We start from the raw sequence: 60,948 nt of genomic DNA, 5'->3' as shown, positions 1-60,948 counted from the left end.
CCGTCGTCGTCGTAGTCGTCGTCGACGTGCTGCGGAGAGTTCAAGATTAATGGCGACCAAAGCGATAGAGACGGTGGCTCACAAGCTACAGGCGTGCGGTGTACACGCGATTGGCACGAGTTTGTTGCATTTGGCCCCCGGCCAGCCAGTCGAACGGGCCAGGCTCTGTTTCGCTCTACGGCCAGGCTGACTGGGCCGACTAGTTTTCGAGAATGGGCCCGGCGCTGGTTTTTGTGTGGGAAAGAGCAAAGGACTGTTGTGGAATCAGGTCACGGCCTCATTAGATCTGCCTTTGTGCGGAGCGTGTGAACAACATGCTATAATCCCTACGGCTAGGATCGACGAGCTCATAAAATGAACTTATCAGCGCCGGGGCTCAGAGCCTTGATTATAAATGACAACAAACAGGCGAACAAGTAGCAATAACAGCTGCTCTCGACAACATCAACAGCAGCAGAAGAAGCAACAACAAGACACCAAAAAATCACAAGAAAGGAAACAAAAATAATAACAACAACAACAATAGTGCCCGAAAACCCAAAAACCCGAACAACCCAAGTGAAATTCTTATAAGCCCTTTCCCACACTCGCAACGGTGCGCCGCCTGCGCCAGGACGGAAATGCACAGCGTCTTAGTTTACAGGGGCCACAATGGAACAGGTGCAGCTGCTGCCCCCAGTGAGGACTGTGCAAGCAAAATGGCTACGTCACTGCGCCCAATCGGTTTCAGCTGGACAAGCAGCAACCAGCAACAACTAGTGGGCCCTGGCTCTGGCCCCGGCTTCGGGTACCGTGTGAATGTGAAAACAAAGTCAGTCGTGCATAAATGACGGAACAGGCGATGCACAGTGGTTCCAAAACAATTTAATGTGCACAATTAGGTGCACTTTTTTCAGGTAAGTATTTGTAATTTAATATTCAGACAGGAAGCGCGTCTCAAACGCACATTTCTTATACTTAACAGTATCTTGAGGCAAATGATTTGATGAAAGCAAAATATATGTATTCATTTTTTGTGGTATTAACTTCATTAGTTTGTTTCTTTATTCCTAATTTTATTTCCCTGTTCTCTCATTATTAAAAGAAACCTCCATGTACTTAAGAACTTATCCCTATGTTTATATAGCTCATGCTTGTATTTCATTCTTATGGTAATGAATTTAACTAACAATAAACATTTTAGCAGACCATGCAAGCAATTTTTTATTACGTTAAGGCGATTATTATAGAATTTATATTAGAACACACCTAGTTTCTAAGCAATTTTTATGGTTTACTTTATTTTTAATTCCAATTCAAAATATTTTACTTTATTAAGTCTTTTTTTTTGCATTTTAATTTGCATAATTACTATCATAAGAAAAGATTATATATCTCTATAAGCATATTTTATTCGAATTTTGTTTAACTTTTACGGTAAAGTTGAACTCTATTGAAATCCAATCAGTTTATTAAAGAATAAACAATATTCGTTTGATTTTTTGCAACAGTGCACCACGGTGCAGCCGGCGTCGTCTTCATCTACCTGCAGCCAAAACTCATCAAGCGGCCCTTGTCGATTGTACGTGCATGGGAAAAGTACACACAAGCTTGTGGATTCCTGTTGGAATTTATTTGGGAAATACGCGCACATAAAAAGCAGCTCCCTCTCCCTCATCATCATCGATGGGAATAAGTGTCTGCATATGTGCGTGTGTGTGTGTGTGTGTGTGTGCCTGTATAGTTGTGGTTGTGTCTGCATGAGAGTGCACTCAAATTTCGTACGGTGCTCGGTGCTTGGCCTGGGCTCGTGAGATCAGCCGGCATACGATTTCACTCTTGACTGGCCATTGGCAGCGCTGCGGCAGCGCCTCATATATAAATATGAGCGCCGGATGGCGCAGCAGCATCAGAAAACGAACGACTCTCGCGAGGTGCGCACACGCAACGCTCGCTGCTAAATCAACCAACTTGAACGAGCCGAAAGCTGCCACATAGCTATCGTCATGTATCTGGATACAAAAAACTTGACAGCTGGCAGCAGCAACAATAACACAACAGCAACAACAGTTTTAACGGCGCCCAAAACGGGGCGACGCATGCGCAAAGTTTGGCAGCCGCTGCGACGACTGCTGACAGTGGGCGGTAAGGGCAGGCCCGCGTCTCAGCCCCATCCCAACAATGTGGATCTCAACAATACACAAATGCTGCCGCCGCTGGAGCTGCTGCACGCAGATGACAACGACAGCAAAATAACGCCCGATGAGTCTATCAACAAGTTCGCCGAGCTGCGCCTGCAGCAGGTGCACGAGGAGCTAACACAGACACCACCACCGCCCAATACGCCTACGCTGATCAGCAGCGTCTATGTGGAGAAGGCCAGCACACAGAGCTGCAATGCCTGCCAGCATGGGCGCAACTGTCAGCACACGCATCACACCACCACCAGCAGCAGTAGCAACAACAATAGTCACAACCCAACAGAAAATTTAGTGGCCCAGTCCACGCCCACGTCAACGCCCACGCTGTGGGACCTGCAGCTGCCGCTACAGTACATTAGCACCGACAACGGCACCTTCTTCTGGGCCAACACCCAGGAGCGCGTCGACGATGACCTGCTGCACGCCTGGCTCTGTCAAAGCTTTAGCCAATTGCCCGGCACACTTTGTTAGCCCTGAGTCTCAAGTGTTGTTGCCCCTTGCAAAACCGATAACAGATCTCATTTTGGGGTGTTCGTGACTGGAACTCAGCATGACTCAAGCATCAACACACACCTGAGGCCAAGCATTGTGCACCCCAAATTCTTATTAGTTATTTGTTCACACAATTATTTATTTCCTTGCGCAATATTTACTTTGTCAATGTGATATCAATTTGCAAATAAATGAAAAACTATTAAAATACATGCATACTGCGAATTTCGAACAGCTGTTATGTACATATTATAGACGCAGATTCTACTACTCGGGGGGTACATTAATATTTCGGGTTATTGGATGAACAAATTTCATGATATTTAAAAAAAACAAGTAAGAGGTTCTAGTCGGGAGCTCCCGACTAGGGGATACCCTGAACCCTCTTCTCCCAACACCAAATGCAAATATATTTACTATTCTAGAAGCTACATGTCTAATCTAGCTCTAGTTATTTACCAAAATTGCTCAAAATCCAGGATGTCGATATCGATTTGTATCGATGTCATGATAGAGTCTTGAAACTATATGTATGCAGCTTGTAAGGGTTGGGACTTACCCATTAATTATTAAATTAATTATAACTAACAGACATACATATGATATGTGCAAGATATATATACTTATTAGTCAAGCAACCGTGTTTATATACAACCCAATATCTATATATTATGTCCTATGGCTCATACATACTCATACATATACTTATATATAAAAGCTCTTAAAATGTGTAGGAACTAGAGGCTTTAGAGCTTTAGCTCATATTTGATAATAATATCTATTTATTACTTCCGTAAGCTCATAAAAGAACATGCTTGATCGATCTCTCAAATTATCCATTGATAAGAACCCGATATCTAGATGTTTTATTGCAATGTTTGATGACCTACAAAATGTTCAAATAAAACTCTTAAAATCATCTAATACGATCACAATTAAAATCAATTAGTCTTGAGTTTGACCCTCAAAATATATATTCTAATTTTATCATCAAGTTATATTTCCTATAGAAATCATGTGAATTATTTTATGCTATTGGCAACTATCCCGAAATTGACTTGAGCTTGGAGAGGTAGAGCCTAAAAGTAATTCAACATTTATTTGAATAAGGACCACATTAAGCATTCTTCACCCGGTGCAAGAGTTCTGTGACCATTATTTATTATTTATTTTTCAATGATTTGCCCATCTCCATATTTGCCCCTTTTGAGTACCCCATCGATTTATGTCATTCATAGTAGTTTTCAAATTGTTAGTTCAATATATATATTTTTGCAAATAAGCAACTCTTGTGTGCAAAGGACATGTACTCCAGTTTTATCCTGACAGTTTAACAGGTGTCGGCTTTCAGAATGCGCAACAGCCCTGCGGGTGCGACGCCGGCAAAATTAAGGGCGCAGTTGAAGGTCTCAAAAGTGCACTCGTTGGGCACGAGACCACGGTACTTGCCGTTGGTCACACAGATAGGCTTGTAAATCATGGCACAGGGCTTAAGACAGCTCGGTACGTCTAGCTTGACATTCAACAGTTTGTGAATATCCTCAACCTCCTGTGAGCGGCACCAGGCCATGTCCGTCTGGGCAAAGGCTGAACGAAAGAACGTTATAAATATAGAGCATGATCTGGGAATCGATTTGTTTACTTACTCGTCAGGGCATTGCGTTCGCGGCGACAGTTGCTGGCCTGCAGATTGCAAGCGCTGGCGAATTCCTTGAGATTGAAGCCATCCGAGCCACAAACCGGCTGATAGATGGCAGGACACATCTGTGGACAATCCGTCTGGTTGTTGGACACCGTGTTGGCTGCAATGCCGGACAGCAGCGCCAGGCAGAGGCAGAGTGACAAAGTTTGTGATTTCATTTTATGAACTTTCAGTTTCTTGGGAAGTTCTGTTGTTTTTCTTTTTTGTTTAAATATATTTTTCGTTATATATTTGTTTAGCTTGTGGACTACGTGTGCTATTTGGTAGCTATTGCTTACAATTGCTGTGACTGTTTGGAAATTCATTGATTTATATATATATTGCGGCCATTCCAGCAGCTACTGACACTCTTATCAGCCAACGCGCCAGCTGATAACACAATCGCAAACGCTATCGAAGCGCGCGCGCAACAAGAAACGTGTTTATTTTGGTCTACAAAGTTCTGGCTCGAACCATGACCGTGATGAGTAACATTTTTTGTATGCTCTAATTGACGTGTATTGACGGTCCTGTCGGCCTCATGCCATCAGCCATCAGTCTATCAGCAATCAATAAGAATGAACATCTTTACTGTGCTGTTGTCAGTTGGTATCTTGTTTATCTGATCGAAACAACAATTAAGTTTTTTTTGTTTTTTCGGCGATAACTTCGGGGAACCATTCGCAATAAACACATTGAATAGATGTTGCCACTAAAATTTATGCGATGTCATCAATGCATTTGTTTGTCATTTATTTTTTTTGGCGACAAAGTGCTCTTCTTGGGAATCTGCGTTGTTTATGTAAACAAAACACATTTTATTCGGAACAGATATACATATTTTCATTGGAACTAATCAGTTGTTGTTACAAGTTTTGCCAGAACTTCTTGGGAGTTGGAGCATCAGAAACTTTTAGTTAATTAAAAGATAAAACACATACAATGCTGGGAGTATCCCAAAAAAAAACCGCATTAATTAAGTAGAATAATGTACAACGACCCGTTTTTAGACCTATGAATTGTAATTGGCATTCCCTAAATATTGCAAATTACGTCTGCAAAGCGCGAAAGTTAGTATATCTTTGACACTCCGAACATTTAATACTCGTGTAGTCATTGCCATATGCTTTTGCGAATAGTGAAATGCAGAAGTTGATCAAGGTATCTTAAAAAACAGAATATATATAATAAGTGGTATAAATAATAATATATAATAATATATAATATATAATATATAATATATAATATATAATATATAATATATAATATATAATATATAATATATAATATATAATATATAATATATAATATATAATATATAATATATAATATATAATATATAATATATAATATATAATATATAATATATAATATATAATATATAATATATAATATATAATACATAATATATAATATATAATATATAACCTGCACATTTAAAATTTTAAATGTTGGGGATGGACAAGATATCCTGATAAACAAAAAGGTTTTTCAAAGAGTAACCTACTTTTGGACCGATCGTTCCTATGGCAGCTAGATATATATATATATATGTGTAAGGAACATCGTGAAACATTTAAATGCAACATTTCCGTACAAGAACCTACCTTTTGACTGATTGTTTGTATTGAAAGTACAATCGGTTCGATCCGGCCGGTTCCGAACCTTTGCTAAGTTTCAAGACGATAGATTTAAGACTGAGAGACTAGTTTGCCTAGGAACAGACATATAGACAGACAGGCGGACAGACCGACATGACTTGGCTGTTGATATTGATCTAGTACATATTCTTCTACTTTATTGCTTCAGAGATGCCTCCTTCTATGCGTTACACATTTCATGGCAAAATTATAATAGCGAAAGTAGCATAGCGAAGTAGACGCCGAGTCACCAGAGTACCATAGGCTTTGAATGATGCGTTCTCTATGAATAGTAGCCACTGAGTAGAGTAAATTTAATGAAAGTTATTGTTGCTGCTAGTTGGCTCAGCACAGTTGGCTCAGCACAGTTGGCTCAGCGCAGTCGCTTAATCAAGGTTATGCACAAGCCATGACCAATCACCATTGAATCTTGAGAGCTTATGTTTTTTTTAAACCCGTTTAACTATACTCATCTAAGCATCCTAGAGGTGAAATTTCCCTGGAGCCAGTAACGCGTTTGGCTAGTCTTTAAGTTGTTGGTTAAATTATTACCTATTAAAACAGGAACGACAACAATTAATTGATCTAAGTAAAGACAGACTAAAGACACCGTATACAATCTGATGTCAATACAAATTACGCTCTAAAGTATGCTTCGTTAAAATAAATTGAGATTCGAAGGATAGATAAAATCATAATTAGAACGTGTTCAGAAATATAACAAGACATTTAATTAAAAGCTTGATTTTCTGAATATTATATTTGTATAATATAATTATAAATAATAATAATAATATAGATAAAAATAATCAATTAATATTAAAAATTAAAATATTTATTTTGACGAAATGTATTAGAGAAAAAAAGTGATAAACTGTATTTTAATTGAAGCACAAGATATCATTATATAAATAATACAAAGAAAAGCAGGTAACCTAATTCCAAATAAAAATATTAAGAAAATAATTAATAATACTTCTAAAAATAATATTAAAATTAAGAATATACTTAAAATTGTAACAGTTATATTAATAACAATAATAATATAAAAAAATAAATAAAATATGATTCTACTAAAAGTAATTATTTTAATAATACTAATAAGAATACGAATAAGAATAACAATAATTATTATAAAAATACCAATAATACTAATAGTAATAATAATAATAATAAAAAAATTTTAATAATAGAGTTAACAATAATTCCACTAACTTACTATAATATCCATAGTGTTAATAAAAATCATAATTATATAAATAATAATCATTATATAATCATTATATTAATAATTATAATAATCAGATTAATATTATTAAAATGTTTGGTTTTGAGATAATAATTACTCAAGTGACTTTTTATAATATTCGGTACATCATAAAGTTATCAACACTTAATATATGTGTGTTTGCGTGGTTAATATCATATTTATTTTTAGTTTTAATGGTAGACTGCCCTTTCGCATAGTTTTGTCAGTAATTATATTTTGTATATTCCGGCTGCCCACATTCTCCTCCATAAATTTAATGGTAACATTGCAGCGGGCTAATTTGAGCCAACAACCGCCACACACAAAGTGCTTGGATAAAACCAAGACAATGGCAACAACAACCACAGAGCAGGCCAAATTCAAGTGTCAGAGTCAGAGTCAGCCACAGTCGCAGACCCGGGCCTAATCACCGTTTAATGTGTTCACACACTTGTTGCTCGCGGCGCCCTTAGCCAACAGGCTGGTCGAGCATAGACATGGTCGAAGAACTGGCCAACATTGTTTCTACTGCCGCCGTCGCTGCCAGCGCCGCTGCTGCTGCTGCTGTTGGCCAATCAATGACCGCTAAGCGCATGCCGGTCACGCACGCGAAGGCCGCCGCTCGGCTGTCGCTGTGGTTAGTTTTTTCAGAATTGGGCACAGAGGCGTACATTAAACCCCAGCACACACAGCACACACCACATGGGTACACAGTACCTGTGCCTGTCCTCAGTTCCCAGTTGTCAGTCTCGGTATCAGTCAGAGACACAGCGGCGCACAGTGGGCACATATGCAAACGCACTAGCGCTGGGTTGTAAATTCAAATGAATAGAGAGTGAGAGAGAGAGAGAGAGGGGGGGGGGGGGGCAGGCAGTATACAGGCTGAGAGATGGCTATCGCAGCGTTGGCAATCATCATAAGCATTATCAATATCAACAACGGCATTCCACGATGGTTCTTTCTTCCAATTCTTTGCCGCTGCGCATACGAAATTAATTATGCGCTGTCGGAGCCAATTTAACAGAAACTTATTTAGCTACTTAATTTACGTCACGGCGCTACCAGAATTTTATGCCTTTTTATTTTCTACGTCTTTTTTTTTTTGACATCAATTTGCATTTTTAGTGTAGGAGAAATGCGTTAGTGATTAATAGAGCGAAAGAGCGAGAGGGGGTATCAGATTGGATGGGAACGATTATCTTTTGCGGTACTGTTTTTATGCCCAATTTCAACGTCCGCCTCGAAACGCCTTGGCATGTGACTGTTGCGTGTATTCTGTGACTGTGGCTCGGACAGTGACTGGCCCGTGACTGGAAGGTGTTGACGTCTACATGTTGCATTTTAATTGTTGCTTTTGATATGGGTTTTTTCCTTTACTCCCTGCTCACCAACGCCTTCTCCTGCTGACTTAAGGTTCTTTCTTCTTTCTAGAAAAGAGCATAAATAAGTTGTACGACGCGCGGCGACAAGCCCGTCCAAGGAATTGCCGTGAAGTTATGCACGCCATCTCCATATTGGGGCACACAGGTGGCGGTGGCCTTAGCCAAGGCAAGTGACAATTGCAATGATATGATAGCAATGCAGCTGGAGTGGGAATATCTCATATTGGCAGGTTGCCGACCTAACCAAAGGTAAGGAATGCGTGCTGCAGAATGCACTTAGGAGAGTGGGTTAAGGCAGCTCAAGACAAGGTCGACTTATGAGAGAGTGCGAGTATTACAGAGGAATTTTAATTCGATGAACTCATGTGACATATATTCATTTGTGTTTTTAAATCTGATCCATTATCACAAGTAATTGCAATTTTTTTTTAGTAATAAATTTCCAATTTCAAAGGCAAAAGATACTTAGTATATTTCATTTTTTAATCTGGTATATTCAAAATCAATTTGAGTTTTTCCAGGTACGAAATTTCAGTTATTCAGCAAGATAATGCGAATTTTCTTGCAGATATTATAATAAATAATGTTTTTTTCAATAAAATATTCTTAAAAAAGTTTAAAACACCTCTTTTAAGTCTTTGAACTATGTATGGTCCTATTTTAACTATAAGCCTGCAAGCTAGTTTTATTTAAATTTGATTGATATACTATACTTTAGTATTAGCTTCTATTTTTTTCCTTTCATTCTATTTTATGATTTTCTTTTGCATTCTTTACACCTCAATTTTCCATGCTTTATTTATATACATTAAACAATTTTTCCATATTATTTAGACCCATTATTTCTAGTCTCATTTTATAAATTTAAATCAATTTCATATACATTCCAGAAGTAGCTTCAGCTGTAATTTATCAACGAATTCCAAAATTAGAATTCCCACTCAGCACACGAGAATCAATTGTCTTCGTTTTAGTAACAACAACAATTACAGATACATGACTCTATATCATCATGCCGCATAACTTCATTGACGTCACATGTCGAAGAAAACCGAAACTTTCCACAAAATGTGTCTTGAAACAGCGCATCGTATCCAAAAATATGTATCTTATCTGTCACGTAGACGAGTGACATTTTATGAGCAGAACATAAACAAAATCTCATATCGTAAACATGTTGTACCAGCTACTCAATTGAATAGAATGCCAGACGTCATAACAATGCCTAAGATGCATAAAGGATGTGCATAAATATTTTTAAGATCTGCTTTGATCATAAAACTGAAACCCAAAACCAAAACCAATTAGAAGCCAATGTAATTTGAGTTTTTGATATCTTTTTTTGTATTTTGTAAAATATCTTTTTGTTATAGTTATTGTTTTTAAAGCTCTCATTTTCTATCACAATGTCTTAAGAACTAATGGAAGCGCTGGGATCGCTGAGTTGAGTTTGAGTTAAGATTAAGTACTGCTGCTGCTGCTGCTGCTGCTGCTACTGCTATCACAATGTTGTATGCATTTAAAGCTTGTTGATGTTTGAAGATTGGGCTTGAGATTGGACTTAAGCCTGTGCCCAACGATCCTGGTACTGCATGAACGGATGCTGTTGGCTGGAGTAGCAGTAGGCGGGCTGCAGCAGATCAGCATCGACGCTGGCAACCGGCTGCAGATTGGTAGTCCAGAAGAAGGTGCCGGCCTCGGTGCGTGCAAAGCGTACGGGCACATAGATGTCCTCCTCGGTGTCAAGCTCTTGCTCTTGGTGTTGCACCAATTGGGCGAGCTTCTCGTTGGCTGCATTCTCGTCGATTTCGGCATAGTAGACTTCCTCGACCTCGGCATTGCGCAGATTGTCCACCGATTCGAGCGATTCCAATGAGTTCTGACGGTGCTGTTTCTGTTGTTGTTGCTTTTGCTGCTTCTTGAAGAACGTCTTCAGGACTTGCTTAATGCTGTAGCTGTTCTTCATTTTGTTGTTGTTATTGTCGTTGTTGCTGATAGCGACTTGTTGGCACATTTTTGAATATGAAATGGAAAAGCGTGTGTGTGTTGGATGTGCTGTGTGTTGCTTGAAACGCTGACGATGTCAGAATGATTTTCCAACCGAAAGGCAACCGCTTTTATAGCTGTCTGAACGCTCCGCTCCACTCCGCACAGCGGCAGCGCAGCCAAACAAAATGCATTTCCTGTGGCCGCACACACACACACACAAAGGGAGAGAGACACAGTTAAGGAAACGCAGAAAGACCCTCCGACAGACACGCGTACGTGGTACGCACCTCACCCTCATTGAAAAACGGCCGTGGCAAGAGAGATAAGATGGTTGGTTAGCTGGTGAGCGAGCAAGAACCTGAAATTTGAAGCCGCTGCGAGGCTCTGGTAAGGGCAGCAGGTAGCCAGAGACGAGCCTGTTTCTCTGTGTGTAGGAAGTCGGTAGTTGGGAATCGAGAGTGGAGCGAGTGAGCCGCTAAGGAAACATAAATGTACCCCCGGTCCATACAGCTCTAAGGAAAAAAGAGAAGAAAAAAAAGTGCAACTGTTCGGCTATACGAAGTGTGGGAAACAATTTTTCGGTACCCTAAAATTTTAAGGAAATGTATTCAAGTGGCTCTGGCATCGAACTGAATAACAACAGGCAGGTGTTCCTTCGTAAAATTTCTCACGACTCGAAGGAAGACAGGACTCGATGTGCACACATACAGAAAGCGGTGGCCAATATTTGTGCATGGGATCATACGGTTAAAAGGAGTGCAAATTGTTGTCCTAATGGGCAATCAACATAAAGGCTGTACCCAGGGGATACCAGAACCAAAATTGGGAAAAAAATAAATCCTGCATTCCCACGCATTGCCACAACATTCGTCCTGCTATTTATATTTGTATGGGCATTTCAAATCACTTGTTATGCCGTTTTTGATTTTCAACTTTCCCACACGGATTTTTTGTGGTGGAACTCGAACTCGAACTAGCACCCCGAACCTGAACCCTGCAGCAATAAATGTGGCTGCCACTTGTCTTCGATTTCAATATAAATGCGCCCTTATTTGACGCTCACGCTCCCTTGTGAAATCTTATAGATATTTTAATTAATTTTTCTTTTTCTTTGCGTGTGTGTGAAACGCACTTAATGCAAAGGGGGCAGAGGGACTATCTATAAGTTGAGTGCGACTCAAAAGTGTGTGTGAAGTGCGCTAGCATTCGATTGGGATTAATGTTCCAATAGGCGCGTATCTTGAAGATACTTTTCCTTTCTTATATTTAATGACATTAGATACCAGCCAGGGGGGTTTTGTCTGGGCCTCTGTTTATGTTATCGTTGCAGCTAATGGATTCACTGTGTGAAATGCCTGGGCAGCCCTCCCGTCAAGACATGCTGACAATGTTTATCAGAGAGAAGAGTTGAGACTGAAGCGCCTGCATGTGTCATTTACTGCTGGGGGGAAGACCATTGACAGCTTATACTTCAGCCCTTGGGGGTGCAGTTGGCTGTAAGCCCTTTCATATTGTGTTGGTCTGGTCTCAGGCCCTGTGGTAATATGATATGTGCACTTGAGTAACTGAAGCCTGCAGCGTTCTCAAGATAATGGGCAACGTGCCAAGTGCTCGCATGTGTGTATACACACAGCGCAAACAGTGCAGCATAAAAGCGAGCCACAGCCACCATTCACGAACTGAGCTGACCGAAAGTTGTGGCTGTTCGCCAGGTCAGGCGGTGGGGCGGGCAGTGTGTGGGGCGTGCCGGGTCTTTTATGTGATCTTAGCGAGTATGTGCTGGCATCCACAGCAGCCAGCAGCCACAGACACAGACGCAGACGCAGCCTCGCTTTGGCGGATGGCAAACTGGTTTTCAAGCCGAGTTGCGACCATGGCTATAGCTACACACACATACACACACTCAGCGGTTGGGGTATGACGAACAAATGTGTAAAGTATTAAAAAGACTAAAAAGAGACCTACAAAAAACAAAAGCGTCGACCGCATCCTAAACAGCGGCCAGCAACGACTCGCCAAACAACAGCAACAACAAAAGCAACAACAACAACATGGGGCAACAGCAGCGGCAACGAGCCAGCCCCAACCAATCTTTTCAAGTTGATCCCCATCAAGATATTATTTGACAGCAATGAAACGACTGGCACGAGTTTGTTTCCCACGGTCTGGCACTGCGCATGTGTGTGTGCCTTGTCGAGTATCTGTGTGCGCCAGTGTCTGCCCCACTGCTCCGCAGTGTGCCTTTTGTCGGTATGGATGGGTTGCCGTCTCTGTCTCTGTGTGGGTTGCTGGCGGCGTTATGGAGCTGACGGTGTCGGGGCGGTCTCCAGGGGGGCGCTGAACACATTGCTGACGCTGCTGGCTCTGCTCTTACTGTGGCTCTGGCTCTGGCTGTGGCTGCTTTTCGCGGCGCAATAAAGTTGAAAGCGCACTGTTGGATATAAATTAATTCAACAACACGCTATAGTTGTTGCTGCCCGGCTTGGTCTCTGGGCTTGGGCCTGTGCCTGTGCCTGTGCACGCTCTCGTGCTGTTGTTGTTGGCCCAAAGTTGGTCGCCGGCGCAGCGGGGGCACTAAAATTCGCGCGTGCGTATGCCATCGATAAAAAAAAATAAAAATTGTTTTACAAATATAAAAATAAAAAAAAAATGCTTTAAAAACGACCAAAGCGGGAGAAATGAGGTCTTCGTTGTGCTTTTGCCGAGAATTAATGTATGAGTGAGTTTGAGTGTGTGCGTGTGTATATGTGTGTGGGTAGTTAAGTTGGTTTTGGGCGACTGTAAGGAATGCGCTACGCATTTTAGCTGGGCAGATTGTAAAATTGCATGGGCACACAATGCGTATGAGTCATTCGAAATGTAATTAGACCCCTGGGCTAGGCAGCAATAAAAATTGAAGTCCCTCCAGAGACTTATGCTAATTATGGCTGTTAATTGATATATGTATATAGCTAAAAGAAACGTTATTTTTTTGTAATTGTTATTATTATACGGGACAAAAATAGGAAACAACGAATTCGATTGGAATAACTCAGCTGATTGTGATTTAAATTATTTTTGGTATACATATATATATATATATATATATATAACATATATCTAATGTATATAAATAATAATTGTTTAATTTATTTAAAGAAAACTTATAAATTTCTGTTGTTTCTCGCACTGCTGAGATCCTCAAGCAATATTGCATATTTAATACATACTTAAAAATAAATTAGCACAATACAATTTATTGAATTGGCGATTCCCATTGAAATTTATTAAGAAACTCGATTTGTTTAACGAAAAGCGTATTATCATGATTAATCACAATAAAAAATAAATTTTGTTTCTTATGACTTTGGCGAAAGGTTAAAAAAAAATTAATACATGGACTATGGTATATTTGAAGCCTATCCAAATACAGAGCCACTTGAAATAAAGTGTGCTTAGAATAAAAATGTAGTTTTTCTAGATAGTTCAGATACATTTGATTTATGATATATGCTATTATGAACGCACGCATATTATTAATTTGGGACATGACAGATCTAATATTCTTGTTATATAGCAGCTCAAGGGCAAGCAACCCTCATGAATTCGAACCCAATTGCGACCACTATTCCTTTAAACCGACTTCATGTTTTACAACACTAACAATCACACACTTTTCACTCTCAATCCAATTAGCCATTTCCGGAGCAGGCAGCTTTTTGACAGCGACGCGCGCGCCTCACTTAACGGTCCAACAATAACAACAACAACTACTTACAATAACAACGGCAGTCGGACAAAATGAAGATGATGCTGTTAACATTTGTTAACTGTAGCTCATTTGAAATGCGTACAAAACGCCAACTTAATTTGTCTTGTGCTCCGTTTATTGTTGTTGTTGCTGCTGCTGTAGCTGTAGCTGTTTTTGTTGTTGGCTTTTTGATTTTTTTTTTGTCTGGCGCTGATGATGCGCCACTTGTGTTGTCATATTCAATGTAATTTCGTCGGTTCGGCACTTCTAATTAAGTGTTGTGAAATTCGAGCTGTGTGTGCGTCAAAGATTGCTATAAATATCTGAAATGGAGATATGATGAATGCATACATATGTATATCTGCGCTATAATAGTGAATAGTGAATGAATCACAGATTAAAGCCGTGCTAAATATAAATATGTGCTAAAAAGTTCAAATCACTCGTGACGTGACAAAAGCCTTAAACACCCCACGAGCCACATACTGCCGCTCATAACAACAGCATTTATAGCGTGTGCTAACAACAACAACAACAACAACAACTACAACCACAACAACAAACTGACTTTCGCGCACACGTCGCACAAAATGCTTTGCCTCTTGCCTGCCCAGTCAAGCCGGTAATTGTCTACAAATGGTAGAAGTAGTCCGAGCCATAAGCCGTACCCGAACCAAAAATCCAAAACAACAAAAACACACACACACCAACAGATCCCAAAGCCCGTGCAGTGGTCGTCGCAATGGGCAATCAAGAATAATCATGTAAACGAAAAGCGTAATGCTTGGCCCACGAAGCCCACGATCCCAATCAATGATCCATAAAGCGTTAAAAAAAAATACATACAAAAACAAAAACAAAACAAAGCAACAACAAAAAACTGCTGCGCGATGACGATTCCACAATTATCAGCGTGCCATAAGCTACTGCAAGGGTGAAGGCGAAGGCGAAGGCACATGGCAAGCTGCAGCCAAGACAAGACCCACGACGAACCAGCACCAGCAGAGAGCTCTGAGCTCGAGTCCAAATACCCGGCCACATACAAATGAATTGAAATGCAAACATCTTGTTATGGATGGAAGGCATGTGCTCGCTTGGCTGCCGCTCTGCCACAGTCAGAGCTCTTAAGGCGGGCCGTCAGACCAGGCCAGGCGGACGGCGGGACGGACAGCCAAAGACCCCAAGCATGCACAATCAGAAGAAGTCAGGCCAGGCAGCCAGCCGTCGTCGTCGTCGTGGAAATCGGCTGCGAAACAGTTTCCCACGGTATAACAATCACAACTCACACAACCGCACACACACACACACATACACATACACACACATGCATGCAGCCAGATAGAGGCGCAGCCGCGGCTCAAGTCATTTTATTGCCCTCACACACAAGCACACGAGAGGGTGAGAGAGCGAGAGAGACCGATGTTGGCTGAGCACACACAGCGCATACGTAAACAGAAGCCAGCAGCGGCAGCAGCAGGCGCAAGGGAGAAAGGAACTTAAAAGTTGGGTTGCGCACGAGGCAAAATGCGCATCTCGCTCGCACTCGCTGCCGCAACGAAATGCGGCCCGAGCCTATAAAAAGCACGACGCCAACAGCGAGCTGAATCATTCAAAGCTACGACTTTGCGGCGTGTGCAGCACAGAGCAACGCACGAAGCGCAAGAGATTCAGCATAACATACTCAAGACCAATTGTGGATTACGCGTGATATTGTTGAGTGTTTCCCATAGACAATATGGTGCTGGAAATGGAAATGTCGAAGACCTATCAATACCGCAAGGTTATGAAACCCATGCTGGAGCGCAAACGTCGTGCGCGCATCAACAAGTGCCTGGATGAGCTGAAAGACATCATGGTGGAGTGTCTGACCCAGGAGGGTGAGCACATTACGCGCCTGGAGAAGGCCGATATACTCGAACTGACCGTGGAGCATATGAAGAAGTTGCGCGCCCAAAAGCAGCTGCGTCTGGGCAGCAGCTCGAATGCCAGCGTCGCCGGCGATTCCAAGCTGAGCATTGCGGAGAGCTTTCGGGCCGGCTATGTGCATGCTGCTAATGAGGTGTCCAAAACTCTGGCTGCGGTGCCCGGCGTCAGCGTTGATCTGGGCACGCAGCTAATGAGTCATCTGGGCCATCGACTCAACTACTTGCAAGTGGTGGTGCCCACGCTGCCCATTGGTGTTACCGTGCCGCTCCAAGCAAACGATGAGCTGAGCAGCAACAGCAGCAGCAGCAGTCCATCTCCTGCTCTCGTCACACCGCCGCCCTCGGAATGCGGCAGTGCCAGCGGCAGCTGCAGCCCGGCGCCCAGTGAGGCGAGCACCAGCTCCAACAGCACTGGACCCATGTGGCGTCCCTGGTGAACGCATTGCAGGCGGCAGCCTTGAAGCACAAGGCGTTGACAACTTACTCACTTGCACTCAATTGGACAGCTGTTCGGACAGGCGCGCTGGACTGGAAACCGTGCGCCGACAGCTACCCTGCAAAGATCTTTGAGGTACTCAGCTAGAGCCGGCAACATGGCTAAAGAGTGTCGCTACATTTTGAATGTGCACCCAGAGCAAATCAAATCAAAATAAATAAAATATGTTCATATATGTTTGAAAAAAAAAAATCATCCCGAAATTTCATTTAATTTGGTCATCTCGAGTTTCAGCAAGTGATTCAATTTCACGAGGCGCCTGACTGCCTGCGTCATTCTGTCCAGCGATAAGCACAATCATCAATGAAGCCCTTCCGGAGGAGACGGGCATATAATGAGCTCCATAGAAATCCAAATCAAAACCGCAGCCGGAAGTCGCTAAATATTTTCCCACACTCGGCCTCTCCAGTTGGCCTCATTTAATGACGGTTCATACTCAGTTCTCCGATTCCGACTTCATTCAGCTTCGCCGCCGGCTATGACCGCGGGGCCTTTTGCGCCGGCGCTGCTGCGGCAATTAAATAATAAAAACAGCATAGAGCAGCAGAAAAAACGTATAAATGTATATGTACATATATGTATGTATATAGATAGATGTATGTGTGTTTAAAGACCAGCAACTAAATTCTAGGAAACTCAATTTATTACAAGTTTTCGAGTGTGAGAACCGCTCGACTCGCCTGTCAATGGTTCGCATTGTTGTTGCTGTTGTTGTCGTAGCTTTGACAGCTTTAACTGCGCTTGACCGTTTGGCACATGCGCCGGGGCCGCCGGCTGGACGGGCGGACAGACCTCCAGACAGACATCGCAAATTAAGGTCCGCGACCGCGACCGGACCGGTCACTTAAAACTTCGTTATGTATCGGTATTGGTATCGGTATATGAGCAACATGTATGTGTGTGCTTCTCTCCCTTTCTGTGTGTGTGTGTGTGTGTGTGTGTAAGTGTGTGCGGTTTGGTTACGGAACTTCAAATTGAACGCTTTTGTGTCTGGTGTGGACAACTATGATGATGACTGCTACTCTCCGCTGATGCTGATTGCTGCTAATCTTTGCCAAATGTGATTAGTCACGTAACATTGGCACGGCGACCTGCACAGCTCTTTTATATCATTATTGTACACACACACACACACCTATATATACTTAATATTTTTGCGCTTCTTTTTTTTTAGGCCAATCAGCTACAAGTTTGAAGAATACGAAAATTGCAAGAGGACCATTAAAGAACTCGCCTTGGCTGATCGTTTCAAAAAGTGCTGTCAGAAATTAGCAGGCTTATGATGATATTTTAATGACATAAGTGAAGATATCTGCTTAAGTATTGGAAGCTCAAAAATTACCAAAAGGAAAAATCCAATCAAAAACACAGGCTAAGTTAATTTTTATAAATTAAAATAAAATATGTCCTGTTTGAGTCAAGTATATAGTTTTTAACGTACTTTTTCAAATGAAATCTTTTAAGGATATCTAGTGAAAGGTAGCCGCCATTTTTATGTAAATGTAATTTTTGTTAGAAAAAATATGTATTAAAAAAAGTTTGTTGGTATTACATAGTTTTTGCTTAGAAGCTCCTGATATAAAGTAAGATAAATAATTTTACTAACAATGCATATTTATTTATTTATTGCTTAGAAGCTCCTGATATAAACTCTGACAAATAATTTTAGTAACAATGCATATTTATTTATAAGTAGTATAAATTACATATTAGGACTTTTCACTGGAAACCCCAATTAATATATCTTACAAGTAATTAAAGGCCAATAGAATATTTTAAGTTTTTTCATTCATTCATTTCTAAGCCATCATTAATATGTATTTAATAAAAAACAATTATCATTGCATCTAGGGTACTACAAGTAATAATTCTGACACTTTTACTTCTATATTTCAAATAACTTGAACAACTTTTTTGTCATTTGCTCCAAAATAAGTATGATGCTGGCAATGATGCGATTGATATTATTTTATGTAGGCCAATAACTAACGGCTCGATTAGAGCGTCTTGAACGGTTAGTAAGCGCTTTAAAGTAGCAAAAAAAAAGATTTATATATAAATGAAGAAGTACAGTAAGGTGCGCACATCTCGTGACCTCTGAGTGTTGGCCCCACACTAATTCCATTCCATTCCATTCACATTCACATTCACTCAAGCAACTGTAGTTGATGCTGCTGCTGCCGATGCTGCCCCGGGGCCAGGCAGTGCCACCTACTGCAGTCATAATACACACACGCCGCAAAATTTAATGCAGCCATATTAAAGTAAGCGCAAGACCACCACTTAATAAAAAATAAAAAAAAATAAAAACAAAAAAAATCAAAAATAAAAACCGGCCAACCCAGCCGATGGAGCGGGTGCTGGCGATGGGCTGAGCAAGGGGCCAGGCATCGTTGAGATGAGCAGCGGCTGTTTGGGTGGGGGAGGGGGTTGGTGTGGGGCTGCCATGCAACAACTCGTGCCAGCATCTCTGGCACACAAACACACACACACACACGCCCGCCAACACTGGCTCTGGGCAGCGCTCGTCCAGTGGAAACGTGCGCGTGTGCCAATGCAGTGTAACAACATCCCATATTAAAGATATTACAGAGTCAATAGCACACCATATAAGTGTGGCTCGGCCTGTGCCTCACACTGGCTAACTGTCTCTGTCGCACACTCAAACTTTGTCTCGCTTTGGCTCTGGCTCTGGCCGTAAACAAAGTAAATTGAGTTCGTTCGACAAAACGCTGCGAGCCGCGAGCTGCGCGCTGCGGCTTCATCGCGCATGCGCCGCGCCACAGGCCGCCTTGCTGCCTGCTCCCCCCTACCCCTTTTGTGTTCGGCTACGCTGTGGTCTTAACGATCGTGTGTCCACAGTCATTACAATGTTGGCCAATGCGACGACGTCAACTTTGCCGCACACTTACCGCACGCTGCTTTTCTCTTTCAAGTCGCAGCAGCAGCAGCAGCAGCTATTCGCCTCCTCGCTCCTCGGTCGTGATCTTGCCCGTAAGTGGTCTTGTATCTTGAATTCAAAAATACGTACAACAGGGAGATACACACACACACTCACCCTGCACACACACACACACACACACACACCCTGCACACACTTACACATAAAAAGGGCAGGTGTGTCGATCGTGTGAGAACCACGTTCCAAACCATTTTCTCACGATCTTCGCTTCTGATATTTTTTGTACTGCGCTCCGCTCCTTACCCTGCCCCTCACCCTGTGCACGACCAGTCCCTTCGGCCGTCAATTTGTGTGTGCGTGTGCTGTGGCCCTTCAAGTGATTCGTATGCAGTTTGTGTATTGTAGATTTTTAATGACTCGGGCTTGCGTTCGAGCGGCGAGCAGCGAGCGTCGAGCTCTTTGCAGATCTTTGAGCGTTTCGAAGTTTTGGGATTGGGATACGGTTTCGGTTACGTTGCAACACATTCGTTCATCATTCATCGGGTTTACCTTTAAGATTAAGTATCTTTTGTAGCTGCTGCGTGCATTTCCTTTTGCCTTCGCCTTATGCCATATTCTGCTTATTGTCCATTGTCGTCTCTGGTTGTGCATCTTGTTGTCGTTGTCGTTGCCGTTGTTGTTGTTGCCATGCCACAATTATGCTGCCTAGGGATGACCGAGGATCAACATTGAGTTGCGATTTTTTTTGTCTGTATTGATCATATGCAAATTTGTATGAGCTACACGACTGAAAATTCAATTGAGTTATACAAAATTTTTTTTAGCTGTTTTTTTTTTTTAAGTTGTATTAGTTTTATAGGTGTCAGTAAGGCATAACCTGTGGAAATTATTAATATTAAGGAATCTGATTAAAATGGTAAGGCATTTTATCTATAGGGTGCAAATAAAAGAGAACCCTATTTGATATCTGATATATATATACTTATATTTAAAATTTATTTATTTAAAATCTTAATTTATGTTATTTTTATTTATTTTATACAATATTATATTTTTTTTATAACAACACAAAAAATGTTCATATGCTCAATTAAATTTTTAGTCAACCTAAAATTAATTATTAAATGAATAATAAAAAATGTACTTTAAATTGTTCTTTGGTTAACCCGCATTACTTAAATCTTACATGAAGGTGAATTTACTGGTCAGAAATCTTCAGTCTTAAGATTGTTAATGCTGATGAAGGCCACGATTTTGCATCCCCAGAGGTGCCCCCATAATTTTCATGTTGTCTGGGCTATTTTATGTGGCTGTCTTTAACTTCATTGATTGTTAACAGCTCAGGCGTCGAAGCTACTGGTCTTGTTGGAGCAGCAACAGCAACAACAACAACAACAACAAAAGCAGCAACAACAGCAGCAGCAGATAACCAAATGATGAGGGCCAGCTAAAAGTGATATCCTGTCAGGGCCCAAGCTGTGGATTGCCCTAGGGTAGAGCAATCATTTTACCTTTACCTGAATGTCAGACAGACAGCCCGAGCAATTATGTGTCTTGCCTTGACCGTTGTGCACACGATTTTCTAGACGAGTGCCCAAAAAGGATGCTTAATGGTTGGAGGTTGGCCGGAGGGTTGTACAACGATGACTCGATCCTTTTCTACTATTGTTTGGGCCGTTTTTCTTTTCAAGAAGATTTCGTTTTGGGCCTAAGGCTGAGCGACATTGTCGTAACTCGATTAGGCACGCCAAGAGATAAGTCTCTAATTTTTTATGTTGCCCGGTCTTATTGTGTGCACACGTGTTCAAGGGGTGCTCCTGGACCCTGGACGCGTCGGCAGACTCGTAACGGACATTGATTTTATTTTTCTACTGTTTTTTTTTTTTTTTTTAGTTTTCTTTTTTGGTTTTCTTCTCGGCCTTAGCATTGTTTTCGCTTTCTATTGTTAAGAGATTTTTGGTCGGCATTTTTAACAATAAGAAGAATCAGAAAATTACAACGAATTGACTCAGTTGGGTTCGAGAAAATTGTAGCAGCAGTTTAGGCTATGGGCATTTCCGCCACAACAACTGATTGACCCTCCTAACTAATATATATGATAATATATACATGTATATTTATATATATATATATATATATATATACATATATATACATATTCCGGGAAAAAGTTTGATTCAATTGGATAGTCAAATGTTGCTTATTGATAAGCAGATATTCCCATTAATTTCAGTCTTATAACCAGGGGTAAATACGATGTGTCAATAAAAGATACATGGGTATTTCGATTTTAGCTATATAATTTATTATTAAACTTAGTTATCACATGAACTGCGCAGCGGTTAAAGCTTTTTTGTTGTTGTTGTAAACTTAATGCTAAGTGGGCGTCAATGGGGCTTAGTTAACCCTTTGACTTGGAAGACATTTGCTATTCTTAACTCTCATTCTTATAGTCTCTCTCTCTTTCTTTCTCTATCTCTCTCTCTCTGTCTCTCTCTCTGTCGCTCTTGCTGGTTCTACCAAGGCCGCCAGACATTCTCCTCATCCTCGCTGTCTGCCACCTCCTCCATTTTGGTGACATCAATGCTGAGATTGCTGGAGCAAGTGGTCAGGAGCGAGGCGCTGCCCAGTTGTTCGCTGGCCACACTTGAGTTGGGGCTGCCGGCATAGCTGGAGATGGGCGAAATGGGCACAGAGTAGGCATCCCGGCTGGCAATGTGCACGGAGAGTGGCTCTGTCACTGGGAGCACCTCCTTTACGGCGGGCTGCAGTTGATTAAGCCGCTGGCCCAAATGTGTCATTAACTGTGTGCCCAGGCTGACATTCATGCCGGGCAGCTGGGACAGCGAGCGGGACACCTCATTGACGGCGTGTATATATCCGGAGCGGAAGCCCTCGGCAGGCGTAAGTGTCTCGGCGCCACCATTGGCGCGCTTGTGCTGGCGCTGTTGCTTCATCTTCTGCAGATGGGTGACGGTCAGCTCGAGTATGTCGGCCTTTTCCAAGCGTGTGACATGCTCGCCCTCCGATTCCAGCGTGGCGACCATCAGATCCTTTAGCTCATCTAGACACTTGTTGATGCGTGCGCGCCGCTTGCGCTCCAGCAATGGCTTCATGACCTTGCGGTATTGGTACGTCTTGGACATTTCCGATATTTGCATTGACGACATTTTGTTGGGTATTTAGTGTTTGGTATTTTGGTTGCTTTGCTGAGCTGTTGCTGCTCCGAATGTGCAAGACGTTGTGTGTTCTTGCCTCGCCGGACCGCTGCCTTTTATAGCCGAGCCGCAAAAACAACCCCCATAGTACCTCGTGCGCTTGGATCGGTCTCGGCTTTGGGTTCGGCTGTGCTGGCATTTTGTGCAGCGTGTGCTGGCATGAGGGTTGCTCGACGACGACGTCGTCGACCCTTCCGCTGTTTCTTATTGTTCGCTCGGTTTCTTATTGTTGCCCTCTGGTGGCACCCTTATCATCAGCGGGCACCAGGGAGCAGGATCGCTGCCTTTGCAGGATCGTTGCCTTTGTGCGTGTGTATGTGTGTTTACTTGAGTGTGTGCTTGGCAGTATCGTGGGAACCACTTTCCTCCTTGGTTTCTCACACCAATATTCTGAGGCTCACCTGCTCAATGGGCAACGAAGCGCAGCTCGAACCATGCCCCGCCTGGCCAGGCCATGGGAATTTTTGCAGTTTGTGCGTTTGTGAGTTTGTGGCGCAGCTGCCATTTCTAGGCTTGTGTTATGATTTGCCTAAGAGCAAGGGCGAGTGAAAGGATAATGAACTGCACGCTTCTTGCCATCTCATTTGTGCCAACAGACGATGGCCCGTTGGCGTGGGAACGACACGGCCACAATGCCAGGACCAGCAGCATTCTGCTGGGGCGTTTCGCTTAGGCGAAGCAGCAAAGAGCAGCACTTCCTGTTTGTGCATTGGTATTTCATTTCGGCTCGTCCTGCACTTGTTGGCCGGATGTGTGCCAGTTATGATCCTGTGGGAACATTGCTCGTGTGCGACGAGTGTGCTTAATGTGTGTTCCCGTTGCTTTTTCTCTGGCTATGGCTCTGCCCTGATCCTGGCCCATGGACACCTTTTGTAAGTAAGAGTCGAAATCGGGCAGGGGCCAAGCGATGCTGTTCGATGCTTGTTGCTCGACTCTTGCTGCTCGTTACTCGCGTGTGGCGCACGGTGGACACACTTTCGACTTTTGACTGTAAGTCGTGCGCGTTCCAGGCTCTTGTAATTGCACTGTGGATATTGGGTGTGAGCTGGCATTGGGTGAGCATTTACATGCGCATGTGTATGGCGAGGGATCGATATGTGGGATGGTGTTGGTCTGTTGTTGTTGTTGATTGGAAATGGATGTGATCAGCCATTATTTAAAGCTTTTCACTGAGTCGTAAGCTGATTACATGGTTACATTAATCACCATTTCAATTGAGACTTAGGGCACAAATTCAAAACAACTTCACAACTCCAAAAAAAGGCAGCTGATAAAAAAAATAAACAAAAAAGATTTTCAATAATAATAATATTTTTTAATTATTAATAATTTTCTTATATATTAAAATATGAGAAATCACTCAAAAAAATAACAACAAATAATTATTCATCAAATCAATTAGGGGAGTATTAGCAATTTATTTGTGAAAATGTTATGTTATATCTGAGGCGATTTGATCGCTTACTTGTTATTATAGGAAAATTGTATTTAATTATTTTTTAACTGCGAAAATATTTATTGATGTTCCAAATACATCTCGGAAAATAACTTCGTGAAACCCTTGTGGGTTTATTATTATTTTTTAGATTTTTATTGATTTCACAGAAAACATGTCTTTTATTTAAAGTTGAATTTGTTTTAGTTTTTACTTAAGCATCTTCAATTAAACTTATATGAATAAATACTAATTCAACTTATTCTACAGCCTAAGTCTAACATAAAATTAACGAAAAAACTTTGGTTATATAAGCCGATCTGAGATATCGATTGAATTAGACCTCCGCAATCTCCTACGCATTTGCGCTCCTTCAATTCTACGCCTCTTTAGGAATAGTCTAGCCAGTCGATTGGGGTAATTTCCAAGTAACGTGATGTAATTCGCAACCAAATGGGACGTTCGCATGTACCAGGGGTGCCTCCGATCTTTATAAGACGGGATTTAACAGAGAAAATTTGTCAAATTTTTGTTGTATTGAGCTTTTTGATTTAAGCCGTCATTTTATTTGAATTTGAGTTCAAAAATTTATGTATTGCTTTAATTCAGATAAATTAAAAATACGTTTTATTGAAATTGTAACGAATGCATATAGGGAAAAATGTTGTTCTGATTTTTAGGATATATTAGCTTATTTAAAACATTTTTACAAAACTTGAATTATTAATATTTCTTCATTACATACATTTTTGGAGATATATTTTTTCCAAATATTCGTGAAAATCAAAATAATTTCATAATATACAATCTATATTTATTAAAAGCATATAAATTAAAGATCAATTAAATGATTTGTTTCAAAATATCTATGAGTAATCATTTTACAGTTTAATCTAAATGGAAGCTCAATGGGAAGCTCGGTGTGTATTCAAATTAATAAAAATGATGTTTAAATATTTAAGTATTATTTGCTACTGGAGATCATATGCAAAAAAACGCACTTAAAAACTATCACAGGAACATCACATCATATAGGTATAAAAGCTCGTCAAATAATCATCAAATAAACGAGGGCAAATGTTTACAATAAACCTTGGAAAACTCGATCAAAACTTATGAACTAGAACCAGATTAATAAAGCTCTCAGTGTGCAAGTGTAATAAAGCTAAGGGATGGGCTTTTTGGATAGTTTACCAGGGTCGCCAAACATCCTCGCCCTTGTCTAGATTCTCTTGTGGTGATGTGGAGCGCTGTTGCTTGCCATTGGCCAGATTGACAGGTTCGTTAGCATCTTCACTGGGCACTGGGCTGCTCAGTTGTTGTTTCATATCCTTTAGCTGATGTCCAAGCTGCTTCATCAGATGCGTGCCAAACTTAAGATCTACACCGGGAACCGTGGAGAATATGTGGGAGACCTCATAGGCGGCCTGTGTGTAACCCGCGCGAAATTTGTCAAAGTTCAACTGATTCGCAGGTGGAGAAGTGGGTGTGGACATGTCTGGAGGAGTGCCGGCACTGCCGCAGGCCAGACGCTGCTGCTGTTGCGTCTTCAGATAGTTCACGGTCAGCTCCAGTATATCAGCCTTCTCCAGCTTGTTGACCTGCTCGCCCTGCGCGTCCATTGTATCCACAATGAGATCTTTCAGCTCATCCAAGTAGAGATTCATGCGCGCCCGTCGCTTTCGCTCCAGCAGCGGCTTGGTGACCTTGCGATAGTGCTGCGTCTTGGTCATAAATCTTTGACCCTCCACGGCCATAGTACTAATTTGATTGGGTGTGTGTGTTAATTCTGATGTTGCAAGTAGCCTTATAAATTTGTCCGGGCGTATGTTGAACGCTGCTGCGGAACGGACACTTGCTGCTGTTCACCGCACGGTAGTCGCTTGAGAAATGATCTTGCCGCAAGGTAAACTGATCCTTTTTGTAGCTGCAGCAGGCGTCGGCGTCGGCGGCGCGTACACTTGCAAAATCCTCCCCTAACTGCTACCACGCAACGTTCAAAACGATCAGAGCGAAGCGGATCCGATCGGGAATGATGGCCCAAGACGAGCATCAATCGTGTCGTTGTGCGTAAGTGTGTGTGCCTCCGACGCTCTGCTTGTGGCAAGATGCCCTCAACGCTGCACGTGTGCAACATTTAAAAGAAATTTATTTTGCTTGCATCACTATAAGATACCCTGTACATTCAAATAACACTTTAAATTAAAATTTTAAAAAGATTTGATAGAATACTGCTGAATTTATTTAGAATTTATATATATATATATATATATAATATAAAATCATAAGTGATGATTTTTAAAATTTCCACATGTAAATACCCTATCGATTAAATAGCTTAGACATTTGTGACAAGTGAGCGGAAGCCGTTTATCTACACTGAAAAAAATTGTTGACGCATGTAGTGAAATTATACGTAGGTAAACAGTTTATTGGATTAGGTGGTTTTTAAAAGCTTGGCTGGTAATTTTTGTAATTTTTTGTCCGCTAACGGGGTGTTCGTTTAAAGGTGTACGAATGAGTATGGTCTAATTCTAATGGCTTGAGAGTATATATCTGCACAAGACAAGCGTCCACCTTCTAGAAGTGTACGTTAGTTAAGCTTTTATTATAAGGCTATCAAAAAATTTATAAGCAAATTAAATTTGTTAAAAAATGATAACAAATCGTATGTAAATATTAACCTTAAAACAATGAAAAACTAGCAAGCAAGAAAACGAAAGGATTCATTAAAGTAAATTTTTACCAGCAAATAAAAATGTTATAAAATTATATTTATTTATCTAAAAAATGTTGGTGAGCTTGAACTGTGTTCTAAAAATTACGAATTGTTATTTATTTTCGCGCTGTGCACACGCCTTGGGCTGATGCCAACAGCGCGTACGCTATGACTCTGCCAGAGCGGCGCTCTCTTTTTTTCTCGTGCCGTTGCCGTGCGCCTGCGCAACAGGAACAGAGCATGAGCCTGAGCCAGAGACAAAGGCCGAACCAGAGGAACCACCACCAACAGCACGATGAGCAGAAGCGGCAGCAACTCGCACCACACGCACACGCACACACGAGCTGGCTGCGTGCAACATTTAACTCAAGAACGAATGCGACGGCGACATGACCTCGACCTGGCTTTGTCTGTGCCTCGCACACTCTCTGGCAACCGTGCCCCATGCGTGCCATGCCCGTTCCCTTTAGCTACCCTCACTTGGGCCCCGGGCGGCAATCTCAACGATGGCGGCGACATTGTTGGTTTTTCTGTTTGTGTCGTGGCAGTGTTTTGCTCTCTTTCCTTTGGCGCGCTGTCTTCGTGTGTGTGTGTGTGTGTGTGTGTGTCACAGGCAACAGGGCCAGATCGAGACCCAGACCTCATTTCCTCTTTGACGCGACATTGCGTTACACTTACGGACGGGAACGGGTCGCGCTTGCTCGCTTGCAACCACCGCAACCACTGCCACCCGTACCAGTTGCCAGTGCCAGGCACTTGCCAGCCGGTGTGCCGTTGGCGGCACATCGTGAGAAAGTTTACTTCAAGCATTCCCACAAGTATTGGGATTGTATTTTCGAGATTTTGGCCCGGTCAGCTGTGGCACTTGCTCCGTTTTGGCGCGTTTGCAACCGGGATTGGCCCATCGACAAAATTCACCTGCTCGACCAACGCACCGAGGGTGAGCGTCTGCCCCCGAGCCCGAGGGTCGTGTAATCGCATGCATGAAATTGAGAAGCCAACAAACACAACGACAACTGCATTTGGTGATGAGGCCCTGATTCCGTTGCGTCGTGGGGGAGGTTTTCAATCTTGGCGCGCTAAACAACGCACCAATGGATTGTCTGGCAAATGCATATCTTATTTAGCTCTGGGGTTGATCTGTTGAAATTGCGAGAACTATTATAAATATTTGCATACAAAAGAAAAAGAGCTGAAGTGCTGATATGGATGTGGTAAATGATTTAAAAGAGATTTACTTAACCTTAATCCTGGGTATCTTAGAATATTTGAAATATCCTTTTAACATATATTTATGAAAAATATTAACTTTATTGTAATGAATTCTGTAGATCATTTAACTTCTTTCAAACTAATCCAACGGGTAGTATTTATCCTTGAAGTTAATAAAATGTTTTAATAATTCGACTTTGATAAAATAATTTATTGGTTTTTTCTTTAAACATTTTATTGAGAGTAAATTAAGTTGCTCGATAAACATGTACATTGATAGACTTGAAACTTGAATATTTAATATACTATATTTTTAGTTAGCCGCATAGTTAGCAATTTCTATTTCGTTCGATAGTTATTTAAATTACAATATATACTTTTCGATTATACATAAATACACATATAGCAACACATACATACATAGAGCATAAATACGATATACTTATATATATGCAAAAGTAATGTTTCTCGGATTTGTTATACATAGTTACCGGTTCTAGTTACCTTTGATTCAAAATGTGTTAGTTTCAGTTGGTAATAATAAAAATTCTTGTGCTAGTATGCCTTATAAGAAAAGGAAGATATCGGACTAAATTGTTGCGATTAAATTTGTTGTTGTTACGAGGTACAAATGTATAAGGTATATAAATATTTCGATTTTCGTTCTTATAAACGTGTTGTATGCCTAAGCCTATTTTGCATTAAAAGACGTCTGGGGTTTGCTTATTTAAGAGGGAATTCCATTTTTGGTGTTTTACAAATTTAATAATTTAAAATATAAAAAATATTATGCTTGTGAAATAAATTAGGTAAAAGATTAAATGGACATGAGCTTAAATAAAATATGAAAACATTAAATAAATGCCGTTAATTACAATTTTTTTAATTCGCATCAAGAGATTCACAAATAATACAAAATTATGAAAAGGCCGCTTAAATGCATGCTACTTTTCTAAAGCTTCTTATTGCTGTTGTTGTTGCAGTTTTCATTTTGATTGATCAACTCGGGTACAATTGTGGCCCTTACGACTGGGCCGTGGTTTTCGCAGGAACTGGTGTGAGTAGGTATGTGCTTATTTTTAAACTACATACATAAATATTTTAAAAACTACATTGCATCGATAGTTGTTCAAAAATTCTTGCCGTTTTTGTTTGTTCCTTATTCTTTGTGAAAATATATGTACATATATATATGTATGTATATATATATATATATATATATATATTTGCTATATTACTATTTGTAATATTTATTCGTGGGGTTCCATGCGCCTCTGCCAGCTGTTTCGCCTTCCTCTATATACATACATTCAGTCCTTTTACATGTAACGAGTTTTATTTGTTTAATTTTACGCATAACCGATCATCAACAATGGACATTCGTTCGAAACGCGTTTGTACATTTTGTGGTTATTTTATTTTATTTTTTTTTTTTTGGTTTAGAAACATTGTTTAAACAGATTTAAAAAACGCATAACTTTTGCGATTAGTGTGGTACGTCTCGTGCGTGGGTTTGTTGTTGTTATTCATGCAGCTGAAAATAAGATAGAAGAGGCATAAACATATGCATAAATTATGCAAGAAACTAAGAAAATAATAAACAGAGTTAAGTTAATTATTAAGAGGGATATAAAAGCCAGAAATTCAAAGTCTAACGATGCTGGGAAAAAGTTCCCACGCATTTGGCAAACAAATTTGTTGTATATAAAAGTCTATTATCTAGTTTAACTAATCAAAATATTCTATGCAATTTATAAAAAGTATAAAATGTCGCTGTAACGTTGCTTTTTCTAGTCTAGTTTAAAGCTATTGTAAAACTCAAATCTTATTGCAACTGAAATTTTGTGTTTTGCTTTATTTTTTTTATTCATATATTTTGTTAGGCAAATTGAAAGCAGGTTTTTATGGTTTATTTGTTTGTGCAACACTGTTGCAATTCGCATGCATATATATATTTTTGCATAAGCTTTAGGTACGTTTAATATTGAATATTTATATATAAATATATGTATATGTATTTTAACATGATTCGTAATTCGATTGGTTAAAAGTTTGTATGTATATAATAAAATATGGGCCAAGTCACTAAACTGGCGATTTTGTTAGTTTAACCGATTGGTAAATATGTCAAATAGTTGTTAGTAACATCGGCCGATTTCTGCTTATATTATTAATATGTACGAAAAAATATGTAACAAACATTTAAGCCAACTACACTACGATACAAAAGAGCTAGATAATTTTAAGTCGCATATGTAATCGAAAAACGTTTTATAAATGCGTCAAGGTACTGATAAATATCGAAAATACAATTTTCAAATATTCAAACATACAATTTGCTAATACAATAAGGTGCATTTATTTTTTTTTTTTTTTTTTTTTTTTTTTTGGTAGGGGGGGGGGAGGTTTTGACAACAATTTGCATACTGATTAATTGTACTGTCCCCTATTTAGCACAATTGTTTGACTTTTTCAATTGTAAGGTACGATTTAATTTAGTAAGTAGCGCTTAGTTAACTTGATTAGATACTTGCACAATAGATTGTATAGCCCACAATGTCTTGTATAAACATGATGTGTTTTGTTTTTTGACGGCAATGCATTTGTTTATGTGTGTGTATATATAATTTGCTAAGCTTGTATAATTTCTTTTATATATTTGTTTTTCAAATTAGTTGCAGTTTAATGTGATGGACTTTCGTTCAATCGATGTTTGGCGCGAGATTTGCTGTGTGAGGCGCGGCGCAGCGAGGTGACGCTGCCGGAGCAGTTATCATAAAAGTCTAATGATTCCGATGAGAATGCTATATATTTAAACGTAATGTTGTGTTTGCATATAGAAAAAGTAAATAGAGAACATATTTATAACGTTTTATCAAAATTCGAGTGTACCAAAAATATCATCTCAAATCTGTGGCTATAATAATGCGCTAGGCTAAAAGCAAGTTTAACAATTTATGCAGCTAATTTGAGCATTAAAAAAAATGCTATCGTATTTTTCACAATTTACCTTTATCTGTGGGTGAGCCAAGCGTTAGGCTGCTCAGGCTGGAGCTGAGGTTGTACGGACGCGGTGAAGGTGGGACGGGTCCTGATTCATCGCCAGGCAAACAAGTCTCCACCATGGCTTCCAAGCAGTTAACAAACAACTCTGAAGATTCTCCCATCATGTTGTACTGCAAGGGCAACAAAAAAGAAATGAAAATTTACTAGTTGGTAATTGGTTAAAATTCACGAAACTTACCTTGGTAAAGGGCCCAGCGAAACGCCAGAGTCCGCCAAATCCGCAGCTTTGCAGGAAATGTAGTTGCTGCTGGGAGGGATCCTCGCTGGCCAACATGTTCTGTATGATGCTTTGCACGGAATTCAATACAACTTGATCGTGTGATACGGATAGTATATTATTAATTTTCTGATCCAAAAGCGAATGACTGCGGATTAGAAATGGTATATTAAAAGGTTTCAAATAAAATTGCAAAAATAACTTACATAACGGGGAATACTTTTGGAAAAACGACGGAACCCTCAGCCAAATACTGATAGAGCACGCGCGTTTCGTTCTCATCCGAGGAGTACTTTACGAGAGTTGCCAAAACGGTTAACACCAGCGCTTGTATGGATAGATCGGGCAGCACCTCCGGATCGAGTAAAACATTCGATTCATTTGAGACAGAAGAACGAGAGCCGCGTTCCTGTTGGGTGGTGGAAAGTTTGTTAGATTGATGCATAAATTTGAAATACAAATTAGCTAATAAAGGACGTGAAGATATTTGAAAATTTGTGTTTACTGTGAAAATGTTGAACTAGTTAACAAAAAAGAACAAATTGAGGTGAACAATTAAATTAGTTTCTAATGGAATTGATGGGGCTTTGAGCGAACAGGCAGTGTCATGCAGGAAAATTATATATTACTTAATTCGAGTATTTTATTATTGGGTTTCTGGGGTCTAGTTAAGGTGAGAGTTTTTTAGTCAATACCTGACGTTCTTCGATGCCGCTCGCATTATTCGGATCCTTGGTGGTTGGTACCGAAAATGAGCGTTGAGTTTTGAATAAAACTCGCGCATTCTACGATCATAAAGTTGTTTTTGTTGTTGTTTACCAAATTAAGCGTAAATCAAATGACATGTTCATGCGTAGTAGTAGTGGCAATTACGAGTAGTTTTTGTAGGTATATATAAGTATGTTGATGGGAGTTACAAGCACCAATTAGATGAAAGAGTCAGCAGGCATATAAAGTAGTATATTTGAGTATATACGAGTTACGTTGTGATATATGTATGTTACGGGGGTTTTTTTTAACAAACATAAAAAGAGATAAGAAAAAGTCATTGAACGATTAATAAGTTATGCAAATGTTGATCTCGAATAGAGTTGATAATAGGCGGAATGTTTACATAATAATTATCTCAATATAACACGAGAATAGCCAAAAGTTACTATAGCAAATGGTTATAACAACTTTTGTAAAACGATTTTTTCAAATAGGACACACAAGAAAATTTAATTGGACTCTGCCTAATTAGCTTACTTGTAGGGTAGGTACTTTATGATGACGCGCAAACTGCAGAGCTGACTGATCCAGTATATCCCAGCTTTTTTGACGTCGCGACAACGGTTGGCCGATCTGAAATATGAAGAGTAAAACCATATTATTACATTTTCAGAACACAACATAATAATAGATCAACTTCGTTTTCTTATATGCACTTACAGTCTGCACACCATTAGGTAGTTCGCCATTTTCCATGCTGCTGCCGCTTAGATCAGCCGGCCAGCGTGGCAGCGCATGTTTCACATGACAACGGGAACGCACCTCCTCGGAGACAGCCACAAGAGCTGTTAAATAGGCCACGCTGTCCGGCGTCACCTCGAATTTGTCGCGATGCAGTGGCTTGGCTATAATACCCAGAAGCATGGTCAGCACACGGGATGTACGTGACACTGTGGTTGGCGTGGGATGACGAAAGCCCTAAAATGATATTAATATTTTAGACCACACCCATTTTTTAAATTTAAGCGACTCACCTTAATTAAATGTCCGACCAGAGCAAAGTGGAAATTGCTGCGAAAAGACAAGCCCACAGCATGATCCAGTTGTTTGAAGTGCCACTCGAGCTTCTCGCGCGTTTTCATCATGACTTCGGCTATGGTTTCCTTCTTGTCGAAGCAGCCCTGCGACTTGAGCGTATGCAGATTCTGTTCGAGCAGCGCCAGACCAGCGCCATAAAGCGTAATCTCGTCCAGCTGCAGGACAGAGATGGCCACCCAAAAGAGTGCACGATGTATAGGCGACTCTGGACGTAGCAGAGGCTGAATGCGTGTGAGGCACATGACCAAAGCCTCAATCAGTATTAAATCGTTGAAAGACTCAAGCGCCTTGACAAGTATGCGTAGCAGTTGCTTAACCTCGTGATCCGTTACGCTCTTGCTAATGCAGCCATAGACAATAAGAGCACGTGGTTGCAGTGCTGGATTGTAGCAAAAGGCAAAGCTACGCGCCAAAGAGGTCCAGGTAAGCAGCCACTCGCAGTCGGGCACGTCCCGCATACAGGCCTCCATGATTTCCAGAAGAGCATCTGTGATGACCTCCAGCGAGGGCAGCGACAGGCGCTCACGATCCGCAGGCAGCGGTTGAGTGACGCGTTCATTGCCTAGCCACTTGTCCGTAGGGTGGCGACAACTAGAGCGGAAGGCTGTGACAGCCGCCGATTTAACCTTGCTAATTCCGAACAGCAGATAGAATTTGGGCAGCGAGAATTCATCAAGTGACAAACGCAGCACACGCTGAGCTTCCTCCCCAAACGAAAGATTTGTGCAGGTGCACAAAGAGTGTATAATATTTATGACCAGTCCATGGGTGGAAGCGCGCATGGACAGCGAGCCAGAGCAGACCAGAAACGTGATGGTATGGAAGAGATACGGAACCGAGGTGGCTACATCCAGGCAATTATTAAAGGATAACATAAGCAGATACCGCCCTAGTATGGCAATGTCATCCCACATCATGTGCTGTTCAAGAAATTGTGTAGGATTCGTGCACGACTTGTCCATAACGCGGCACATGCGCGTGATAACCTTCTTCGACACCAATTGGACATTAGCTGACGCTAAGGCCACAGCAGTATCGGCCATAATCTCCACCTGCGGCGAGCCCAGGCCATAGCTAATCGACTTGTGCAAAAAGTTATCCAACACCATATCAATGAGCTCAGGTATTTGGCCAATGGAGCCCCAGATTTTGGCCTGCACCGAGGGATACATTTCCTTTTGATCAATTGTCAGGCAGATGAGCTTGTCTAGAATTTGCGAGACTTTTAACTTCTTGGCGTCGTCATTGGACTTGCAAAACTTGGTCAGATTCTTCAACCAGGGTGTCATGTACTCCAAGCACAAATGCTTTAACTCAATGGTGCTACGCTGGAAGCCCTGTATGGACTCCTCGAGAAATTCCAGCGTCAGATGTGGCTCATTGGTGGCCAACTTCTCACTGACGGACTTTATGAAAATAGTGTTATTCGAGGGTATGCAGAGACCTTGCGTCTCTAGCAACTGGCCTTCAATCTTCAGATCAAAGGTGGCGGTCAGCGCGCATAGCAAATTGTAAGCAGCTGTGCGCAGATTGGGATCACAGGAGCCCAGATTTAGTAGAGCCATGTTGAGAAGCGTGCCGGGCACATCCTTGGGTCGTATCTTCTGATGCACTGTGACCGAATCCGGCTGGCTAAGCTCCCAGCGATTGCGTATGTGTATAATGGCCTGGACAATATTGTCGCAGTCGTTGTGAATGAAGCTCAACTGGCCGCTTTCATTGGTTATGGACAGGGTAAATTGGTTGTCATCGACCAGACAAACCTCCTCAATTTCAGAGGCGTAATAAACATCATTGAGCAGCACTGAATGCGCCAGGACCTTCGTTTTCTCGGCGGATGTAATCTGCAGCGCCGTGGGACCCACTTTGATGGCCACTTTCGTGTCCTTATGACTAAGCTTTAGGGCATTGCTAAACACTTTCAGATCCTCGTCTAACGAAAGCGTTGCGCCAGGCAGCTTCTGCTGTTCGGCATCAATAAAATCGCTCAGCTTGTTGGGCGACTCAAGGAATAATAATTTGCGGTTGCCCTTAAGCGGTGCCAGGATGCGATCATGGAACTTTGTATACTCGCGCACCCACGAATTGCAGTTATAAATGTATACCGCATGCACATTATCATAAGCCACCGTGGGCAGCACATAGAACCACTTTTGCAAGAACTCGGTGCGGAAACGATTATCGGAACAGGTGTGCGTAAAGTCAATAACCACCTCAAAGGGCGAGTGACAGAAGGGCTTTAGCGTGAGTATGACATGATAAATCAGGAGATCTCCATTGGTTTCACCAATTCTGCAAGGAAAACAATATTAATAGATATTTATCATTATAGAGACGGATGGGTACTCACTTGTACCGTCTGGCTATGTAGTAAAACACAGGATAGCCCGACTTGCTGGTGCCCGCTTGATAAAATATATTCATGGACTTGAGCGTTTTAAACTCCTCCTTTTCGTGCATTTGATGCTTAACCATAATTTCTTCGAAATTTGTAGACGACATATCAATAGAGCTCCAGCGTGCATATGAGCTAAACATCATGTGGGAGTCGACTGGCTTATGCTCTGGTGGACCCAAATAGGCCAATAGCGTGGCCATCTTATCAAAGGGCCGTCTGCCAACGGCCTTGTGATCACGACTGCTGGACAAATAGTCGCCTATCTTCTCCTGGTGCGTCCACAACAAACGATGCAGCGCCAGCACATTGGCATCTGAAATGAAACTCATGCTGTGTGACGTTTGGTCGACGGTCTCACAATCCGAGGCGATTTGTATAAAGAAGCGTCTTCCGGCCTCGAAATGATCGCGCAAAAAATCGTTGAAACAGAGCATGTGCTGCTCTTTGGAGAATTCCACATGGTTGGCAATGTTCTGTAGTATTTTGGACATAAGCATAAGACCGCGCTTCGCCGAACTGGGCACCTGTTTGCCCACAATGCCCAGCTCCTGCGGTGAGACTGTAAGGGAGAAAAAGATTATAACTTTGAAAGGTGAAGTTAAAGGCCCGACTCACCTATTGCTGGATTGATAAAGCGCAGGAAAATTACGGTTCCCACGGCGCCAATATTGTTTTGCAGCAGATTTGGAAATCGTTTGCTCAGCACTTGGTATAGACAGTGACACATGGAGCGTAGCTGCGGCGGAAACCGATCTGAAGAGTTGATTATAGCATCGAATACTTTTTGTGTCAGAGCAATCAAATTATTGCGGTTCTCTTCGATATCATCAGCAGGCTCTAGACGCGCTGGATCCACCTCAAAGCAGGTCTCCTGCTCATCATCCAGCAATGGCCGAATGAGCGGCTCCAATAGCATTTGCAGATAACTAGCGCCATAAATCTTAAAGCAAAATGCCATAATTTTGCTGCCCAACGAATTGCCACGGAAAAGCGTCTGCATGCAGTCCGAGACCTCGACCTCGCGATAGAACATGTTCCACAGCAGCGGCGAGAGCAAATGCTTGGCATCGAATAAGGTGACCAGCACACGTGCGAGCTCATCCATTTGCGCGGTGGTCACCACATTGGCCAGTGCCATGGCGATAGGCAGCTCGCCCTTGTCACTGATCATAGTCACTAGCTGGACGAGTTGTTCGAATCGGTCTGCTAGCACCGTCTCGGCCAGTGTGTCAAATTCTGTGCCTTGTTGTAGAATCTGGGTCAGCACCTCCATGAAAGCAGCGCGTGTTTGCAAATCCGGATTATAGCCTAGGTCAATGGAGTGCATTAATCCAGAGTCAATGTTGGCGCCCAGTAGATTAGACATTGCTTGTATGGTGGCATTCCTTAGAGCGGTCAGTTTACCGGCTGCCATACGTGGACGTGGCGGCAGCAGTGGAGTATTGTTAGGTTCTTTTTCTGCCTCGGAGCTGTCAATGCAGTCATTTAGAAGATTCATAAACAGCGTAAAATATTTCAAGAACAATGCGCTCTTTGCATCCATAAGATCTCCACGATCTGACTCCTCAGGCTGCAGTGGCAGGCCACGCAGCAGGGCAGCCACCGCCTCCATGCAAGCCTGATCAAGATCACGAAAAATCAGTGAAGTACTAGTCAACAGAGAAGCATCCACCGAGCTGGGTGGAGCTATTTGATGCGATGTGCCCATTACCCAATCCGTTAGATATTCAACAAGCTTATTGCGGAACTTCATCTCTTGGCGAAAGGCTAAATCATCGCGCCGCTTCATCATGACTTCCACTAGTTGGCATAGCTTCGTTTTGATGCGTATGGCATAGACATTCATATCCAGGTGACGCACATAGCGCACAATTCCCAACATCATGCCCTCAATGCTAGTGACACCCAAATGTTCCGATGGCGACGGCTGTTCATTATTCGGATCCTTGCTCGCTTTGGGATCCAATATCGATTTCATGATGAAAATTGTATGCTCAATGAACTGTGTGTTTATATCTGTAACATTCACATTGACCTGGCCCTGTTGATCAAAGAACTTTTCCACTATGGCTCTGATCTGATCAAAGAGTATGGGATACAGCTGTGTGGACATTTCTTCACCCACTAGCTCCTTAACATTCTTTTGTATGTTTAGACCAATCTTCTCATTGCTGCACACTAGCAGACGCAGCAGTTGTCCAATAAATCTGCAAAGAAAATAATTTAATATGCATGTTAAAGAAAAGACCAACAATTGTATGTGAAGGAACTGTTAGTAAATAATTTAATTATAATTTATACGCACTGCGTTACCGCACAATAGCTGACATCCTGTGGCGGCGCCGGCGGTATGGCGGACAAAGAGACAGTGCTGGGATGAGCCGAGCCATGGCCGGAGCTTGTCGAACTGGAATACAGTGACGCCTGCGCCAGTGATGCCACCGATGCGTTGTTCTGCGATTGTTGCACTAAAATCTGACGACTGCTATTGCCTTTCTGCAGGCAAACACCGCCCAAAGCTAGGAGGAACCAGGTCATGTTGGCCCACTCGTTGATTTGCTCCTCCAGATCATGTTCGGAGCTCTGGTGGCTGGCACGACGCTTGCCCATGCCACGATGGAATATTTCCGCTTGTGCGTCCTCGGTCTTTAATTTAGGATAAGTCTGCAGAACCTTACTAAGCACCTCCCAGTTGCGAAAGGTTTCCTCCCACGCGGGCTGGACACCGTGCACACAGTGCTCGATCTTGCGCAGCAACGTCATAATGCGCTTCTGCAGCATCAAGCGGCTCGGCACACTGCCATGGCTGTTCTCAAAGAAGCAAATGCGCGTGTCCGTGGCAGCTAAAATATATATATATAAACATTCGCCTGAAATTAATAAATCCTATATAACTCACATGAAGAGAGCTGCGCCAGTTCCTGGTAGATGTGATAATTGGGCATGATGAAGCCCACGGTCAACTCATCGGAGCTGCAGCAGATCTCTGCCTCCTCGCAAAGCAAACCAAAACAAGATAGCGATGTTAGGACCGCATCTAAGTCCACGCTCCACAAATACATAAAGAAGACCACCTCCATTTTGATGTGCGCTTGCTTGCATATGGCAATCTGGCTGCCCACGTGGGCATAGTCTTTGTGCCGCTGCAGAAATGTGTTGCGGCAGATGAGTATTTCACGCAGCCACTTAAGCACATCCGTATAGTTGGCTATCTGATGTTGTATGAGTTTCTGGGAGATGGAGAACAGCACCTGCGAGCTGACATCCCAGAATGTGTTAATGGGTGCCTCGGGATTCCAGACTTCAATTTTCTCAGGCGCATGCAGTGCTAGCAAAGCTTCCATAGCCTCCTGTGCCACATCCGGCAATGTTGTTTGATGCACCAGGCTCACCAGGCCATTTATAAGCTCTAGCGTTGAGCTTTGCACCTCATGCGCTACTTTTCCCTGCGTCTGCAAAAAAGGGTAATTTTAACTTAGTTTATGCTCTTTACGCATTCATAGACTTTAGTAGTAATTTACATTTAAAAGCAGCGTAGGATCAGCGTGTATGAGCCGCACGAGTAGTAACAAGAGCATCTTGTGTGCTGGTCCCTCCTCGGAACGTGTCAGACCCTTTTGCGTGTCTTTGGACTTGAGTGTTAAGGAAGTTATGTAGCGCAGCGGAGTGTGTGCTATGTAGCCTTGCGTGGCTTTATTTAAGGTATCTGTGAAGAGAGCTCGCAACTCAGCGGAACGATAGTGCACGACATCGGTCTGTGGCCACCAGGGCAGACGAGGCTGGTTGACTATGCGAAAGGGATTCTTGTTCTGCAAGCGAAAATCCACGTAAATGTGAGCGAGACTGAAATTATAAATATTTGTGTTTAAATAATTATATGTTGTCCATATTTTAGTGTTTTCTCACCGCAAGAGAGAGCATACAATAACAAAATGATAGGCCTGTGGTGAGGACAGATTCAAGCACACCTTCAGAGCCTCGATGTTGTGTGGACTGATACGAAAACATGATACCCAGCAGTCAATCATTAGCTCAATGTCGGCATAATTGTAGCCTTGGCCGCGAGAGAAGGGTTTTAGCGGGTTGAAGAGCAATGCCTTGAGATCGTTGATGAAATATTGTACCAATTTAAATACCACATTGTTGGAGTCATTGATATTGATGTATGTGGATGCTTTGCAGAGTTTTACGCATGCTATGGCCGAAGATTCGGTCACCTGCTTCGATGGCGAATGCGGTCCCAAACCACGCTTGATGCTCTCAATGAATTGCCTAGCCGAGAAATCTTTGTCGCGCGAAGTGGATTGAGTGGACTTTGAGGGCACCTTTTCCTTTTCTTTCTCTTTCTCCGACTGCTGCAGTTCATTAACAGTGGCCTCCAGGCTGGAAGGATTCAATATGAGCAACAGCATTTGCAGTGGCCAAACTAAAGTTTTGCTCTTCTTGTTTTCCGATTTAAAGTATTCTACAAAATCCAGAAGTGGCTCCCAGCAGCTGAAAGATCGTTTCGTTATAAAATTTCGCAATTGGTTTGAAGCCACTTACGTTGATATGTCGCGATTTGTGCCACGCTGCAGGTCCTGAAATTCCTGCGGGTGATACTCAATCCAGTTCCAAATGGCTTTCTCCAGCGAGTAGAGCAAAATGAGCGGCGGTGCACGCTTCGAGCGAAACTTGGTTATTGTTTCTAAAAAGAATTAGAGATCAATGACATTGAGCGTACTTGAGGTGGTATTATACCCTGCAACAGCTTGGTCAGTTTGATCATGTCCATGTCAATGTGCTGAATCAATTCAATATCGTTGTAGTCGGGATTTTCCTCGGAGCACGATGTCAGCTCTTGTATGCGTGCCGAGATTCGATTAAATACGGCCGAGAAATGGTTCTGCGACAGTGCAAACAGCACCTTGGACGCAAGTGCCTTTAATTGAGCTGCATTGGGATTGTTGTCGCTTTGTACGTCCACAAACTGTGAAATTTCGCGCAGCAACAGCTTCACATTCATGGCCTCCTCAAAGCGTGCCGTATCTTTCGTTTGATTGGTAAGACAACGCTCTAGCGTGGTTAATATGATGACCAGAGATTCAAAGTAGCAGCGTTCCGGCTCATAACGGTTTTGCAGCGCCTATAAATTCATATAATTAGCTATTTCTCCCATATATTTATATTTATTTGAGTTACTTACAGCCTCGTTGACGCGTTGCAGCATCTTGGTCAAGCCGGAGATAACCAGTGAGAAGCGATAGCGCGAGATGTGTATAAGGCATGCCACCAACTGGTCCTGGCTCATGCGCGCTTGTGTGCCATAGGCTCCAATTTTGTTTGGCAACTGCAGTTAAAACACATTTCTTTGATTATTTAAGTATATGCACTAGCGAAGTGCTGAGCAACTAGTTCACATCGTTTGCAACAACTCTACTTTAATTACTTACTCATATTTTTAATTATTTTATTTAAATTTAAATTAAAAATTAGATTTTACATTTTATATTTGTCATATGCTTACACATATGTACATATATTATGCATGTGTATTTGATTAAGTGCCCCGACAAGGGTATGTACGCTTCTAGCTGTCATTCAAAACACAGCTCGACAGTTCATTCATAAAGCTTCGCCGGCCCTACTGCCGCCTTAAGCCCCCTTGCACCCACACTCACACCAAAACAACATCGGCAGCAGGTACATTTTTTTCACTTCGCTTGAAAGCATCGTAACGCAACATATTGAAAATGCTGTAAATCGTTTACCTGATCTTCGAATCTTGCCAGGAGACCAGACGCCCATTCTCCAGGCTTTTGGGTAGCCATATTGGGTTTGTTTAAGAAATTCTAAATGCTTTTTCACTTCATTTTTTAATTTTAACAACGATAGAGTTTTGCAATATAGAGCTGTCAAAACGATGGCTGATGTTGCTTTGAAAGAGAGCAGCGAGTGTGTAAGGAACGAATGGGGAAAAAAGGTTGCGCATAAGAGTGAATCTATTTACTCTCATTGTGTGTGATGGTATATTATTTAACTACAGTTTGAATCTGCACCAAATATCAAAAAGAGTTTCTTGTTGTTAAATGTTAAAGTTTTATATGTATTTTGATGTTAATAAAACGAGAAACTCTCAGGGATGTGACGTCAGACTCTTTCGTATCTACGTGCCGAATAGGAGACCTTTGCAAATAAACCAGAATATTCGATATATGAATTATCGATTTACTGCTTGTGAATATAGTGCTGCCAAGCATAGAAATTAAGAACGAAAAGTGCTGCCCATCAAAAAAGAGCTGACCAGTGCGTACAATGTTGGGTTACAAAACGAACGTTAAAGTTGAAATTTTAGGGAACAGCAAAAATTTGTTGCTGACCGATTTGAATTTACATACGAATAATCCGATTTGTGTTTTAGTTGTAAGTATTGGTAGTTGTAGTTTATTTAATGTTTCCTTTTATGCATAACAAATTTGTATTTTTTCTTTAAGTTTATTGAATTTGTCTGGTAGTGTATGTTACTTTTTGCAGCTGTCTATCTTTGTGTGGGTCGTGCAAATACATAATACGTATTTTCAAGTTATATAATACTAATTATGTATGTATATACTATAACATTTGTTAATACATATTCAGCATATCGAGCGTATATACGTAGTTATAAATCGATTTCATAGTATTCTGAAGTTACGTTTTAAATCGTACCAACTCTTCATTTTCTAATATTGTACGGTATAAAGTTTAGTTTTGCTATCTAAAAAAACAAATGTACAGTCGCAATATACTTATTAAAAATCTGCGTTATTTTTGAAATAACATCGCCTTAGATGACAAATAAAATGTTATCAACAAATATAATTTGTTTTTCTTTTATGTTCGGGTTTGTTGGCCGTTTGGGAAGTGCTTCGTTTGGTTTTGGTTTTGGTTTTCGTTTTTTGAGGGAATCAAATAAGTGCATAATAAATATACAAATTTCGAATATTATAAAAATTGTTGTACAATTATTGTTGTGAGCTTGAAAACAGTTTTGCAAAATTAGTATATCTTGCAGCTTGACTCTTTTGATTACTCTTGCATTGAATATTGTTAAATGCAAATATTGATATTCGAAAACTTACGTATTGATTTTCACTTGCATTTAAGTAGGTATATATATGTAGTTAAATAGATTGCATTTTGTCAAGAATTTCTTTTTGTTTTGCGTATAAAGCCTTGGTATATTGATGTCTAGATATGGTTTTTGCATTTTCTATTTAATTATTTTGTTTAAGTAACTCTTATTTTTGAACTCTTAAATAGATATTTCTCTTTAACTTTTATTGAGTTATTTGTATGTCATTTGCAAATGGACGTTTGTGAGTATTCAATTTCTGAAATAAATAATTAACAAAAAAATAAAAAAAAAAATGTTGGAATTTAAACAATTATGATAGTTGTTGTTAATCATTTAAACATATACTGTAAGATTTCTTATCTGTTGTTGCATTTATAATTTGATTTTGTAATTTGCGTTGATTTCATTTCGATTTGCGCCTAAAAACTAAACGGTTTACTAGAAATTCAATTTCAATACAGTGCGGCAGCCCTCCCGTTGAGCAGGCCTGGCAACCCTAAGCAAGAGTCACTACGAATACTTAAGTTAGTGCTAGAATTTTGCGTTTCTTGTTCTCTCAACTAGTAATAAAGACTAAATTTAACAATTCCTTTGGGGGCTTCAGAGACTTATTGGGTTATCCAATTTGTATATATTTTGTAATTTCTTAAGTTCCTAACTTAGATCGTCCACACCTGCACCTTCTCGGCCACAACGCACCAGCTGGCGCGCTCATAGTAGGAGCTAACGATGTGCAGACTGGCCACATGATGATTAATAAGCGCGTCCAGCTCGCCCTCACGGAACACGTGGTAGAAGCGATGGTGTGTGGTGGCCCCACCCTGCGAGGGGCTGTCCAGCGAGGTGTTTGAGCTATTCGATTGCTCCAGCGACTCGGTGGAGGTTCGCTGTTGTAGCGTTTGTTGGTTCTGTTGTTCCTGCTGTAAGGGAGTACTTTCCGAGGAGCTGGATGCACTGGATGTCACCGATTTGATGGCGCTAAAGTTGCGCCGCCGGTGTCCATACTCGTGCATGCCCTCGCCCAGCTGATCGCCGCCGCGTGCTTCCAGCGCCTCGGCATCCTCATCCTCCTCGGGTATGGCTACAGGGTGGAAAAGGTGTTATCGATGAGAGTTCCAAGCATTTAGTATTGTCTACTTACCATCTTCATCATCGCGGACATCACTGTCCCCATCGTCCTGCAGCAAGTAGGCCGTCTCGGGATTAAGATTGTAGCGGCGGTTGCGTTTGTAGTTGAATTTAGAGACCTTGCAGTGCTCATAGATGCCCAGCGTGTAGCCCGGCTCATTCTCCTCATCCTCCTCGTACTCGCCCTCCTGCTCCTCGTGTATGGTAAAGCTGCGTGTCTGGGAGGACAGCGATGATGTGGACGACGATATGGGCGACTGCTGTAAGCTGGGCTGCGTCGAGAGATTGGCCAGCATCAGACGACGCTCACGCAGCTCATCACGCAACGCACTCCAATCGCCATTGGAGCGCTTCTTGCCACCGCTCAAGTACTCGCCAATGTCACCGATGCCGTCCAAGCTGCGGCACTCGGCGCGATTAATCTTGTCGTCCAGTTCGCGCTGCAACTGGGCCGTCAGCTGCTCGGCGAACTCGGCGCAATCGTAGGGCTGTTGCGCCTGGCCAGCTTCGCGCTTCTCCGGCAGCAGCGGTGCGCTGTCCGCATTGAGTATGATGTCATTGCCATTGGGCGTGGCATTGTTGATCTGCAGCTCGCTTGTGTGGTAGTGCTGCTCGTCAACGCTAATGAGCTGGTTCAGCGCTGTGTCCGATTCATCACTGGACTTGCCCGTGCCGGTGCCGGGCGCCGACAGCAGCTGTGCCGAGCGCGGGGCACTGATCACGCTGTCAATGGAGTCCGGCGAGGACGGCTCACTGGAATCGCTGTCCAGATCATCGGTAGCGGGGTTGAACAGCTCCAGCGAGAGGAGCTTGGTGGCGCTGGTGCTGCTGCTGCCCGCCAGACCGGAGCCCGAGGCACGTCGCACTATCGGAAAGCTCTGTCGTTGCAGCTGCAGCGACTGTTGCTTGCGGAACTTGGGAATGGGCGGCAGCTCTCGTATGGCTTGGCGTGTAATCCTTGGAACAGTCGGCGCCGTTGACAGCAGTTGCTCCTGCTGCTGTTTGATGTGCGCTTCGTCAAAGCTAAAGCGTGCCGGCTTGGCGACAGGCGTCAGAATGGCCATGGCTGCAGTCACAGCTGCCATGGACTGGGGCGGCGATGTGACTGCTCCCAGGATGGCTGCTGGAGAGTGGGCGGGCGTCGGCGGGCATGGCATGACGAGCGGTGACGTTGGCACGGAGTGGGTTGGCGGCAAACGTACCAGAGTGCAGGTCGAGGCAGCTGTGGTGGTTGCCGCTGCAGTAAGTGCCGCCTGGGCTTGTCCATTGCTGGAGCTGGAGTTGCTGGAGCTTGAGTTGGAGTTCTGCTGCTGTTGCTGATAGTTCAGCTGCTGCTGTTGCTGCTCCGGCTTGGGTATGAAGATGACCGAGGCAAAACTGTCCTCAGATTCAATGCTCGTGTCCGACTGCAGGCTGCTATCCTTGGACGAATCAGAGCCGGATTCGCGCGAGTGCCGGCGAGCGCTGCCCTGCTCACTCTCTGCGCAGGTCACACAATCCTGCTGATAGGCACTGCAGTGGCATATGTTGGGCGCATTGCAGTCCACTATGCTGCAGTAGCTCACTGGACCGCTCGTCGCGCTGGACAGCAGCAGATGGGCCGAGAACAAGGTGCCAGCGTTGCTCACATGATGATGATGGTGATGGTGCTGGTGTTGAATTTGTTGTTGGTTAGCTTGTAGTGCGGGCGCTACTGGCTGCTTGTTGTTGTTGTCCGCCTGCTGGGGATTGGGCGACACGGGTACGGGCGTTTGGCTTGGCGGCCCATTCTTAATATTCTGCATGAGCTTGGTTATGCCCGTTTTGGTCACACGCTCCAGACTGTCCGTCGAGCTTTTTATTTTGGTGGTAAAGCCCTCACGTATAAGCTGCAATCGCTTGGAGAACATGGCCGAACGGCAGAGGAAGGCCTCATTTAGCGAGGTCTGCTTCTGTATGCGCTTACGCACCCGCTCCTTTTCGCGCAGTCGATTGCCAGCCATCAGCTCCTCGTTCAGAGAGCTTTGTTTGCGCAGAAAGCTTGGCTGACTGGTGCCGGGCACCGGAGCTGCATCTGTCGTTTCAGCTGCTAGCGGCGGTGATGCTGTGGAGGATGCGTTTCCACTAATATTGGCCGTCGCCGAATGACTGCCGGTGTGCGTGTAAAGGCTGCTGCTAATAGTACCATTGGCCCCATTGTAGCTGCTGACCATGGGAAAGGCCACGTTGGCGCTTGAAACTGCTGGCGCTGGCCCGCCCAGCTGCGATATACTGTCGTCCTCGCATAGCGACTGCTTCTGCTTGATTAACTTGGGGCGGCGAGTGAGAGTGCTGCCCGCGCTGGCGGTAGTCGTGGGCGAATGGTAACCATTGAGCTGTAACTGGGCCTCGGGCGCGCTGATTAGCAGAGCAGCTGTGGCGCTGGTTTTGGTCTCGCCGGGCACCAGCGGACCACTCAGACTGGGCACACTCGAACGCGACCGCACTATTTCACGCGGTGGCGTCTGCAGAATGCTGCCTAGGCTGCGCGATTTCAGGCCAGCGGAGAGAGGCGGATCCGGAAAATCCTCAAAGTCTTCGAGGCGACGCAGCTCAATGGGCAGATCCTTGGCATCTTCATAGTCCAGGCTGCTATTGTTCTTGGTGTCCTTCGATGTCCACGAGTCCATGAACCAAGCTTGACGACGCCCGCTAGCCAGCTTCTACAACGGAAAATAATTGAATCCCCAAGGATATATAAGCTGATGCCCAACTTACTTGTAAGGCGCGTCGAACAAAACTATAGCAGGACTCGCCCGGCGAGGATGAGCTTAGGCTTGAGCTGTCGCCATCGCCAGCCGAGCGACTGGAGTTGGTCGAGTCCTCCGTGTAGGCATGATAGGGTGGCAAAAAGTCGTTGTCATCTTCATCATCGGAGTACGTGTAGGAAAAGGTTCGGTTCTTCGGCGGCTGCCAAGGTATCAGCACGTCCTGCGACTCAAAGCGCCGGTGCCGCTGCTCCAGCGCCCAAACCGTGATGACCACCCGCCCGCCAATTCGCAGGATACGCGCCAGTTCCCTCAGCGCCCGTACACGTCGCTCCGTGGTGGCAAAGTGGTGGACTACAGCCAGCGATAGCACCGCATCGAAGCTATCATCGCGAAAGGGCAGCTCCAGATTGTCGCATAGCGCCACCTGTGACCCAAAGAGCGCAATATGATTATGAATAACTCGATTGCTAAGGGAAATGCGACTCAAAAGAAACTGCATGCCGAGTGCCCAGAAAATTAAATTACGGTAAAGTCGGCGCCCATGCCAAAGCGTGGCAAGCAACTTCCTTGTAATCTCAACCCTCAACGATCCTCCACCTTAAGTGGGCTATTGAACCACCTTCAGTTGGGCGAGTAACCAGCCAAAGAAATTGATGCATTTTTATAGCTTCGCTTAATAAATTTCACATGAAAAAGTTTAGGTTAAGTCCACAGAGCGGTTTAATCAGCAAACATATGGCCATTAATTATGATGCTTAAAGCAAATTTTAAAGTTATAAAATAAAATAAAAAAAAAAAAACGAGAAAGAAAGGCTATCTTCGGCACGCGAAGATCTAATACCCACGAAGATCTAATACCCTTGCAGACCTAACCAGTGCTTTGCCCGTATCTAAGAAGCCCAGGGAAAATAGTTAATGCCGAGTTTCGGCAAGATATCTTAATAAACAAAAAAGGTTTTTAATCAAAAACCTAGTTTTCGACCGATCGTTTCTATGGCAAATATATGATATAGTAGTCCGATGGGAAAGGGAGCATAGTGAAATCTTTAAATGCCGTGTTTAATCAAAATATCTTGAATGACAAAAAGGTTTTCCATACAGCAACTTAATTTTCGATCGATCGTTCCTATGGCAGCTATATGATAAATTGTACCGATCTTAATAGGATTTTGCATTTATATGAAGAGCATAGTGCAACTAATAAATGTCGAGTTTGGTAAAGATATCTTGAAAAACAATATGTTTTTTCCTACAACAGCTTAATGTTCGACCGATCGTTCCTATGGCAGCTATATGATATAGTGTACCGATCTTAATAGGATTTCGCATATATAGAAGGAGCATAGTAAAACTAATAAATGCCGAGTTTGGTCAAGATATCTTGATAAACAAAATGTTTTTTTCATACAAAAACTAAATTTTCGACCGATCGTTCCTATGGCTGCTATATGATATAGTGGTTTTCACATATGTGCTGCGTGCAACAGAAAGACGGACTTCTGCAAAATTTCATTAGGATAGCTTTAAAACTGAGAGACTAGTTCGCATAGAAACAGACAGACGGACAGACGGTCAGACGGACAGACGGACATGGCTACATCGACTCGGCTGTTGATGCTGATCAAGAATATATATACTTTATGGGGTCGGAGATGTCTCCTTCTATGCGTTACACATTTCACGACAAAATTATAATACCCTCTGCAAGGGTATAATGATGATTATTATTTTCATATGAAGAATTGATTTAAAATTGAATTTTTGCAAGCTAACAAAACTATAGGGAAATATAGCACTAAGATTATATAGTATTTAAGATTATAATTAGGCACATTTCTGAAAAACGCATACAAATGCTTGCTATGAAAACTTAGCGAGAATTGAATTTAATAAGAGGCACGCAATGTTTTTTCTTCATAAAAAGAGCTTTCATTCAATTCCAAGCAGTTGGCTCAATTCCCAGAAGGCTAGTTGGGAGCTACGAGTTTGCAACAGCAGTTTGCAATTAACAAGAATTTCGTTCACATAGATGGGTGTAAACAAAGTTAACGCGCTCGTCTGATGAAAATTGGCACTTGGTTAAGTCAATTTGCCATTGAAGTGCCAGCATACAAGCACACACACACACAAGCAACCATACACATACACATGCACAAATATCGGTTAGCCCATCTGCATTGAGTTGTTCTTGTTTTGGTGAGCTTCAATTGAAAAAGTTGGGAACTGTTTTACTGTAAACTGACCTAGCCTAACTCTGCGGCAGGTGTGTGCGTGTGTGTGTATGTGCATATGTTTTTTTCTGTGTATTTTTTTTTATAAAGATGTGCGTCATTTCTATTCATTTCCATGTCACGGCCATCGCTAAAAGAGTCAATTAAGTCTGACAAAAAAGGTAATAAACAAAACTCTAAAAAATCGAATGTGTGTGGGTGGAAAAGCGTAATGTGGTTGGCATTTCTAGATTAATTTCCAATTTCCCATTAGATGCAATATGAATGAAACCACCGGCAATTGCTTAACAATGTTATCAAATCAACTCTATGGCGATGATAAATGTTGAAAGTGAGCTTTGTGTTTGCAATTTCTATTATCTCTGGGGCTATATTTTTTTGAAGTATGCATTTATTTATTTGGACTATCTCTGGGTGCATAATTTTCTTTTACTGCTGCACGTACCACAAATATAATTTGTACGTTGCAATAACGCTAATATCGTTCGCTCTGTATGCGTGTTACTGACCTGACCTTGACCTGCAAGGCAAAAAAAAAAATAAATGCAAGAAAAATTATTCCTCCCTCTCATTTTCTCTGTATTTGCTGCGACAGCTGGCCAGGTACTTGGCCATGTCAGAGAAGAGCCTATGCAGCAGACATTGCAACTTAACTTGTGGCAAAACAGTTTTTAGCAGAAAATGTCAATTAAGTTAAGCATTTGGCCGGCGAGTCGACAGCTGCAAGTGCAGAGATCATGTAAACTGCAAACAAAATGCAGCGAAAACTCGGCTAAGTTCTGACAAAGTTACAATGCTCTACTTGGAAAACTTGCTCTTGCTTATGTTGTAAAATTTTACATGAAATTTATAAATTGTAATTAAAAACATTTCGCATTTGACAGGTAATTTGTAAATTCTGTCAAATGCGTGTTGCCGTTTCTTTATTTTACGACTGGGTGAATGAGTTAAAACATGCTGTTAAAAACATTGAATAGAAATAGAAATAGTGAAAACCAGAGTCTCTGTGTAGTCTGCTTTATAGTATGGATAAACTCTTTTTTTTTATTATATAATAAAACGTTCACTAGCTTTAGATACAATATGCTTCTGTCTTCACAGTATACTATATGCATAATACATATTCTTACGGCACAATAAAAAATATTTTTTCTGCACACTTGTGGGCTATGCAAATGCCAAAGTTTGAATTAAACTGCATATGAAAGTGCCGCACATTTGCTTTAGTGCTTTGTCCGAGCAGCTTTCAGCAATGCAAAAATTTTATTCGTGTTTCTTCTTTTTTTTTAACACATGTTCCGGTGCCATGAATGCACGCTTTGACATTCCTTTATGCGCTTTACAAATTGTATTTATAGCAGTCGCCATTTTTTATACGTACAGATACACAAACACATACACACTGGTCGAGCACATTACGCTTTTGAAATTGATGTTGACAAGTTTTCAATGCAGCTCTGTTTTGTTGCCATCGTGGGCGCCAGGTGAAACATGTCACGCATACGCCACGTTGCACACTAATGAGGCCAAAGCACAGCACAGCTGAACTGACGGCTCAAAAGAGTTCCGTAAAGTAAAAAAAGCAAAAAAAGCAATTGCAAAAATTAATATGTTTACGCACGTGTACTTTATACATTTGCTTGGCCTTCTTAGCCACCAGCTTATTTAAATTAAGTTTAAACGAACCACAAAACAAAGAAAGTAAACACATTGTAGTCGTCTGCAACCGACTGCAAAATACTCGCGCACGCAAGTCTACAGCTTAAAAGAGGCCACCCAGAAAAAGTATGGCCGGACGGGTAAATAAAATATCCCCATCGTATAATTTTGCTCTATCTCTCTTGGGCGGACAGCAACAGTCGGGTAATTGGGTATGGCCTGATTCATAATGGCTTGAGAAATAATATCCGCCCGAGACGGGTGTCCGCATTTCGCTTTTTTTTTTAACATTTAAAAATAAATAAATACTTAAATAAAAAAAATGTATTAAGAGATATTTTTTTGTTTCAATTTGCCATGGGCCACTATCATAAGGTCTTTAGTGGAGCTCATCTGTAGTAATTCCAATTTCCAACTTGGTTAGATACATATATATTTTTGCTATTTACCGCGCACCCATATAATCTCTATCCGACAAGCATATACAAACGATTATGTTCAGAGTTTTTAGTCTCTAAAATATGCGACATTGAACACACCCTATATACTCTTTTCACTTTGTGAGCGTACATTAACAGTTGAGAGCGCTGCTGAAGTTTTCCAATGAATTTTCTCGGCTGCATTCGTCTGGTACAAAACTGAACGATTTAGTTTGAAAAGAGAAGTCCGAGAATCTCGTTGCGATCGTTTGGGTTTTTACACCCTTTTGGAAGGTATTTTAGTTTTTTTATGATGCATGGAATGCATAGGATACGTTTCTGGCTATATATTCTAGATTAGCATACATAGTAGTTGATACAGCCACGTCTACATGTTTGTTTCTAAGCGAACAGTTCTCACAGCTTTAAAGCTATCGCCTTAAAGCTATCGACAGTACATATTTCGGAACTGGCTGATCGGACAACTGTATCTTATAGCTGCTATAGTTGGGTCATTTAAAGTATGCTGCTTAAGCCAAATTTGATCAATATATCATTATATTTATCATTATCAAAATATGGTTTTTTTTCTTCTGCCAAATCGTAAAGCAAATGTTTTCAAGGGTATTAAGTCTTCGGCGTGCCGAAGATATCCTTTACTTTTTCGCTTTTTTGTTACATTTTTTGCTGCCCCGCTTTTTTATGGGCTTTTCTGGCTTCTGTTTTTGTTTTCAATGCGTCATTTCGGGAAGCAACAAAATTTATGAGCGCTTGACTGCAGGCTGTTTGTGTGAAGTGTGTGTGTGTGTATGTGTATGTGTGTGCATGTGTGTGTTATTTGCTTAATGCCAGCTGCAGTCTGCTTCAGTTGGCAGTTTATCGCTTTACAAAATTATAGTAAATCAGACCAAGCACGAGTTTTGAAATCAAAGTAGTCTGTCAGCAGCTGAAAGTTTTCCTACCAGCGGCAGATACATGTGTATATGCATGTGTACATGAATAAAACTATAGTTGAAGCAAAGTTAAATTGGCTTTGCGCATAGTTTTCTGTTTTTATATCATGAACCCTTTGAAACTTGCTAAAAAGGGTATAATGCTTATGTATAAATATGTTTCACAGGCAGATGGACACTTATCTGACCCCAGGTAGTAGATAAAGTATATAAATAGCATGAATAGCCAATTCGAACTAGTTATATCCGACTGCCTGTTCATCCGGAAGATCTCGAAACCCAATAAAGCTACGTGCTTGCTAATGACAATCATCGATAAATTGCCCCCTTTCCTTGAAATCGATAAAAAAAAAAACGATATCGAATCCTGAATCTTTAGCATATCTCGGAGCATAAATGAGCTAGAGTCACCAAATTTGGTATGTGAAGGCAGCTTGGCGCGGGTTCCAGGGAATCTCCTAATCAGGCACTCCCGACCGTGGCTCTCTAGTTCTAACTTGTTTTCCCCTACAGCTTTTCAGTTTTGGTTTTTGAAAAATGGAAACAGAAACATGCTACAGCAACATACTACATTCGTTTTCAGGTCACGTGAGTTGATGGTATGTTTTGTATTTTTTGCATTTGAGTGCATTCACACATATTGCATATTATCAGCACACACATATTGCATATTATCAGCATTTGAATAAAGTAAAATTTAGCATATACAATATGGGTGGCATTCAAACGAAAAATGGTGTTGGCATTTAAAGATAATAATGTTATTGCAGATAGAAACATTATGATTGTAACTGCCTGAGTCTGCACAACTCTAACATAATTTATCTAATATATCAGCCAGCCGAACAAAAAGCAATAACAAGAGATTTTAATTTACAATGCAATTCCATGTGAGCTATATCGTTACACCATTTCTTTTTGGTTGCATAATTAGAATATCTCTATAGATTTTAGTTTTTAATCAGCCATGATAGTTTCCTGGACGAATATTTAAGGTGTAATGGAAAGGTGGTATAGATAAACTGAACCCGACAAAAAGCTCGTTTATTTTAGGAGGAAGAAAGCGAATGTAATTGCTGCTAATGGATGCCATCGGAATGTACATCAAGTACATAACAGTTGTAACAATCAAGTAATCATAGGCACCTTGCACTGCTCTTCTGTGAATTTAATGATAATGGGACTGGTTATTATATAAATGAAACCATTTAAACAAAATTGTATGCACTTTGCAGTGTGTGGCATGTAACCAGCAAAGCTGGCAACCCGCCTGCGACGGCAGCGTCGGCGTCCTCGCTGTGTCCTCGTCGTCATTATATGCGAAGTTCAAACCCACGCTATGCCAGCAAATGCAATTTAAATTCGAAAAATTCCTGCAACTAAGCCTAGGGGTGGGCTGAGGGGCTCCAACCGTTATCCGTGGAGTGAGGGTTAGTATGCTTTTCTTAGAAAATGGCATTTCTTGCCTGGAAATGACACCATAACTAAGCGAAGCGAATCGAAGCGAAGCGTTTGTAATAGATTATTGCAAAAACTATTGCATACCTCTGGGGGCGAGACTTTAGGATGAGAGAGGGAGGTCGGCAGCGGCAAAATTTATTGTTTGCTGCTATAAAGAAGAGGAACTATTGGGGATGAGCAAGAACACTACAATAAAACACAACAATAAGTGAATAAAATGCACATTATTTCAATGGCAACTGCGTATTGGAGCATTGAATGGAATTTGTAAAAGAAAACTGAATTTATATTCATTATTGGAGAAATGTATGCTTAAAGTTGCACAGCATATTCTGAACGCTATGATTAATTTAAATAGTTTAAATGGCTTGGCAAATGTATATCGGTAGGTAGGTGGATCGGGAAGCTTCCTCCAGAAACGCCATTCATAAGGAGGTAAATATAAAAACTTAATTTCTTAAATGTTAAATATTACTGAGCTCCTAAATTTCCCCTTATTTTATGCAAAAGAGTTTAATTTCATTTTAAATTACCCTCGCTAAATCTCGATTGAAACATATTAAGCAAACAAATTTTTAGTTTTAAATTTTTGCTGTCCAGTTACCAACTCCCAGTCCGACTCTGTATTGATTTAGCGTTCGCTTTAAATGCAATTGTGCTGCACTTGACAGCAGCAGAGACGTCTGCACTTTATTAGTTGCTCTCTAATGGCCAAAACGCTGTTCATTTTATGGCTCTATTGCTGGCCATTGCAATTACGAGGGCATTAAAGCTCAGCGCCGGCTATAACAGAGGGAACATGTGAAAATAATTTCAATGATAAGCATAATTTATGCGTTGCATTTAAGGCGACTTGGCCAGCAACGAGCGCCCGACTGGGCCATGGCTAATATTTGAATGAAGCGCACTGTGTTTGCGCGTTGAGGCGAAATGGGTCAATTGTATGGCCAAGAATTGCAGTAGAGGCAAGAATAAAGAGGAGAGAGGCAGAGAATGTGCTGCACAAATGAGCTATTGTTGGCATGGCAAAGAAATATATGTGTGCACAAACACAGCCACCTACAATACCCTCCAATGGAGTAATTTGCTCACATCAATTACAATTTTCAGGGCATTCATGACCCTCACCCGAGACTCACCTCGCCGCCCTTCCCGTGTGCCACCTTGCTAAGGCGATAGCAGCGATCGACGCCAATGGTGCAAATAGCGGGATTGCATTGTGCTAGATAACGCCCACTGCCGCAGCCCACGTCACAGACCACGGAACCGGGCTCTAGGTTGCCCAGAAATTGTGCCACTCGCGGCCGCACTGGTCCCGTTGGCTCCTCGCAATGCTCATAGACATCGTGGACGTAGGCACGTTCCAAAGCCGCCGAACGGCCGCTGGCATCACTTGTCGGAGTTGTTGTTGTTGTTGATGTTTTTTCTTCTGCTGCAGTGGCCTTTGTTGTGGTTTGCGATTGCGTCTTTATTGTCTCCGCTGTTGCAGGCGCTGTTACATCTGTTGTTGTGGTTGCTGTTGTTGCGCCTGTTGTTGTGGGCGAAATAACCGTTGGTGCCAAATTAGCCGTATGTGTTATGCTAGACGCTGCATTTGTCGCAGTTGTTGTTGTCAATTGTTTGGTCATTGCTGCTGCTGCGGCTGCTGCTGCTGTTGTTGCCACTGTTTCCTTTGTTGGTGAGCAGGTTTTATATGTCGTTGACAGACAAACTTCATCTGCGCGAGAAAGTGAGATAAATATAGGAAATTTATATTAACTACAGTTCTTTGTGGACATTTGTATACCCTTATAAAGGGCATTATAATGTGTGACGCATACCAAAAAGTAAGTAACAACTTTTCTGTTTTGCCAATCTCGACTTTGCATTTCTCTAGTTTCACTGTTTCAAAAACTCTCATCAATACTGAACTACTGTATTATTTTCTGTATTTGTTATTTTGTAAGATTTCACAAAAACTCACCATTTACGAGGATATTTAATCTTCGTGGTTGTCGAACATGCAGTTCTTTCTTTCTTTACTTATACTCGTTATGTTTTTAGCAATATGAGCTACAGCTTCGTATAATTATACTCTGGCTTAAGAGGTTAGCAAATAATGCATCTACTCTTCAAATGTTTATATTTTAGCTGAAGAAATGTCTTTCCTTTATATCACAATATTAATTGAATTTCAAGAGGCTTTGAATAATGTATATTTAACATAAAGCTATTATTATCATTAAAGGTAAAACATTGAGTGAGCTCCGCTAAGACTGAAGCCTAAAGTTTTTATTACTTTATTATAGGTTAAATGTTGATAGTTTAACTGTTAACTCAAAATTGCCAAGAAATACAAACTGTATTGGCTAACAAAATGCAAACTGCATGGTTATTTATAATGTGCCAACAATTTGTATAATTAATGCAATTTGGGTCGCCTAATAGGAGCCATAAACTCAAAACTTTCGCCCCTATTGCATGCATAACAAAATTTACAATTGCACACTTGTGGGTGTGTATGTGGGTGTGTGGATGTTTTGTTTGTTATTGCACTTGTTGTTTCTCAATGCATGACATCAAGTCATAAAATCGTTACAGCAACGCCAGAAAAAGCCACTCAAATACACACGCACACACACACACGCGCGCTCATATCTAGAGAACTATTGTCAACGCCGACATTGGGCAACTTGCATACCGGAAATGTAGAACTAGCATGAGTTTGCATTGTTGTTGACATTTTATAACTGTATTTCCGGTGCCAGTTACTGTCGACGCTGCCCAAAGCGATTGCATGGAAATTTGAACGCCCCCAGTTCCCAAGAAATTGTCAGCGTAATGAATTGCTTTACGAAAGGTGAGTAAATGAAACGGGATTCATGAAGTGCCGCGAGTTTGGCTCTTAGGCCTAAATATGGCAAGAGCGGAAGGGGGCTGCGGGGATTGTTTTCAGCGGCCACTGGGGCTGTGCGCGAGTGGGCGCCAAAGCGCATTAGCGCTGTAAAATGCAATTATAATTGAAATCTGATTAAAAGCAAATATAATGGCAACATGACGCAGCATTGCAGCCAGTGGGTGTATAGCATAAAGGAAACTTAAGATAGTGTGTGTGTGTATGTGTTGATAATTGAATGTGCGGGTGTTAATAAGCGCAGCAAATGAGCTTTGAATGTATTTTATGACATTTTAATTAAATGTGTCAGGCCTTGATGCGACAAAGGGTTAGGATTGCACAGGAGCTGAAACTGCATAATTAAACCCATTATACGCACATTGAAAATATGCAAATTATGTTGTTAAATGCACATTACAAAAATTTAAAGGAATTTTAATCAATCAACAAGAAAGGAATTTTTGTTTGTAATAGCTTCACCTGGCCAATGGAGGCAATGCGTTAAATTATCACTTTTCCTAGCACAAATAACATCCTATAGCAAAGAAATAATACAAAATATAAGCCGGCCTTAATTGTCTCTTTTTATATACGCCAACTCCTCAACTGATTGGTCGTTATGAAGCCGAAATTTGTACTGAAGCTGCCTTTGGGGAGCATAAAGACTGATTTTTGCAAGTTTGATCTGCAATCATTATCATCGAAACCGCGTGGCTTTGGTGTTCGAGCGTATAACTAATGAGCGAGCGGTTGCCGGCTATTATTATTAACTAATTTATTTGGTTTAATTTACGTTTTCTTAAACTAATAAACAATGAAAAATAAATATAGCAACAATAATTAAAACAAGAATAATTATTTAATCTTATTAAGCGACGGCTTATTAATGTCCTTCTAGTAGATATACATAGTTACATATATCGAGTCTTGAGTCAAAGCGTTGCTTTGAAACGTTGAACAACTGGTAAAAAACCTGTGTTGAGTTTTGCGGTCATGATAACTAATAGAAATTAGGAATGAGCCATATGTCTTTAAATATCCCACATTCGCATTGTAGGCGCGAGCATAACGTGCGTATGCATAATATTTTGTGGCTTGTGTCGAATGTTGTATGTTGTTGATGTTGATGTTGTTGGAGGTGCTCACCTTTTGTTAGGCCGTTGGTGCGCTCATAATTCGCATTCCACACCGCCGTCGAAGCCAGTTCCGCTGATAACATGCGATGCTAGCAGAGCGCAGGAAGAGAAATGACTTTACGAGATTGCCAATAGACAGAGGCTGTTCCTGTTTATATGCTTGTTGTTGTTGTTGATAATGTTGATGACGGCGTTGAGTGGGAGAGCAAAAAACGACAACGAAGGCAACGGCGACGCGTCAAAAAATCAATGTGCATGCATAATTTAAAGTCAGATGTCAGTCGGCACTTGGTTTCTGAATACGTCGCCGACTTTGAATTGAAAGTCGCGTTGTGCTATTTTTAGACTTTCCAACCGGGCCACAATTCATACGATAATTTGCTCAATTTTGTTTTGAAATCTATCATTATAGCAACTACACGCCGTAATTGCTATTGCTCTGGTTGTTTTTGTTGCCAGTGTTTCTGCTGCTGTTGCTCCTGCTGCCGTTTGCTGCTTTTGTTGTCGCTACTGCCGTCGCAAAGGACACGGACATGGACATGGACACGCGCTCACACACAAAATAGGGTACACAAAATGCTTTTTGCTGCTCCTGCTGCCTCCTTTGTTGCTGTTGCTGTCAATGTGCCTGCCAAGCGACAGCCTGCCTCTGGCATATGACGTTTCCTTTGTGTGCGTGTACGTGTATGTGTATGTGTGTGTTTACGTGTGTGTGTTCACTAATGCGTGTGCGCCCGTGAGTAAGTGTGTGATTTTCGCTTCTTACAGGCACTTTTCACTTGCACTTTTCATCAACAATCTTTCACATTTAATTCTCTTATATATTAATCGCAACTTTTATTTTCACATATTATTTCTAGGCCACTGGCACTTGGCGCTTCAATTTCTTAACACAAACTCTCTGCGCGTCTGTGTGTGTTCGTGTACATGCATATAGTGTGTTTTTGTCTGTCTGTGTGGGTTGCGCGTCGGGTTTGCCGCTGTCGTGTGTGTATGCCATGAGTTAACGTCGCGTACTGGCCACAAAAGCACGCGCATATCCTTTTGTTCAAGGATGTTATGGACATGTGGATTGCATTCGCAAAGCTTTTGACTATAACAATTTTCGAAAGCTTCAGCATACAGCTGTTGTCAGAGAGGGAAAGTGACTGTGGGAATTTTGATGGAGAAGAAGTGAGAGAGTCAGCGACAAACGCAAATGGAGCAGGCGCCATTGAAGATCCTTTAAATTACAAACATTAAAAATAACGACAGATTGTTAATGAAATTATAAATGTGCTAGAGAATAATCATAGGAGGTGTAGTTGGATAAAATATATGTTACGTAAATATTGGTGCTTATAAAAAGCAAACATTACATAAATCATTTTTGGGATATTTTTTTAATTTATTTAACATTACGATTCTAATTGGGAATATTTTGGAATATTAAACAGAATTTAACAATGAACCGAACTCGTATTGAATAAAAATATAAAATTAAAAACTACCCACTGGATTTTCTTCGGATATTGAGACTAACAATTTTTTTTTTTATTTTGTTAAGTTTTTGTATAAGTAAGTGAGTAACAATATCAATATCTAGAATCAATATAAATTCGATTTTTTAGAGTAGCAAATTTGATTTCGTGCACTCTCTGTCCAAAAATAGCTAAGCTCTGGGCAATTAAAATAAAAAGCTTAATCGCTCTGTTTGTTTCCCCACGACAGACTGTCAAATTTCATGAATGAATCCCCAAACAATTGAAGACGCAGTTAAAGCACAGAAATAGAAATAGAAATAGCAGAAACAGAAGCTTCGTCAAGTTGGCAGCAGGGCATGAGCAATACAATACGTACAATACAGTTGCAGAAAATAGACTACGATTCTGAAATTTGCGCAGCGCAGACTCTACACTGAGTGCCACACGCGCGCACACACGCCACAGGATATGCCGCTTGCGCTCCGCTCGCCTGATTCTTTTTGATGAATGAAAAGCTTTTTGTTTGCCCAGTCGCTATCTGCGTCGTAAGGCTGGTGGAGGCCATTGGTGGCACAACTGCATCCCTAAGCCCCGCTATTTCCATGGCAGGACATTTTTTGTAGGGTCGACTGACGTTGTCGCTGGTGTGTGTAGTAAAACCAAAGCTGCTCTGGGTTCTGCCTTGTTGATGGGGTGGTTAGGTGGCCGGGTGGCCAACTGGTTGCCCGAGCGTCATATGGCTTTTTTTGTAAGCATGACTAATATAATCAAATGGCCAACGCGACTATGGATATGGCGTCGAAATTTTTGGCGACATGCCAATGAGTTTAGCAAATGTGAGTTAAGCAGCCCGACAACAGATAACCTTAAACAAAATATGTATTATGCCGCACTGCGGGGGAGTTATCATGCGTTGATGTCGTCACAAAAGCCTGGTGAATCATACAGCCGGCAAACGTTTGCCTTCCGTAGCGCCTTTATGGCCCTCATGGCATGTGACAAATGACAGGCAGACGCCCCCCAAAAACAAGAAAGTAGAGTACAATGAGCAAATGTCTCAATTGTTATTGGCAGGACGTTTAGGCACTAGCGTGGGCATCTGCATTACACGATAGTTTGGTTAAAATTATAGAAGTTTTCGACACTAGTGTAAGGGTAATGACAATATAATATTGAGCTATTGTCCTGTTTGGCAGCAGATGCAGTAGTATATATTATTTGTATTAATAATGAATATATGTTTGCATATATATGAACATATATATATATACATATGTGGCATTGAAAGTTTTGCCATTGCCTTTGGCTGGGCACGCTTGGCATCTAACGAATGCGCCATCATTAGTTGCGTTCCAGTCATAAATCATAAGCACCCTGGCACAATGTACATGTTTATTTATGTGGTATGGGTCGTTAGGGGAGAGGTACAGGATATGCAGGATGGACTGCACTGCTAATAATGTCACGTAGCAGAGCTTTTGACAGCCAAGTGCCGCACACTTCATTCACAACTTAATCTTCTGTCGTGGGGATCACTGGCAATTATAATAGCAACCCAGTCAGCTCTTATGTTTTTGTAATTTGCAGAGATTTAGATATATAAATATAAAGATATAAATAGGTTGTAAGGCATTCAGATATCTTAAAATCAATTTAATAAGCTCACCCATATTTTTTATATATATTTATATTTTATAATCATCGCATAAAAGGAAAAGAATCAAATTTAATTAAAAGATTATGCTATCAACAAATGCAAGACATTTTGCTAATTATCTACTCTAAGGTAAGGCAAATCTGGCTACAAGAACTACACAAAAAAAAAAACAGCTCAAAGAGCAAAGCGCGAATGTGCTTGCACTGCCGTTAGCGAAGATGTTTTCTTCTCTCTCTGGTGTGTGCGTATGTGTGTGGGTGCGTGTTGTCGGGCAAATGGAGTGCAAATTATGCCGGAAATATGCGAAAACAAGGCGCATACACACAGTCGCTTATTGTTTTTGTTGTAGTTGCTTCTTCTGCCTTTGCTGCTGCTCGCTTTGGCGCCCCAAAAACTATGCA

At 41.7% G+C, this 60,948-nt stretch overlaps 8 protein-coding genes across 11 annotated transcripts; 2 read left to right on the top strand and 6 right to left on the bottom strand.

Annotated features, from left to right (window-relative positions):
• The first annotated feature begins 1,985 nt into the window (after positions 1-1,985).
• LOC115765743 (enhancer of split M2 protein) lies at positions 1,986-2,651 on the top strand. The gene has a single exon (XM_030709407.1). The coding sequence runs from the start codon at positions 1,986-1,988 to the stop codon at positions 2,649-2,651; it is 666 nt and encodes a 221-aa protein (XP_030565267.1).
• Positions 2,652-3,853: 1,202 nt separating this feature from the next.
• Positions 3,854-4,634, bottom strand: LOC115765697 (enhancer of split M1 protein). The gene is made up of 2 exons (XM_030709353.1): positions 4,319-4,634; positions 3,854-4,259 (listed from the first exon to the last, which is right to left on the bottom strand). Exons 1-2 carry the CDS (start codon positions 4,530-4,532, stop codon positions 4,003-4,005), a joined length of 471 nt encoding a protein of 156 aa, XP_030565213.1. The 5' UTR covers positions 4,533-4,634; the 3' UTR covers positions 3,854-4,002.
• A 5,551-nt stretch (positions 4,635-10,185) lies between these two features.
• Positions 10,186-10,638, bottom strand: LOC115765772 (enhancer of split malpha protein). The gene has a single exon (XM_030709443.1). The coding sequence runs from the start codon at positions 10,636-10,638 to the stop codon at positions 10,186-10,188; it is 453 nt and encodes a 150-aa protein (XP_030565303.1).
• Positions 10,639-15,973: 5,335 nt separating this feature from the next.
• On the top strand, positions 15,974-16,956 carry LOC115765667 (enhancer of split mbeta protein). The gene has a single exon (XM_030709325.1). The coding sequence runs from the start codon at positions 16,079-16,081 to the stop codon at positions 16,703-16,705; it is 627 nt and encodes a 208-aa protein (XP_030565185.1). The 5' UTR covers positions 15,974-16,078; the 3' UTR covers positions 16,706-16,956.
• A 5,226-nt stretch (positions 16,957-22,182) lies between these two features.
• LOC115765723 (enhancer of split mgamma protein) lies at positions 22,183-22,836 on the bottom strand. The gene has a single exon (XM_030709387.1). The coding sequence runs from the start codon at positions 22,834-22,836 to the stop codon at positions 22,183-22,185; it is 654 nt and encodes a 217-aa protein (XP_030565247.1).
• Positions 22,837-25,509: 2,673 nt separating this feature from the next.
• Positions 25,510-26,076, bottom strand: LOC115765741 (enhancer of split mdelta protein). Its single transcript, XM_030709405.1, has one exon. The coding sequence runs from the start codon at positions 26,074-26,076 to the stop codon at positions 25,510-25,512; it is 567 nt and encodes a 188-aa protein (XP_030565265.1).
• Positions 26,077-29,055: 2,979 nt separating this feature from the next.
• Positions 29,056-41,787, bottom strand: LOC115765598 (neurofibromin). 4 transcript variants are annotated; one of them, XM_030709251.1, is made up of 18 exons: positions 41,491-41,786; positions 40,926-41,069; positions 40,481-40,865; positions 40,286-40,427; positions 39,647-40,234; positions 39,262-39,583; positions 38,640-39,192; positions 38,046-38,583; positions 36,356-37,947; positions 35,693-36,299; positions 33,279-35,634; positions 32,965-33,222; positions 32,782-32,877; positions 32,229-32,318; positions 31,740-31,942; positions 31,495-31,681; positions 31,261-31,426; positions 29,056-29,784 (listed from the first exon to the last, which is right to left on the bottom strand). In XM_030709251.1, the coding sequence occupies exons 1-18, from the start codon at positions 41,548-41,550 to the stop codon at positions 29,777-29,779; spliced, it is 8,295 nt and encodes a 2,764-aa protein (XP_030565111.1). In that variant the 5' UTR covers positions 41,551-41,786; the 3' UTR covers positions 29,056-29,776. The 4 variants fall into 4 exon arrangements, with proteins under 4 accessions (XP_030565111.1, XP_030565108.1, XP_030565109.1 ...); XM_030709248.1 differs by lacking the exon at positions 29,056-29,784 and adding an exon at positions 30,238-31,054 and having other exon boundaries at positions 41,491-41,787; XM_030709249.1 differs by lacking the exon at positions 29,056-29,784 and adding an exon at positions 30,238-31,054 and having other exon boundaries at positions 38,640-39,186; positions 41,491-41,787.
• A 1,358-nt stretch (positions 41,788-43,145) lies between these two features.
• Positions 43,146-57,824, bottom strand: LOC115765769. The gene is made up of 5 exons (XM_030709441.1): positions 57,438-57,824; positions 54,556-55,133; positions 46,701-47,117; positions 43,978-46,645; positions 43,146-43,917 (listed from the first exon to the last, which is right to left on the bottom strand). The coding sequence occupies exons 1-5, from the start codon at positions 57,508-57,510 to the stop codon at positions 43,496-43,498; spliced, it is 4,158 nt and encodes a 1,385-aa protein (XP_030565301.1). The 5' UTR covers positions 57,511-57,824; the 3' UTR covers positions 43,146-43,495.
• Positions 57,825-60,948: the final 3,124 nt, after the last annotated feature.

This window comes from Drosophila novamexicana, unplaced genomic scaffold (genome assembly GCF_003285875.2).
Source record: "Drosophila novamexicana strain 15010-1031.04,08,12 unplaced genomic scaffold, DnovRS2.1 tig00000986-arrow-arrow-pilon, whole genome shotgun sequence".
NCBI classification, from domain to species: domain Eukaryota; kingdom Metazoa; phylum Arthropoda; class Insecta; order Diptera; family Drosophilidae; genus Drosophila; species Drosophila novamexicana.
The sequence above is the reverse complement of the archived record's forward strand: the minus strand, read 5'-3'. Positions and strand labels throughout refer to the sequence as shown.

Coding starts and splice junctions, on each gene's coding strand:
- LOC115765743 (XM_030709407.1), top strand. CDS start 1,986: ATGTATCTGGATACAAAAAACTTGACAGCTGGCAGCAGCAACAATAAC.
- LOC115765697 (XM_030709353.1), bottom strand. CDS start 4,532: ATGAAATCACAAACTTTGTCACTCTGCCTCTGCCTGGCGCTGCTGTCC. Junction 4,260..4,318: donor CGAACGCAATGCCCTGACGA/GTAAGTAAACAA, acceptor TCTTTCGTTCAG/CCTTTGCCCAGACGGACATG.
- LOC115765772 (XM_030709443.1), bottom strand. CDS start 10,638: ATGTGCCAACAAGTCGCTATCAGCAACAACGACAATAACAACAACAAA.
- LOC115765667 (XM_030709325.1), top strand. CDS start 16,079: ATGGTGCTGGAAATGGAAATGTCGAAGACCTATCAATACCGCAAGGTT.
- LOC115765723 (XM_030709387.1), bottom strand. CDS start 22,836: ATGTCGTCAATGCAAATATCGGAAATGTCCAAGACGTACCAATACCGC.
- LOC115765741 (XM_030709405.1), bottom strand. CDS start 26,076: ATGGCCGTGGAGGGTCAAAGATTTATGACCAAGACGCAGCACTATCGC.
- LOC115765598 (XM_030709248.1), bottom strand. CDS start 41,550: ATGGCTACCCAAAAGCCTGGAGAATGGGCGTCTGGTCTCCTGGCAAGA. Junction 38,584..38,639: donor ACTGGCGCAGCTCTCTTCAT/GTGAGTTATATA, acceptor TATATATTTTAG/CTGCCACGGACACGCGCATT. Junction 35,635..35,692: donor TACATAGCCAGACGGTACAA/GTGAGTACCCAT, acceptor TTTTCCTTGCAG/AATTGGTGAAACCAATGGAG.
- LOC115765769 (XM_030709441.1), bottom strand. CDS start 57,510: ATGTTATCAGCGGAACTGGCTTCGACGGCGGTGTGGAATGCGAATTAT. Junction 55,134..57,437: donor CACCAACGGCCTAACAAAAG/GTGAGCACCTCC, acceptor TTTCTCGCGCAG/ATGAAGTTTGTCTGTCAACG. Junction 46,646..46,700: donor TTGTTCGACGCGCCTTACAA/GTAAGTTGGGCA, acceptor TTTCCGTTGTAG/AAGCTGGCTAGCGGGCGTCG.